We start from the raw sequence: 72089 nt of genomic DNA, 5'->3' as shown, positions 1-72089 counted from the left end.
GCGAAGTCTGAAAGTTACTGGATTGATTCGTTTTCTCATAAGGACCCAGAAACCGAGGAGCTAGCTTGTAACAAGGGGTTTTCAGACGTATGTACCGGGTCGACAGCCAGACTTTAGCCCCAGGATGGAGCTGCGGCGGTATCCTGCGTCTTCTCTCCACGTCTCTTAAACCTGGTTACGGCTTTGTGGATGGAGTCCTTGGCCTTCTGCCATTTCCGTACAAAGTCACGAGGGACCATGTTAGCAGCTGGAACCTCAGAAGGCGCAGAGACTGGTAGGGGAATACCTGGGTGCTGGCCATACACCAAGAAGAAAGGAGAAGAGCGGGTAGATTCCCCCGTATGTTTGTTGTAGGCAAATTCGGCCCATGGAAGTAGACTTGCCCAGTCGACTTGTCATGGAGAGACAAAATTCCTCTACTTGACCATTGGATTGAGGATGGTAAGCAGAAGAGAAGTCTAGTTTGACCTCCAGCAGTTTGCACAAGGCTTTCCAGAACCTGGATGTGAACTGTACTCCTGTCAGAAACAATATGCTTAGGAAGACCATGAAGGCGAAAGATGTGATTGATAAACAGCGTTGCCAGTCGGGAAGATGACGGAAGGCCTGAGAGGGATACGAAGTGCGCCATCTTGGAAAAGCGATCCACTACAACCCAGATCACAGTACACCCAGCAGAACTAGGCAGATCGGTGATGAAGTCCATGGCAATGTGCAACCAGGGAGAGTAAGGCACGGGTAGAGGATGCAAAAGGCCAGCAGGTCTTAAATGGGAGACTTTATTCTGAGAGCAGGTGGAGCAGGCTGAAACAAAGTCTTTAGTGTCTTGGAACATGGAAGGCCACCAGTACTGACGGCCAATCAAATTGAGAGTCTTTATGATGTCAGGGTGCCCAGAAACCCTAGAGGCATGACCCCAGCGAAGAACACAATCCCTTTGTTTAGGGGGTATATAGGTCTTTCCTCTGAGAATGTGTACCACTTCAGCTGGAGCAGCGATCATAATACTTTTATGATCTATAATAAATTGAGGTCTGGGCTCTTGGTATGTGGGGTCAAAACAGCGAGATAAAGTGTCAGCCTTGGTATTCTTTCCAGCGGGTCTGTAGTGACGCTGAAAATCAAATCTGGAGAAGAATAATGCCCACCGAGCTTGATGAGAATTTAGGTGTTGAGCAGTCTGCAAGTATAGGAGGTTCTTATGATCTGTGTAGATGATGATAGGATGCCGTGCACTCTCAAGCAAATGTTTCCATTCCTCCAGGGCCAATTTAATAGCTAAAAGTTCTTTATCTCCAATACCATAATTTTTTTCAGCGGATGTGAATGATTTGGAGAAAAAAAACACAGGCCACCAGTCTCCCTCTACAAGTCTTTTGTGAAAGAATAGCTCTGACTCCCACAGATGAAGCATCAACCTCCAGAACAAAGGGTTTGGTGGAATCCAGTCTATGTAGGACTGAAGCAGAAGAGAAGGCAATTTTAAGGGCTTGGAATGTGGCTTCAGCCTCCGTGGTCCTATCTATGGCATTAACCCCCTTTTGGTCAGTGCAGAAATAGGAGCTGTCAGAGGAGAAATGAGGAATAAACTGGCGGTAATAATTGCGGATCCCAGCAGGCGTTGGACAGCTTTGAGTCCTTGCGGACGAGGCCAGTTGAGAATTGAAGATAGCTTGGCTGGATCCATTTGAAGTCCCTGGTCGGAAATGACATACCCCAAGAAAGGCAGGCTGGTTTTTTCGAAGAGGCATTTCTCTAGTTTGGCAAACAGAGTTCTCTCGCAGACGCTGTAACACTTGGCGCACATGCACACGAGGAGTTTGAATATTGGGAGAAAAGATTAAAATGTCATCTAGGTATACCACCACACTGCTGTACAACAGATCCCTAAAAATGTCATTAACAAAAGCCTGGAAAACCGCAGGGGCATTACAAAGTCCAAAGGGCATGACTAGGTATTCAAAATGCCCATCACGAGTGTTGAATGCAGTTTTCCATTAGTCTCCCTCGCGGATACGGATGAGGTTATAAGCTCCACGAAGGTCTAGTTTGGTGAAAACTCTCGCCCCCTGTAGGCGGTCAAAGAGTTCTGAGATCAATGGTAACGGGGATACTTGATCTTTAGCGTGAAATTATTCAATCATCGGTAATCAATACAAGGACGCAGGGAGCAGTCTTTTTTTCCCCACAAAGAAAAACCCTGCGACAGCAGGAGAGGAGGACTTACGGATGAATCCTTTCTCTAGATTTTCTTGGATATACCGAGACATGGCCTCCGCCTCGGGCAAAGACTAAGGGTAGACTACCCCTGGGAGGAGTGGCGTTGGGGACCAGGTCAATGGCACAGTCGTATGGCCTGTGAGGATGCAGCGATTCAGCTTGTTGTTTACAGAAGACATCAGAGAAGCTTTTGTATGGAGTAGGAAGTCCTGCTGAGTTAGGTTCTGTACACTGAGTCATGGGTGGGGGAATAGATTGTAGACAATGTCAGTAAAATAAGTCACTCCAGCGGGTAATTTGACCTCCAGTCCAGTCAATAACAGGAGAGTTTTTCTGCAACCACAGTAGACCCAGTAGCAAAAGTTTCAGAGAGTTCTTTGAAGCATAGAAGGTATTACGTTCATGGTGCAGCGCCCCTGTTAACAAGAGAATGGGCTCGGAGACGAGATAGTCTCCTGTAGAAGCCTCCCATCCACAGAAGCAATGGACAAAGGTTCGGTTAGATTTTGCACTGGGATTTGGTAGCGATTTACCAAGGACTGGCATAGAAAATTCCCAGCGGATCCGGAATCTAGGAAGGCTTGAACGCAGAAAGTGGTTCCTGCAAAGGACAGTTTTGCTGGTATGGTCATCTTCTGAGGGGAAGGTATTCCACCTAGGGTAGCCTCTCCTACTTGCCCTAGGCGTTGGAGTTTTCCGGCCTCACTGGACAGTCCTTGAGGAATTGCGTTTTACCACCACAATACAAACATAAATTCAACTTGCATCTATTCTGGCGCTCCTCAGGCATGAGTCTTGTTCTCTCCACCTGCATGGGTTCATCCGACCAAGAGGAAGATGAGGCCAGAAGAGGCCTTTGGAAGGTTGGTGTCCGATTGCCTCGAGCAGATTCTTGTGGTCTCTCACGGAAACGTATATCTATTCGATTAGCAAGAGTAATCAAGTCATCCAAGGACGGTGGAAGGTCTTGGCCAGCAAGTTTATCCTTGATTCGGCCCGCCAGACACTCCCAGAAGGTAGATACCAAAGCCTCATTATTCCACTGGAGTTCTGTAGCCAGGGTGCGAAATTGAATGGCGTATTAGCCTACAGTGGAGGTCCCTTGCCAGAGCTTGAGAAGAGCGGAAGCTGCAGAAGAGGCTCGATCCGGTTCTTCAAACACCATTTTAAAAGTGGAGAGAAGGTTCTGAATGTTGTACATGATGGGGTTGTTTCTCTCCCACAAGGGCGATGGATGCCCAAGCCAGCACTTCACCAGAGAGCAGGGACAGGATGTAGGTCACCTTAGCCAGGTCTGAGGAAAAATGATGCGCCATGACTTCGAAATGGATGGTGCATTGATTAACAAATCCACTTCAGGTCTTGGGGTCTCCCTCATAGCGGGCAGGCGTAGGTAACTGTAGTCCTGGACTGTAGACAGGGGCTTGCTGTGGTGGTGGTGGTATCGGAGGCGCCAGTTTGTTCAAACGAGTGGACACATTTTGCAGTACCTGAAAAAGCTGATCTTGGCGGACTCATTGTCTAGAAAGCTCCTGAGCCATATCAGCCGTGTCAGGCAGGGCTGTGTCAAGGGGATCCATGGCTTGTTCAAACTATAACGGTTCTCACCGGTTTGTTTGTGGATCCTCTGTGTCGTCTGGGATATGGTGCTTGGAACCCAGGGCAACGCTTTGCACAGCGGGTAGAGGCGGTCGGATGGTAGGCAGAAGTCAGGACAGGCAGCAGACGTCGTATTGGGTATGGATGGCAATAGGTTGAGGCAGGTGTCAGGCGGCGTAACGGGTATGGATCGCAATGGGTCAAGGCAGGTGGCAGGCAAAGATAGTCAAGTTCAGGCAGAGGTCATCAACAGGAAATCCAGACAAAGGCAGAAGGGAAGGAAACGGAGAACCAAGGTACAGGGAAACTCACGGGGAACTTGGTTGAACAAACATGGATGAAAGGAAGGAGGATGCTTAAATAGGAAGTCTTTTGAATTAAGGCACGCGCTGGCCCTTTAAGACAGAACGAGTCAGCGCGCGCGCCCCCTAGTGACTGCAGCCGCACAGAGGATGACGGCCACAGAGGGAGGTAAGGGATGCACTTACCCGACGCCGCCCAGGGCCAGCAGAGAGTCCAGATCTGGTAAGTGGAGCTCGAAATGAGCATGAGGTAATGGAGAGCGCAGGAACCAGAGCAGAGGCCTTGGTGAAGACTGGGAACGGCGCGGCAGCCTTTAAAAAGTGCTTGGCCAAGTTGAACATTATATATATATATATATATATATATATATATATATATATATATATATATTCACTAACAAATCACATTTAAGCCTGCAAAAATCAAGCAAACTAATACACAGAACTGAAGACAATTTAGGTCATGTACATGTAAATTAAAATTGAAAGTATATCTTGATAAAGCAGATGAAAATCACAAAAAGCTAGTTTGAAGTTTATATGCTGGTAACAACAAATGTTAAGTGTAACAACCAATTTGATATTTGTAACCATTGCCTTAAGATATTTCCAGATTCTGCATATGTTGGAAAGTGCCAAAACAACTAGTCCCATACGAAGGTACACTATGGCCAAAAGTAAGTGGACACCTGACCATCACACCTACGTGTGTGGACAAATATGGATGTGGGCCCCCTTTAGCGGCTAGAACAACCTTTACTTTTCTGTGAAGGCTTTCCACGATATTTTGGAGTTTGTCTGTGGAAATTTATGACCATTCAGCCAAAAGAGCATTTGTATGATCAGGAACTGATATTTGACTGTAAGTTCTGGCTTGTAATCAGCAATCCAATTAATCTCAGAGGCATTTGTTTGGGGTGAAGTCAGTGCTCTGTGTAGGTCAATAGACTTCCTCCACACCAAACGTTTACAAAAGGTCTTTATGGACCACTCGTTTTGCACAGGGGCATAATTATGCTGGAACAGGAAAAGGACTTCCCGAAACGGTTGCCACAAAGTTGGAAACATAACATTGACTAAAATTTATTTGTATGCTATACCATTAACATTACCCTTCACTAGAAATAAGGGGCCTAGTGCAAACACTGAAAAACAGACCCAGAACATTATCCCTCCCCACCAAATATTGCAGTAGGAACTATGCATTCCAGTAGGTAGAGTTCTCCTGGCATCCGCCAAACACAGATTAGTCAGCGTGCCACACGGTAAAACATGATTCATCACTCTAGAGAACATATTTCCATTGCTCCGGAGTGCTGTGACTGCGTGCTTTACACCGCTTTAGCTGATGCTTTACATTGTGAGCTTAGGATTGTTTGCAGCTGCTCCACCATGGAAACCCATTTCATGAAGCTCCCAGTACATTTCTCATGCTGATGTCACTTCCAGCAGATGTTTTGGAACTCTGTAGTGTGATGCAACAGAGGATAGGCGATCATTGATTTTATGCACCTGTTTACAATGGGTCTGGTTGAAACACCTGAACTCAAATCAGAAGGGGTATTCCACTTACTTTTGGTCATATAGTGTATTTATGTATATGAACGGATCTGATCTCTAGAAGTGTTCTAAAAGTGGCCAGACACCGTGAGATCAGGAGTGTACATCGAGAAATGTTCAAAATGGACCCCCTTATAGTGCTGGGTAATGTCAACTAGAACAGAAGAGCCTGATGCCTGTTTGCCCTGTTGATCCCCTTTTCATGATCCTTGTTGAGGTTTCCCCATCCCTGTTTGTTAATATTGCAATGCCCATGGAGGAGAGAGCCCTTCACAGGTTCTCAAAACCACAAAAAAAGGCCATACTTACTAAGTGGGTGGGTGAAAACTCGTTCCCAGCAGGACGCAGACAGGTCAAAAAATGCTGCAGAAGGAGGGTGCATTAAATAGTGATAGCCACTCCCACAAGTCTTGAGGGGAGTGGCGATCACTATTTAATGCACCCTCCTTCTGCAGCATTTTTTGACCTGTCTGTGTCCTGCTGGGAACGGGTTTTCACCCACCCACTTAGTAAGTATGGCCTTTTTTGTGGTTTTGAAGTTATCTATGTCCCATTTTTTTCTGCTGGTGTCTTCACAGATTCTCAAGACTGAATAGGAAAGAAAAAGGAACCAGCTTTGACAGGTGCCCTATCTCTCCAGGGGCCCCATAGCAGATGCCTCTATGGTATATACGCAATGAGATCATCAAGACATTGGTGGTAGCATCACACCATGTATAGCCAGCATAATTAATCCTAAATAAAGTTAGAAATTCATTTTCTCAGAAAAGTTACACTTCTCTTGGGAGCATCTGTAGCAGATGCAGCACTCTGCTAAAATTGTCTTTATTACGCAGTTGAGACAAAACTTGGCAGTACATTTTCTTGAATTGATATGTCACGATTCAAACACATTTTAACAAAATTGGGATTTTTTTTTCTTACTTCTAAAAAAAAGTAAGTATTTTAAGTATTTCAGTGGGAGTAATATGTATATGTAAGGAAAACATCATTTTGAATGTTATATGAAACTGGAAATAATGCCAGAAAGTAGATAATACAAAATGTAAATTATTTAATTGAAAAATGTAAGACACCTGCTTTTGCACTTTCAACACAGGGTGTAAAATTAGAGCTCAGATCAGCAAGCAAAGATTTTAGCCTAAGCTTTCACACTACATTCGTGTGAATCTTTCTCCCGAATGGCGTCTTTCATCAAAAGTGGAAACATATCCTAGTACAAAGGAGGAGGCGGAAATTAAAGGTTTATAATATAAATGTCTCCCTTTCATTAACATTTCAACCCAATACAATACCAGGGTCTTTGTCATGGTTGACAAAGACCATACTATTGTATCGGGGAAATTGTTGTTGCTTATCTGGATGCTGTTCTGGGCACAATAAGGGAATTATCAATTATTTTTTTTAAACAAGGATGCCGTCGTCATGTCATAGGGTCTGTTGTTAATGAGACTGTCAGGAGCCCTTCAGAGGATGCCTAGTCACCAAGGGATTTGATGTGGGGCTTAAGCGGGCAGTGAAGACTAAGGGGTCCCCAGGGAGTTCACCCTTTAACCCCTATACAGGAATCTGGGCAGCATACTTCTATTTGGAGTTTAATGGCTCTAATTTTATTATTTGATGTGCTAGCGAAGGGATCTTTGACGGGCTTTTTTCATGAACAATGCAGGTTTATTTTATTTCTATACACAATTTTAGCTTTTTTTTATCATTTTCAGGCTTAAAACTTGAAAAAAAGTAGTAGTACAAAAACGCTAGTATCTAATTTTTACCTAACTTATTTTAAATAGTATAGTATTGCCCTAAAATGGAGTTATTAGTGTTAATCATGGTCTACCGTAAGTTTTGATGTATTACACGTCTGTTTTAAGGGAGTTGGGTCTCGGCTAGTTATACAACAGCGATTAGCAGGGGGAGCATATATTTTTTTATTTTATTTTAGATAGAATGCTTTGTGTATATATTTATTTTTTTACTTTTATTTTTATGGTGCGTCCCTCAAAAGGTCAGAAAAGATGCAAAGCAGCCCCAGTTACAGGGGAAATCTGCTGCAATAACAGTCATCACCGTTAGGCTGGGTTCACACGACCTATTTTCAGACGTAAACGAGGCGTATTATGCCTCGTTTTACGTCTGAAAATAGGGCTACAATACATCGGCAAACATCTGCCCATTCATTTGAATGGGTTTGCCGACGTACTGTGCAGACGACCTGTAATTTACGCGTCGTCGTTTGACAGCTGTCAAACGACGACGCGTAAATTGACTGCCTCGGCAAAGAAGTGCAGGGCACTTCTTTGCAACGTAATTTGAGCCATTCTTCATTGAACTCAATGAAGAGCAGCTCAAGATTTACGAGCGTCACAGACGCCACGCATAATACGAGGAGGAGCATTTACGTGTGAAACAAGGCAGCTGTTTTCTCTTGAAAACAGTCTGTCTTTTCACACGTAAATGCCTGCTATCGTGTGCACTTACCCTTAGGGCTGTACTTGGTCTAGTTAGATCTAGAAGCATCCTCCTGTAATTGGAACCCCGGTCAGTAAGTGACAACCGAGACCAATAGAGACAGCCTCTATTCTATACACAGCGCTCATTGAGTGCTGTGTATGTGAAGACAGAGAAGACAGAATCGGTCAAAACTGCTTCTGCCTTCTCTCCAGAGTTCCCGGCAGTCTGATGGTTTAGCCTGCGCTGTAAATATACTATAACGCAGGCTTTACAGACCTAGACCGCCCGCCGTAAATATACATTAATATAGTCATTAAGAGGTTAATACCGTAATCTTGTCAACAATTTGCATCCCAATATATTCTCTAATTACTACTTACCCGATTTCCGGATTGCCTAACGGCATTAAATAAATAGCGGAAACTTAAAAAAAGGGAATTTGTTCTGATATATGGTATAAACTATGATGCCATAGAAAAGCATCTAAATGATATTTTATTAACGCAACATTTTATTTGAATCAGAGGTATTCAAGACCTACACTACCGTTCAAAATGTTGGGGTCACCCAGATAATTTTGTGTTTTCCATGAAAACTCACACTTATATTTATCAAATGAGTTGCAAAATGACTAGAAAATATAGTCAAGACATTGACAAGGTTAGAAATAATGATTTTTATTTCAAATAATAATTTTCTCCTTCAAACTTTGCTTTCGTCAAAGAATGCTCCATTTGCAGCAATTACAGCATTGCAGACCTTTGGCATTCTAGCTGTTAATTTGCTGAGGTAATCGGGAGAAATGTCACCCCATGGTTCCAGAAGCCCCTCCCACAAGTTGGATTGGCTTGATGGGCACTTCTTGCGTACCATACGGTCAAGCTGCTCCCACAACAGCTCTATGGGGTTGAGATCTGGTGACTGCGCTGGCCACTCCATTACAGATAGAATACCAGCTGCCTGCTTCTTCCCTAAATAGTTCTTGCATAATTTGGAGGTGTGCTTTGGGTCATTGTCCTGTTGTAGGATGAAATTGGCTCCAATCAAGCGCTGTCCACAGGGTATGGCATGGCGTTGCAAAATGGAGTGATAGCCTTCCTTATTCAAAATCCCTTTTTCCTTGTACAAATCTCCCACTTTACCAGCACCAAAGCAACCCCAGACCATCACATTACCTCCACCATGCTTGACAGATGGCGTCAGGCACTCTTCCAGCATCTTTTCAGTTGTTCTGCGTCTCACAAATGTTCTTCTGTGTGATCCAAACACCTCAAACTTTGATTCGTCTGTCCATAACACTTTTTTCCAATCTTCCTCTGTCCAATGTCTGTGTGCTTTTGCCCATATTAATCTTTTCCTTTTATTAGCCAGTCTCAGATATGGCTTTTTCTTTGCCACTCTGCCCTGAAGGCCAGCATCCCGGAGTCGCCTCTTCACTGTAGACGTTGACACTGGCGTTTTGCGGGTACTATTTAATGAAGCTGCCAGTTGAGGACCTGTGAGGCATCTATTTCTCAAACTAAAGACTCTAATGTACTTGTCTTGTTGCTCAATTGTGTAGCGGGGCCTTCATCTTCTCGTTCTACTCTGGTTAGAGCCTGTGTGTGCTGTCCTCTGAAGGGAGTAGTACTGTAATGGCAGGAAGGAGGTGAAGGGAAAGTGAGCCCTAATCTACCCACCGCCCTGTCCCTGCCTACTTGCAACGACCCGCCCTAGGCGACGAGGTACAACTGGGCGGCGGTCCCTACGCTGTCTAAGTGCACAGGAAAACAAACAGGGAACACGCAAGGGAAGGGGCAGTAGCCACGGAACGCCACGAGGAAACGGAGCGGTGAACGAACAGTCAGGACCAGGACGAAGTGAGTACACCCGAGCGGGCACGGAGACAGAAGCAAGCCAGGGGCAAAGCAAAGCAGGTCAAGCAGAACTGCAGCAAGGCAGAAGCACGGCAGAAGCAGGCTGGAGCAAGCAGCAGTGGGGCCAGGAATCCAAAAGAATTACAAGCACTGAGGGAGAGAACAGGGCAGGTAATAAAGGACAGGGGGCGGAGCTAACTCCGACAGACCAGGCCGCGATAGGCTCTCCCACTCCTGAGCCTGCCACCCTGGTTGGTGGGAGATGGTGTCAGTCGAACAGGTCTGGCCTCAGGTGTGGATTGATTAATCCCAGGAGTATACCTAGATGAAGTACCTGGCAGATCCCTAACAAGTACACACCGTTGTAGGAAATCTTCAGTTTCTTGGCAATTTCTCTCATGGAATAGCCTTCATTTCTAAGAACAAGAATAGACTGTCGAGTTTCACATGAAAGCTCTCTTTTTCTAGCCATTTTGAGAGTTTAATCGAACCCACAAATGTAATGCTCCGGATTCTCAACTAGCTCAAAGGTAGGTCAGTTTTATAGCTCCTCTAAATAGCAAAACGGTTTACAGCGGTGCTAACATAATTGCACAAGGGTTTTCAAGTGTTTTCTAATCATCCATTAGCCTTCTAATACAGTTAGCAAACACAATGTACCATTAGAACACTGGAGCAGTGGCGTAACTACCGCCGTAGCAGCAGTAGCGGCTGCCACGGGGCCCGCGGCATGAGGGGGCCCGTGTCGCCCGCCAGCACGGGCCCCCACCATGGCCAGAGGCTCCGCTAGCTGCCGCTATGGCTGCTACAGCGGGACGCCACTGAACACTACGGCAGAGCAGGGAGGTATCTCCCCGCTCTGCCATTAACTGGTTCCCGACCGCTGGCTGTATTTTTACGGCCAGCGGTCAGGGACGGGTCCTTAAAACCCGAGCCATAGACTTTCTACGGCTCGGGTTTTAACTTGCTGCCCGCGCGATCGGGCAGCTGAATGTCGGGTCTCCGGCTGTCAGTGACTGCCGGGGACCCTGAGGAGAGGATAGAAGCAGCTTTCGCTGCTTCTGTCTTCTCTGATCACTTGTACACAGCGCTGAATGCGCGCTGTGTACAGGAATAGAGACAGCAGCAGCGGCGCTGTCTCTATTCCTCCCGGTGATCATGTGACTGGTCACATGATCGCCGGGTGCCGTTAGTGGCAGGCTGCTGCTGGGTCTTACTAGACCCAGCACAGCCCTATTAGTGACAATCGTCACTATGAGAGGGCTGATTTCCCCTGTAACTGGGGCTATTGTGCAGCTCCAGTTACAGTGGGAAAACATGGTGTAAAAGAAAGAAAAAATATATATAAAGTTCCCCAAAGGTCTTCTTTGACCTTTGGGGGACAGACCATAGTAATAAAAAAATAATAAAGTAAAGTGCAAAAAAATGTAAATAATAAATGCACAGAAAATACCCACTCACAAAAAAAACGTGTCCCCCCCGCCAATCATTGTTGTAACGCTAGCGCTGACCCAATTACCCTAATATAGACATGTAATATATTAAAATTTACGGTAGACAATGACGATCACAAATAAAAGGTCTATTTTAGGGTAAAACTATGTTATTACCAAAAAAACAATAGCTGAAATGTAAAAAAGCTTATTTTTTTAATATTATTTTCAAATTTTATGAATAAAAATTCTAAAATAGCAAAAAAGGAGTGTATAAAAACGATAAAAAATGAAACCTGCATTGTCTACGGAAAAAACGTCGCAAAAATCACGTCGTTAGCCCAACAAATAAAAAAGTTATAGCCATTTAACTAACACGTGCTAAAAATGGCTAAACGGTGTCTGGTCCTGAAGGCGCAAAATAGAGCAAAAGACATGTATCTCCCCCCTCTCCACAGGACATGTATCCCCTCTCCACAGGATATCCACAGGACAGGGGATACATGTGTGATCGCTGGCATTGATAGGGAGAACGGGGGACTGAAAGTCCCCTGAAGTTCTCCATCACAAACCTCGGACTTCCGGGGTCTGTGTCGGCAGCTCCGTAGAAATGAATGGAGCGCCGGTCGTGCTTGTGCGCATGCGTGACCAGCGCTCCTTTCATTTTTATTGAGCTGCGCAGACGCCAGAAGTTTGTCATGGAGAAGTTCAGGGGACTTTCAGTCCCCCGTTCTCCCTATCGCTGCCAGCGATCACTCATGTATCCCCTATCCTGTGGAGAGGGGATACATGTATTTTGTAGGACACACTGTAGGTCGCATTTTTTTGGGAGGGGGGACGCTGTATGGCGTTCCCTACGGGGGGGGGGGGAACGCTGTATGGCGTTCCCTACAGGGGGGTTGGCTGTATGGCGTTCCCTACAGGGGGGGAGCTGTATGGCGTTCCCTACAGGGGGGGCTGTATGGCGTTCCCTACAGGGGGGGCTGTATGGCGTTCTCTACAGGGGGGCTGTATGCCGTTCCCTACAGGGGGGGCTGTATGCCGTTCCCTACAGGGGGGGGGGCTGTATGGCGTTCTCTGCAGGGGGGCTGTATGGCATTATCTACAGGGGGGCTGTATGGCGTTCTCTACAGGGGGATGTATGGCGCTATCTACAGAGGGGGGGCTGTATGGCGTTATCTACAGGGGGGGCTGTAAAAAAGGCACTATCTACAAGGGGGTGGTTGTGTGACACCCAGGGGAGGGGGGGCCCCAGTCAAAAGTTTGCTATGGGGCCCAGGCTTTCCTAGTTACGTCCCTGCACTGGAGTGATGGTTGCTGGAAATGGGCCTCTATACACCTATGTAGATATTGCATTAAAAAACAGACATTTGCCGCAAGAATAGTCATTTAGCACATTAACAATGTATAGAGTGTATTTCTGATTAATTTAATGTTATCTTCATTGAAAAAAAACTGCTTTTCTTGCAAAAATAAGGAAATTTCTAAGTGACCCTAAACTTTTGAACGGTAGTGTATATGCACATTTACATTCATTTTAGCTTGATGTTTGATCAGACTAACTACAGAACTGCCACATAGACATGAAATTAGCTCCAAAAGAAATCCATCACAGCTCCATCTGGAAACAAAATGATTCACGTCTAGCCTCCTATTCCCTACAGCTAGAACCATGTAAACAAGCTTCTTTTGATTTCCTTTCATGTAATGAGAAGTAGACATGCTTTGCTATTTCTAAGTGAAATCATAGTTTCATGACATTATCCATCATTTTAATTCACAAGCAATTTATTGTCCATCAAAATTACCTGATCCTCTGCGTTCATGCATATTGAACATCGGCGGAGGATTCAAAATTGGTTAAATAGCACCTTTTGATGTGCTGATAACACTACACTCCTAGCTGAAAAAGGAAGAGGATTAAAAAAACATCATAAAGAAAGTTAAAGAATAGTTACAATAATATCTAGCTTAAAAAATATATATTAATATAATAGTATATAACAAATAATATATAGCTTAAAGCATGAGTGTACAACCTGCACCCCAGGGGTCGCATGTGGCCGATGTTGCCATTCTGTACGCCACTGTACGTCCCCCAATTATTAGAACACATAAATGCTTGTCTGTGTCACAATAGTTCAGAAAGACACTGCTGTCCGACAACCTACTGATGCACATCTTTTTCTGATGTACTCTCCTCCCTGCACTAGTCATAAATATTAGCGCAGGTCTTGGAAGATACATGTGGTTGCTCACATTTATCTCCCATGTCAGAGAGAAGGGGAGTGGTACGCAACACAGAAGCACTGTGGTGGTGCACTGTGTGTTTGGGACTAATATGGGGCACTGTGTGGCTGGCATTAATGGGGGATTACTGTCTGGCTGGCACGGTTATCGGGGCATTGTAAGTCTGGCACTATTATCGGGGCATTGTGTGGCTAGCACTAATAGGAGGGACTGTGCTGCTGTCAAGGGTTGGGGTGCTTACTTGAGCCATTCGGACCACACTTCCACTCATGGGTAAGGCACTTAGCCTCTGACTCCCTGATGGGACTTTGTGCTGTACAGAATTTATGTTGGGGAACTCTACCTTTGGTTAACTAATCTGGGCTGTCTTAGATATATACAACCCTGATCTCCATTATACAAAATATTGCTAATTTCCTTCTTGCATGAACATGTTACTTATCTATTGTGTTCTTGATGTATCTCATATACATAAAGGTATAATGTATCCTTATTGTTGTCATTGGGCATTTCTTTTGTACCAGCAAACAGAGTATTCTCCAGATAGGTGCATTGCACCACTATATTCTAAACTTTGGACCATACTCTCTTTATGCACTAGTCCCATAATACCTTATTAACCACACTGGTCCACAGTAGCTCCTATACAGTCCAATGTCATGTTGGATCCTCTACAATTTTAATTTTGTACTTCTGTATTGTGTAGTAATAAAGATTGAGTTTTTCTCTTTTCATATTACTGATAGTCTATGACTCTGTGTTCTCTTGTTTTGTTTATGATTTTGGAGTTTCTATCTCTTTGATACCTTGGAGATGGTATGCCATACTTAAGAACCACCTAGCCTTTGACCCATTGTCCTGTGAGACTAATGTTTATTATAAGGCTTAGAACATAAACAGAAATTTCTCATATTTTCATGAAAACTTCAAAAGCCTTTTTTTTTTTACGTACCAGTTCAGAAGTGGCTTTGAGGGGCCTATATATTAGAAACCCCCCATTTTAAAAACTGGACCCCTCAAAGTATTCAAAACAGCATTTATAAAGTGTCTTTACCTATTAGGCGTTTCACAGGAATTAGAACAAAGTAAAAGATGAAATTTGCAAATTTCATTTTTCTTGCAGAAATTAAATTTTAATCAACTTTTCACTCTAACACAGAATATTTTACCAGAGAAACACAAATAAATATTTATTGCCCAGATTCTGCAGCGTTTCTAAATGTCCCACATGTGGCTCTAATGTGCTACTTAACTAAACTACAGGCATCATGAAGCAAAGGAGAACCTAGTGGATTTTGGGGCCTCTTTTGTATTAGAATATATTTTAGGCACCATGCTAGGTTTGAAGAGGTATTGTGGTGCCAAAACATAGAAAACCACCATTTTGGAAACTACACCCCTCTAGGAATTCATCTATGGCTGTTGTGACCATTTTGACTCCACCGTTTTTTCACAGAACTTATTTGAATTGGACTGTAAAATAATAAAAAAATGTAATTTTTTTCCAAGAATATGTAGTCAGATTTTGCTGAATTGGTTTTCGGGTGCCATGTCGCAGAGCCCCAGAGAGATCAGAAAGTTTGAAACCCCCAAGAAGTGAAGCCATTTTAAAAACGACACCGCTTAAAGCATTCATCTAGAGGTGTAGTGAGCATTTTGACCCCACAGGTCTTGTGTAAAAGGTAATGCGCAGCAGATGGTGCAGAGTGAGATTTGAAAATTTCTATACATATATGGCATTTCAGTGTCCGATATAGTGCCCAGCATGTGCCACTGGAGACATACACCCCATAAATTGTAATGTGGGTTCTCCTGGGTATGGCAGTACCCTACATGTGGCTGTTATCTATTGCCTGGGCATATGGCAGGGCTCAGAAGGGAAAGATGAGGGGGATAAGCTGTGCGGAGTGCAGCATTAAATTAAAAATCAAGGGATGTATGTTAAATTTTAAAACACTTTCATACAGAGCCCTGTTTTTTCAGGACACGTATCACATTGGTATACGGTGTCCTTCCTTATCCCCCTCTTTGAGCAGACTCTGTACCTCTTTTGACTCTTTCCCTTCTTGCCAGTTTGGAGAACTTCTCCTAGAAAGTGTTGCCCTGGGACAATGCATGTGGCCTCGCTTCCAGAAGTACTGGGAGCCCCCCTTCCTGGTCCCTAAAAATTAGGTTCTTGATAACCACCTCTTGAAATTCCAGGAAAGTTCCCCTCTGACCTGCACATCGACGTAGCACGTACGCATTGTACAATGCCATCTGTATGATGGTGAAAGCCAACTTCTTATACCAAACCATCGATTTCCGCATGGCTGTAGCCATGCGGAACCACTCCCATGTACCTATTGCAGTCCAGGATGCAGTCTATTATAGGGGCTCTGTACTGGTAACTCGTACTGTACATAGGTACTGGTGTGGCCTTGTTTTGCTGTCAGTACAAGGAAATATCTCGTGCTTGTACTTGATGCACCAATATGTTGCTGCTAGAATGTGCCCTGCTCTCACCCCTTCTGAGTGTTTGCCCAAGCAGTGTCTTAGGGAGAGGTCTCAGATTTTTAATAGCAGTGCCGCATGTCGCAGTACTTCTGGAAGAGAGGCCCTTGAAGAGTGGGACGCTGGTATAAAAATTATCCAGGTAGAGGTGGTAACCCTGGTCCACCAAATACCACACAATTTTTGCATTAACAGGGGGGGGGGGCTGAGTACTAGTGTCCCTCCCTTCATATACCCTAAATTTGTAAGTATATGCTGATGCACAGCTTATACATCGTCACGCCATACCTTGCCGTCTTATTTGGCAGGTACCAGCAGAATTGAAGCCTCCCTTTAAAATGTACCAGGGACTCATCAATAGAAATACACTTCTCGGGGGTGTATGCTTGGGAAAACCAGGCACTGAAATTGTCTAGTAGGGGTCTCAGTTTATACAAACTGTCAAAACTGGGGTTATCTAAGTGTGGGCACTGATCATTATCAGCATAATGTAAGAATTCTAAGTATTGCCTCATAACGCATCCTGGACACGGACATGTGGTACAGTGGGGTGTGGTATAAGACGTCCATGCTCGAGTAGGCCCGAATAGATGCCTTTTTCAGAAGCCCCATGTTCAAGTGCAGTCCATAGAACTTGCCCAACTCTGCTGCGTGTACAGGGGTCCACCTGTGGGATTGGGCATAAAATTATGTGGGGCTCTTAGTAATATATTGCTTGGTATATAAATTTGTCTGGGATAACAAACTCTATAAAGACAACAATGAAAAAGAACTTGAAAAAGTCCATCTCACTGAGCCCTGATATATAAAATTGTATCCCCGGGCTGCCCGTGTACTCAGGGATTTGGGACTCCTAAATTGTCTGGTGTCCAAATAGGGTCACTTCGCTTGAGGGTTTCAACTGAGGCGCGGTCACTTCTCTCGGGAGTTTCAACAGCGGTGGTGGTCCTGGGGCATCCCCTATGGGGTTCCTTCTCTTCATCACTAGATGAGGAGGTTGAGAAATAAAAAAATAAAAAATGTAAAAATATAAAATAAAATAAAAAGTCACCATCCAACGAGTCGGTGTCGGAGGCAAAAAATGTATAGGCCTGTTCGGCAGAAAATTACCTTTGGTACATGTATATTATTTATGTGCTTAGACACGCGTAAATTGTGTGCTTAATTGTGTGTATTGGGTATACAGCAACAAAAAAATAAAAATTGTATTATAGAATGAGTGGACTTCCCTACACTAAACCTAACTCAGGCGAGGGATCCTAACACTAAACCTAAACTAGATTATTTTTTTTTTACTTCCCTGACGCTACACCTAACTACGGCAATGATTCCTTAACACTAAACCTAACTACGGTGCTGGATCCCTAACGCTACAACTAACTCCGGTGACGGATTCTAGACTCTAAATTCCCTGACACTGAACCTAACTACGGTTTTTGACGGTTCCCTGACATTAACTAACCCTAATACTAAACTAACTATCTGGTAACTAAAACTTTTTTTTCTACAAAAAAAAATAAAAAAATAGTTATTATATATATATATATATATATATATATATATATATATATATATATATATATGTATTTTTTTTTTTTTCACTTATTGTCCGGAGCCAAAGGGGTTAATTGTTGAAAGCTGGTACATCCCACTTAGGTTGCCGTAGTTGATTAGGTGTGGCTACTCTGACTCTACACTGAGAGTGAAGAGCAGTGTGTGCTAAATGCTCCTGAGAGGAAAAAGGACTCCTGTATGAGACTAACTAAAGACTGGAATTTCGTGGTCAACTCTGGGTGAGAGAAACCCGTATTTCTTGGTCACAGTTTAATACCTGAAGTAAGGACTAAATGTTGACCTCTACTGTAAGGAGTGAAACGTTGTTATACTTTATTTGCAAATAAACGGTCATAGCTAAGGTGTGCCTCCCTCTAGTACTGTTTTGCATGCTATCCGATCCCCCATGCACCCCAGGATCCCGACTATATATATATATATATATATTTTTTTTTTTATAGTTTTACATACAAGAAGAAAAAAAAATGCCCCAAGATTACCAAAAAATGTGTCCCTGAAGACTGCAAAGTGGTCAGTGATAGATCACGGACCAAAAATGTAGGGGTGACAAGGGAGACACAAGGAGGAGGAGGATGACAGATCGTGGGAAGTGGATGGAGGACAAAAATGCTCTTAGCAAAAGCACAGCAAAAAAAATTCTTAATAAACGCTCCTAACACCTCCTCTGAACGACTCACTAACCAACAGAGAAGTTCAGGGCGGGTGCAGCAGGATCTGATGTCAGCGATCACCGCTATTGGTCAGTAATCACTGACTGACCAATAGTGGCGAACGCCGAAGCAGGACCATCGCCATTGGTCTGGGGGTATTTAGCTGTGATAACTGCGGTTTCTGACAGCAGGCTATCACAGCTCAAACACGTGCTGGCAGAAAATGGCGCTGTATTAAATCCCTAACATACTATTACTGAGCTGAGCGCGAACGATACACTGCACCCGGATAGGTCATCAATATATGATCGGTGCAGGTCCGACACCCGCACCCCGCACTAATCAGCTGTTCCGGCTGCCTCCGGATGTTTTGAACTGTATGCAGTAGTTGGAGCCAGAAGCAGATGGCTATCACAAGAGAATGCTAATTTGCGGTTAAGCAAAAGAAGGAAAGTGCCTTTATTCCCAGCCGGCTATAGGAGTATGTGTATGTTAAAATATTACTTTTATTAATTATGATTAACCCCTTCCCTCTTTAGCCACTTTTGACCTTCCTGACCGAGCCTCATTTTTCAAATCTGACATGTGTCACTTTATGTGGTAATAACTCCGGAATGCTTTCACCTATCCAAGCGATTCTGAGATTGTTTTCTCGTGACACATTGGACTTTATGTTACTGGCAAAATTTGCTCGATATGTTCAGTATTTAATTGTGAAAAACACCAAAATTTAGCGAAAAATTGCAAAAATGTGCATTTTTCTCAATTTAAATGTATCTGCTTGTAAGACAGGCAGTTATACCACTCAAAATTGTTGCTAATTAACATCACCCATATGTCTACTTTAGATTGGCATCGTTTTTTGAACATCCTTTTATTTTTCTATGACCTCACAAGGCTTAGAACTTTAGCAGCAATTTCTCACATTTTCAAGAAAATTTCAAAAGGCCATTTTTACAGGGGCCAGTTCAGTTGTGAAGTGGCTTTGAGGGCCTTATATATTAGAAACCCTCAAAAAGCCACCCCATTTTAAAAACTTCACCCCTCAAAGTATTCAAAACAGCATTTAGAAAATGTCTTAACCCTTTACACATGTCACAGGAATTAAAGCAATGTAGAGGTGAATTTTACAAATTTCATATTTTTTTGCAGAAATAAATTTTTAGTACAATTTTTTTTATAACACAGAAGGTTTTACCAGAGAAATGCAACTCAATATTTGTTGCCCAGTTTCTGCAGTTTTAGGAAATATACCACATGTGGCCGTAGCGTGCTACTGGACTGAAGCACCGGCCTCAGAAGCAAAGGAGCACCTGGTGGATTTTCGGGCCTTATTTTTGTTAGAATAAATTTTAGGCACCATGTCAGGTTTGAAGGGCTCTTGCGGTGCCAAAACAGTCAAAATCCCCCAAAAGTGACCCCATCTGGGAAACTACACACCTCAAGGAAATTATCTAGGGGTACAGTGAGCATTTTGACCGCACAGCTTTTTTACAGAAATTATTAGAAGTAGGCCGTGAAAATTAAAATCAACATTTCTTCAAAGAAAATGTAGGTTTAGCGGTTTTTTTTCTCATTTTCACAAAGACTAAAGGAGAAAAAGCACCGTAAAATTTGTAAAGCAATTTCTCCCGAGTAAAACAATACCCCACATGTGGTAATAACCGGTTGTTTGGAGACACGGCGAGGCTGAGAAGGGAAAGAGCGCTATTTGGCTTTTGGAGCTCAAGTTTAGCAGGAATGGTTTGTGGAGGCCATGTCACATTTACAAAGCCCCTGAGGGGACAAAACAGTGGAAACCCCCCACAGGTGACCCCATTTTGGAAACTACGCCCATTGAGGAAATTATCTAGGGGTATAGTGAGCTCTTTGACCCCACAGGTTTTTTGCAGAAATTATTGGAAGTAGGCCCTGAAAATAAAAATCAACATTTTTTCAAAGAAAATGTAGGTTTAGCTTATTTTTACTCATTTCCACAAGGACTGAAGGAGAAAAAGCACCACAAAATTTGTAAAGCAATTTCTCCCGAGTAAAACAATGCCCCACATGTGGTAATAAACGGCTGTTTGGAGACACGGCTTGGCTTAGAAGGGAAAGAGCGCTATTTGGCTTTTGGAGATCACATTGAGCAGGAATGGTTTGCGGCGGCCATGTCACATTTGCAAAGCCCCTGAGGGGAAAAAACAATGAAAACGCCCAAAAAGTGACACCATTTAGGAAACTACACCTCTTGAGGAATTCATCTAGGGGCGTAGTGAGCATTTTGACCCCACAGATGTTTCATAGAATTTATTAGAATTGGGCAGTGAAAATAAAAACAATCCTTTTTCTTCAATAAGACGTAGCTTTAGCGCAAATTTTTTCATTTTCGCAACAAATAAAGGAAAAAAAGAACCCAACATTTGTAAAGCAATTTCTACCGAGTACGGCAATACCCCATATGTGGTCATAAACTGCTGTTTGGGCACACGGCAGGGCTCAGAAGGGAAGGACCGCCATTTGGAGTGCAGATGTTTCTGGATTGGTTTCTGGGCGCCTGTGGGCCCAAAACAGTGGAAACCCCCCAGAAGTGACCCCATTTTGGAAACTACACCCCTCAATGCATTTACCTACGGGTGTAGTGAGCATGTTAACCCTGCAGGTGTTTTGTAGAAATTAGTGTGAACTCGATGTTGCAGAGTGAAAATGGGATTTTTTCCACAGATATGTGGACAATATGTGGTGCCCAGCTTGTGCCACCATAACGAGACAGCTCTCTAATTATTATGCTGGGTTTCCTGGTTTTAGAAACACCCTACATGTGGCCCTAATCTCTTGCCTGGACAGTCGACCAGGCTCAGGAGTGAAAGGGTACCATGTAAAATTGAGGCCTAATTTGGCGATTTACAAAGTATTGGTTCACAACTGCAGAGGCTCAGATGTGAAATAATAAAAATAAACCCCTGGGAAGTGACCCCACTATGGAAACTGCACCCCTCAAGGCATTTATTAAGGGGTGTAGAGAGCATTTTCACCCCACAGGTCTTTTCCATTAATAAATGCGCTGTGGATGGTGCAAATTAAAAAATTTTATTTTTCCCTAGATATGCCATTCAGTGGCAAATATGTCGTGCCCAGCTTATGCCACTGGAGACACACACCCCAAAAATTGCTAAAAGGGTTCTCCCGGGTATGACGATGCCATATATGTGGAAGGAAACTGCTGTTTGGGCACGCTGTAGGGTTCAGATGGGAGGAAATGCCATTTGGCTTTTGGAGCGTGGATTTTGCTTGGTAGTAGTTTTGTTTGGAGTCTTACTGGTGTTTCCGTTTATAATGTAGGGCATATGTAAGCCGGGCGGAGTATATAAGGGGCATAGTCAGGTGGTATAATAACGGGGTAAAAAAAAACAATAAAATGATCCATAGATGTGTGTTACGCTGTGAAGCAATCCTTTCCGCACAGGCCGGTGTCGCACTGATAAATGGTGTCATTTCTTATCCCCCTTTTGGTCCACACTCCGCGCCTTTGTAGTTTGGGGAATTTTGCTGGGAAAGTGTTGTCCTGGTATAATACGGGCACCGTCGCTTCCAGCGGATATGTTTGGGCCCTCCCTTTCCTGGTTCCCTAATTTTAGGTCCTTGAAAAATCGCCTCTTCAAACAGAAGAAATGTTCCCCTCGGGCACAACTGCATATTTTTTTATTTCCTGACTTATTGGAGCCATAACTAATTTTATTTTTCATAGACATAGCGGTATGAGGGCTGGTTTGTTGCGGGACGAGCTGTAGTTATTATTGGTACCATTTTGGGGTACATGCGACTTTTTGATCACCTTTTATCCTATTTTTTGGGATGCCAGGTAAACAAAAAAACGCAATTCTGGCACAGCTTTTTTCGTTTTTTTTTATACAGCGTTCACCATGCGTTATAAATTACATGTTAACTTTATTCTGTGGGTCAGTACGATTCTGGCGATACCCAATTTATAGCACTTTTTTATGTTTTACAACTTTTTGCACAATAAAATTACTTTTGTAAAAAGAATGTATTTTTTCTGTCCCCAAGTTGTGAGAACCATAACTTTTTAATTTTTTTGTCGACGGAGGTGTATGAGGGCTTGTTTTTTGCGGGACGAGCTATAGTTTTTATAGGTACCATTTTTGGATACGTGCGACTTTTTGATCACTTTTTATTCTAACATTTGTAGGACAAAGTGACAGAAACTCTGGTAACGTTTTTTTACGTTTTTTTTTACGCTGTTCACCGCGTGCAATAAATAATATAATATTTTGATACCTCCGGTCGTTACGGTCGTGGCGATACCAAATACATATGGTTTATTATTATTTTTCAATAATAAAGGACTTGATAAGAGTAAAAGGGGGATTGTGTTTTATTTGATTACTTGAAACTTTTATTGTTTTCAAACTTTTATTTTTTACACTTTTTCTCAAGTCCCACTAGGGGACTTGAAGTTCCAACGGTCAGATTTTTTTTTTTCTAATACATTGCACTACCTATGTAGTGCAATGTATTAGATCTGTCAGTCATTCACTGACAGCAAGCCGATTAGGCTTCGCCTCCCGGCGGGGCCTAAATCGGCTTCCGTAATGGCAGAGCAGGAGACCATTGTGTCTCCTGTTGCCATAACAGCAGTCGCCAGTCCCGATTGCCTGTCAGGGCTGGCGATCTGCTAGTAACCGCTTCGATGCAGCAATCGCTTTCGATTGCTGCATCGAAGGGGTTAATGGCAGGGATCGGAGCTAGCTCCGGTTCCTGCCATTACAGGTGGATGTCAGCTGTACAGTACAGCTGACTTCCACCGCTGATGACGCCGGATCAGCTCCTGACCCGGCGCCATCTTGCCGGCAGCTACGGAAGCCGATCAGGCTCCGCCGCCGGGCGGATCTTGACCGGCTTCGGTGCTAGGCAGACCGGGAGGCCAGTATTAGGCCTCCGGTTGCCATTGCAGCCACCGGAACCCCGGCAATTTCATTACTGGGGTTCCGATGAGCTGCAAACACCTTAAGTGCAGCGATCGCGTTTGAGCGCTGCACTTAAGGGGTTAATGGCGGGGATCGAAGCTAATTTCGGTCCCCGCCGTTACAGCCGGATGTCAGCTGTAAGATACAGCTGAGATCCGGTGATGATGGCACCGGATCAGTATCGAACATTCAGTGAGACAATGTCCTCAAGGGTTCAAATGTGGCAACTAACGACGCGTGATGAGTCCGTCCCTCTTAAGCCCTCAGACCACAGTGGGCGTTGAACTACTAAAAACCAATTGAAAGAGGTCACATAGTCTGGCCGGCATGCAAAAGACGGGCAGCTCTGTTGGCCAATCACAGCTCTCAAGATACTGCACCAATCCAGCAGAAACGGCGCGCGCCTGCGCGCTAGGTGTTGAGGTGCAGCAGAGAAAGGAGACTAAGTGTAGAAAGGCATGGACTGCGCATGTCGCCACTCTTAGAAAATCAGAGGCAAAGAACAGAAGGGTAAGTGAAAATTATCAGCAAAAAGCCTGAGGAAATGTATATATCAACATAAACCTGATGCCTCTTAATGATTTAGAAAAGGAATGCAAATGTGCATTAACATTGAATAATGCTGGGTCCCTGCAAAATAGTAGTTGAGAATGACAAAATAAATAAATAATAAAATATAAAAATAATAAATTGTAGGAACGCACAATAAGTGAAAAACGAATGTGTTATTAAGTGACAGCCTTTCAATGTGAATGTGTGAAAGGGGATAATAAATTTGTAATGTGATGAAAGGCAAGGGCTTATAGTAAGACACAATCACTGTGAGATTAAAGTGTAAGTGCTATATATAAAAACGATAAAGTTTCAAGTTTTGAAAAATAGGAAAGGGAAATGGGATTAATTATATTGGCACCCAATAGAGGACAAGTATACAGTCCCCATAGGACAACTTCTGAAATTGGTGCTGACATTGGGCAAGAGAACATGTACATTGCTGAGTCAATTGTAAATAAAGAAATAGTACAAAATAGTAGGGGCAAAGAGAAGAGACATTATAGATTACACATAAAACTAGAATAGTAGATCAAATGCGCTGTATAATTTAATAATGTTCAGGAGTAGTACCCATATTATCTATGTATTAATTTATACCGGGTGCGGGGTGACAGAGCATCAGCCTTCACATTCTTTTCTGCAGGATGGAAGTGAAGCAAGTATTGAAATCAGCGATCTTCTTGCTTGGCGAGGATTTAGTCGTTGTGCTGACTGTAGGTACGGGAGGTTCTTGGGATCTGTATGGATGATAATAGGATGGATAGCACCCTCCAGCTAGTGTCTCCACTCCTCTAAGGCCAAATTGACGGCCAGCAACACCCAATCCCCGATGGAATCGTTGCGCTCTGCGGGACAGAATAATTTTGAAAAGAAGCCACAGGCCACCGACTTGTCTTCGAGTTTCTTTGACATAGTAGTGCTCCAACATCAACGGAAGACACATCCACCTCCAGAAAGAACTGCTGAGTTGCATCAGGGTTATGGAGAACGGAGGTTGAAGTGAAGGCACTCGAGGTTGGTAAATGCTGCCACTGCCTTTGGAAGCCAAACCTTGGCGTTCAACCCCTTCTTGGTGAGGGCAGAGATTGGAAGTTTGAGATAAATTGCCGGTAGAAGTTTGCGAATCCCAAGAATCGCTGTATAGACCGAAGACCCTGTGGACGTGGCCACTCTAAGGCGGACTTCACCTTTTCTTGATCCATCTGGAGTCTGCGGTCAGAGACCATGTAGCCCAGGAAGGGCAGAAAGTTCCTCTCAAACACACACTTCGAGTTTAGCATATAGGCGATTCCCCCTTAACTGCAACAGAACTTGTCGAACATGCTTCTGATGCGTCACCAAATTAGGTGAGTAGATCAGGATGTCGTCCAAATAGACCACCACACAGACATACAGCATATCCCAGAAGATGTCATTAGCGAACTCCTGGAACATGGCTGGGGCATTACACAGTCCAAATGGCATCACGAGATATGCGTCGTGACCATCTCGGGTGTTAAATGCGGTCTTCCACTCATCACCTTTGTGGGTACGGATCAAGTTATAAGCCCCACACATATCCAGCTTTGTGAACACCTTGGCCCCACGAATCCGAATAAAGAGTTCTTAGATGAGTGGTTCAAACCTCGGTAGCCTATACATGGACCAAGAGAACCATCTTTCTTCACAAAGAAGAATCCGGCTCCGGCCGGGGAGGAAGACTTCCAGATGAACCCTCTCTCAAGGTTCTCCTTAATGTAAGCAGACATGACCAGGGTCTCCGGCAGAGAGAGAGGATAGACTTGTCCACAAGGAGGTGAGACGTCAGGAAGCAATTGAACACGGCAATCATAGATGCAATGGGGAGGAAGAGTCTCTGCTTCCTTCTTGCTAAAGACGTCCGCAAAATTTAGATAATGAGAGGGCAGAGCAGAGAGTGATTGAGGCAGTTGAGGCAAAACAGGATGATCCTGTGGCAGACTGCGATGAAGGCACTATGATCCCCATTGGAGGACTTCCAGGGAACTCCAGTCGAGAACTGAAGAATGTAGACGAAGCCAAGGCAGGTCCAGCAGAACAGGGATGGTAGCTTTAGGCAAGACGAGAAAGGCAATCTGTTCTGAGTGAAGAACTTCCGACTTGTAGGGTCAGTGGTGGAGTGATGGACACAGCCAGAGGTCTCTCCAGAGGAACCGTGGGTAGCTGCAGGTGATCCACTAGATCCTGCTGGATAAAATTTGCAGCTGCTCCAAAATCTAGATAGGCAGAGGAGGTGTGCGATCTTTCTCCAGGGACAATAGTTACAGGAATATATAATTTGGGAGATGATTTGGCATTTGGTGCCAATCCACCTAGGGTTGTCACTCCAACCAACCCTAGGTGCTGGAGTCTACTGGATTTTTGTGGACATTGGTGCACAAAATGGCCTTGGAGGCCACAACACAGACACAAACCTGAAGAGTGTCTGCGCGGTTTCTCCTGCTGGGACAATTTGATTCTGCCCACCTGCATAGGTTTTTCTGGTGTAACGACAGGGGAAGGCAATAGGGGTCTCTGGAACAAGAGTGCCAGTCTGTAGAAAGGTCTCTCCCGCTGAACCTCCTGAGCACGTTCCTAGATCCTCATGTTGACCGAGTTGCCAACAGGAAAAGAGAATCCAGAGTGGAAGGAAGATCACGAGCTGCTAGCTCATCTTTGATGTGCGTGGACAGTCCTTGCCAGAAGTTTGCCACCAAGGCCTCATTGTTCCATGCCAGCTTTGCCGCCAGTGTACGGAAGGAGATGGCATATTCTATTTGCGTTGACTCCCCCTTGCGTGAGGGTTAGCAGAGTAGCAGCTGCAGAGGATGTTCGACCTGGCTCTTCGAACACTTTATGGAAAGTCTCTTAAAAAAAATGCTAGATCCGAAAATTCTGGGCCCTCCTGTTCCAAGATGGGGATCGACCAAGCCAGGGCCTTGCCAGAGAGAAGCGAAATGATGAATGGTACCTTGGCCTCATCAGAGGGAAAGAGATGAGCACACAGTCGAAAATGGATGATACATTGGTTAATGAAGCCTCTACAGGTTCTAGGATCTCTGTCATAGCTAGGCGGTAGAGGTAAAAAAAAAAACTGGATCTGGAACAGGCAGGAGGGGTAAGAGGCGTTTGAACAGCTTGATGTGGCAGGTGGCGTCGGACATGGCGGATGATACCAAGCGTGGCAGATGACACCAGACGTGGTGTATAAAAGCAGGTATGGCAGATGACACCAGATGTGGTGTATGACAGCAGGCATGGCATATGGCACAACACCACTCAAACACTAGATAAGACACAGGAACAAACACAGCACGGGATACAGGATACAGATGTAGCCGTCTTGACCTTGACTTTTAACGCATTTAATAAACTAGCTAGATCCCTTATCTTGACTTTTTCAATGACTTTTCAATGGCTTTTGTTGTGCGAGATCACGCTGCAGCAGGTTATCAGAATGAAGTTAAAGATGGCTAGCAGGACACGGGAACACTAGGAGCAGGATACAACTAAGGGACCGTTTGAAGAACTAACATGCGTGGACAACAACAATGCTCAGGCAAGGAGTAGAAGGGCAGAGCCCTTTTTGTAGTCCAGGGTGAGCTAGAGATTGGTCTAGGAAGATTAACCTTTGCGCGTGCTGGTCCTTTAAGGCCGGGACCCAGCGCGCGCACCCTAGAGATAAAGACAGAGCAGAACGGCCGCGAGTGCTGGCGTCTCCTAGGAGGGAAATGCTGGCAGGATGCAAGAGGTTCGTGGTCGCGGCCGTCGCGAAGTAAGGAGCGGCGGTGGTCCTCAACTGTGGGCGTGACAATTCCGGCCGTCATTTTGAGCTATTTGTGCAAGACAAATCCCAAAAGTTTTAGAGTCACGAAAATCCGAAACTTTTGGAAATTTCGTAATGAATTTGATTAGTGCAGAATTGATTCGCTCATCTCTACTCATTACCGTCTCAATACAAAGATTTTCTTGATGTCTGTGAAATGCATAGAACGATTACCCGGAGCGAAGATGCGCTTTGGTCGTATCTATTTATTTTTCTGAAGAAGGACTAAAAGTCCTGTAGGAGTATTTAGATGAGAATAAAACAAAAAGGCTTTATCTGGCCATCTACATCTCCTGCTGGAGAACCTTTGTTCTTTGTTGAGAAGACGTTACATCACTACATTGACTATAGGGAGCTTAATAACTTAACTGTTAAAAACCATTATCTCCTCCCTTTAATTCCAGAATTACTTCTTAAAGAGACTCGGTCACCAGATTATAAGTGGCCTATCTCCTACATAATCTGATTGGCGCTGTAATGTAGAGAACAGTGGTTTTTATTTTGAAAAACGATCATTTTTGAGCAAGTTATGAAAAATTTTAGATTTATGCCAATTTGTTTCTTAATGCCCAACTGGGCGTTTTTCAACTTTTGACCAAGTGGGCGTTGTAAAGAGTAGTGTATGGCGCTGACCAAAAGGTAAAAAAAACACCCAGTTGGGCATTAAGAAACAAATTACCATAAATCTAAATGTAAATATATAGGTACCCCTTGAAAAAGCTACCGCGAAACACGCGTTCGGGCTCCTGGTGTGGAGCTCATTTTAGGCTTACCATGCAACATACGGGTCGGTATAGGTTCTGGGAACTCTTGATTTATGGTGATTCCCTGGTTCCTATATATTTACATCCACACGCATAGTAGTTGGATTGTGACCTCTCCTTTTATACTCTATTGTGTCCATGACATGTTTCCTTGTTCTGGCATGCCTTTATGAGTTATATCTGTGGCTTTTGTATTTCTTTGAAATTATACATTTACAGCATGTCTTTTTGAGTGATTTCTCTCAGTGATATTATATCATATGCCATTCTACATTTTGAGTATATATTATTTTGAATAGCCTTACTGTTCTTCACACCATTGTATTTTAATTGTTTGTCTTATTTTAGTTCCTGATGGCCAATATGTTAATGAGTATTGTAATAAAGGATTCATATTTTTGCAAGGTACATAAATTGTACTTGGTGTCATCTTTCTCCTTTTTGGATGTGTGATATGTCCTCACATACAGTTATGGGTATTCATTTTCTGTCTTCTTTTTGATATGTGCGGACGTTTATTGTAACGTTTATGGTTTGGTCTGTATCAATATAGGTATTCAATAAATCTAAAATGGTTCATAACTTGCGCAAAAGTGATCGTTTTTCAAAATAAAAGCCACTGTTCTCTACATTACAGCGCCGATCAGATTATGTAGGAGATAGGGCACTTATAATCTGGTGACAGAGACTCTTTAAGGAGTAAAATATTTACTAAGCTTGATCTAAGAGGTGCATATAATCTTGTTGAAATCCATCCTGGGGATGGATGGAAGACTTCCTTCAGGACATGGTGTGGACATTTTATGAATGATGCTTTTAAAGATTTATTGGAACAATTTTTAATAGCCTACCTAGATGATGTCTTAATTTTTTTTTTAATGTGTCTGCACCGCACTACAACGACTACAAGAACATTGCTTTTACATTAAAAAAAATTGAATTTGAACAGACTACAATTTAATTTCCTCAGTACATAATTTCTCCAGAAGGTCTGAGTACGGACTCTAATAAAATCACTGCTGTAGTTGATTTGACAACCCCAAAAAATGAAATAGAAGTTCAGTATTGTATTGGTTTTGCTCATTTCTACCAAAAGAGACTTCTCCAAGATCATTGCACCAATTACTCAACTCACAAAGAAGAATGTTCACTTTACTTGGACACCTGAGGCTCAGGATGCTTTCTTTACATTAAACACTCTTTAGATCAGCAGCCAAATTAATTGATTCAAATCCAGAGCTCCATTTACAGAGGTTGATGCATCTGATTCTGCAGTAGGAGCACTCCTGTGTCAGTCTGGAGACAAGATTGTGTTGCCTCCTTGTGCTTATTCTTCTCATCAAATGCCTTCCTCTGGAAAAAAAAACTAGGATATTGGAAATAAAAAAAAACCTTCTAGCAATAACAAAAAATGCATTTTCTGAGTGGAAATGTTTGTTTTTTTCACTTGTGGAGACATTTTATGGGGAACTGCTAATCCTGTAACTATCTACGGATCATAGAAATCTGGAATTCATCCATAATGCCAAAAGATTATCCTCCAGACAAGCAAGATGGAGTTTATTCTTTTCTTAATTACATCTTGTAATTTTGAGAGTCCACGCAAGTATTACAGCGTAATTTTATCTGAAAAAAACGTTATAAGGACTACTTATTCATAAAAGTTCTTGACTCTACTTAAGGATGGATATGAGAACAACTCATTGCTCAGTCATCCTCCAAGGAATGACAATCTCTTCTTCAAAGATTGATTCTGGATACAACTTAATTTTTTGTATGTACCAGAAACAGCACGGCTTGATGTTGTAAAACTAGTCCATGATTTTGAGCTGCCTGGGCATGTAGGCATTCAAAAAAAAAAAAAGGCTCAAGAACTTCTTACATGTCCCTTTGGTTGATAAGCTTTAAGGAACATGCCCAAAAATAGATTTCCTTATGTGTGGTTTGTACTCTGAATAAAACGCCACACTCTTCTCTGTTAGGTTTGCTACAACCACCCCGCATTTCCGCTCACCCTTGGGGCTCAGTTTCTATGAAGTGTGAGGCTGATCTAGGTTCCTCCAAAGGAATAAAACACCAAAAATAGATGGCAGCCACCGCACACAATGAAAATAGGGTGCAAGCCCGGTGTCAAAAGAGACTATGAAACAACCCAAAAAAAAAGCGACAACCCACAAGAGGTATGTACACCACTATTCGAAATATAAGAAAACAAATTATTAACATATAGTAAATAATATATATATATATATATATACACACATACATATATATATATATATATATATACACATACATACATACATACATACAGTGAAGGAAATAAGTATTTGATCCCTTGCTGATTTTGTAAGTTTGCCCACTGTCAAAGTCATGAACAGTCTAGAATTTTTAGGCTAGGTTAACTTTACCAGTGAGAGATAGATTATATATAAAAAAAAAAAAAGAAAATCACATAGTCAAAATTATATATATTTATTTGCATTGTGCACAGAGAAATAAGTATTTGATCCCCTACCAACCATTAAGAGTTCAGCCTCCTCCAGACCAGTTACACGCTCCAAATCTACTTGGTGCCTGCATTAAAGACAGCTGTCTTAAATGGTCACCTGTATAAAAGACTCCTGTCCACAGACTCAATTAATCAGTCTGACTCTAACCTCTACAACATGGGCAAGACCAAAGAGCTTTCTAAGGATGTCAGGGACAAGATCATAGACCTGCACAAGGCTGGAATGGGCTACAAAACCATAAGTAAGACGCTGGGTGAGAAGGAGACAACTGTTGGTGCAATAGTAAGAAAATGGAAGACATACAAAATAACTGTCAATCGACATCGATCTGGGGCTCCATGCAAAATCTCACCTCGTGGGGTATCCTTGATCCTGAGGAAGGTGAGAGCTCAGCCGAAAACGACACGGGGGGAACTTGTTAATGATCTCAAGGCAGCTGGGACCACAGTCACCAAGAAAACCATTGGTAACACATTAAGCCGTAATGGATTAAAATCCTGCAGTGCCCGCAAGGTCCCCCTGCTCAAGAAGGCACATGTACAGGCCCGTCTGAAGTTTGCAAATGAACATCTGAATGATTCTGAGAGTGATTGGGAGAAGGTGCTGTGGTCAGATGAGACTAAAATTGAGCTCTTTGGCATTAACTCAACTCGCCGTGTTTGGAGGAAGAGAAATGCTGCCTATGACCCAAAGAACACTGTCCCCACTGTCAAGCATGGAGGTGGAAACATTATGTTTTGGGGGTGTTTCTCTGCTAAGGGCACAGGACTACTTCACCGCATCAATGGGAGAATGGATGGAGCCATGTACCGTCAAATCCTGAGTGACAACCTCCTTCCCTCCACCAGGACATTAAAAATGGCTCATGGCAATGACCCGAAACAAAGCCAAGGCAACAAAGGAGTGGCTCAAAAAGAAGCACATTAAGGTCATGGAGTGGCCTAGCCAGTCTCCAGACCTTAATCCCATCGAAAACTTATGGAGGGAGCTGAAGATCGAGTTGCCAAGCGACAGCCTCGAAATCTTAATGATTTACAGATGATCTGCAAAGAGGAGTGGGCCAAAATTCCATCTAACGTGTGCAAACCTCATCATCAACTACAAAAAACGTCTGACTGCTGTGCTTGCCAACAAGGGTTTTGCCACCAAGTATTAAGTCTTGTTTGCCAAAGGGATCAAATACTTATTTCTCTGTGCACAATGCAAATAAATATATATAATTTTGACTGTGATTTTCTGTTTTTTTTTTTTATATAATCTCTCTCTCACTGGTAAAATTAACCTAAACTAAAAATTCTAGACTGTTCATGACTTTGACAGTGGGCAAACTTACAAAATCAGCAAGGGATCAAATACTTATTTCCTTCACTGTATGTATATATATATATATATATATATATATATATATATATATATATATATACACACACACATATACATACACACACACCTACAGACAATACATTTGCCACCACTAAAAACACGGGGGAAAACAAATGAGGGTCAGGAAAGGATAATGTGACCCTCTTACAGTAAAAACCCAAAATAAGGGATAGGACCAGACTACAAATGTCAAATACTCTCTATACCATAGGAGATAAAGTGTTACGTGCTCAAAAGAATACATTATAGGGCACTAGGTGCATATGTGAAGTAAGTATAACCAACTCAGTAATACAAAAAGCAGGGTGTAATGTAGTAAAAACCCAGCCCACGCAGGGGGATGCATAATAAATACAAAGCAATACAAACAAAAAAATGTAGTCACAGTACAGTCCACTTCCAAATTCTGGAAAAATTGTTGCTGTTCTCTTGGGATAAGCGTAAATTTGTCTTCGGTCTTTCATCTTCAATCAAATAGACAAACTCAAAGAACTAATCAAACTATTGAACAGTACCTTCAATACTTCATTAGTTATCTTGAGGACTGGTTGGATTACTTACCCACAGCTGAGTTTGCATATAATAACTCCGAGCATACACTACCGTTCAAAAGTTTGGGGTCACCCAGACAATTTTGTGTTTTCCATGAAAACTCACACTTCTATTTATCAAATGAGTTGCAAAATGACTAGAAAATATAGTCAAGACATTGACAAGGTTAGAAATAATGATTTTTATTTCAAATAATAATTTTCCCCTTCAAACTTTGCTTTCGTCAAAGAATGCTCCATTTGCAGCAATTACAGCATTGCAGACCTTTGGCATTCTAGCTGTTAATTTGCTGAGGTAATCGGGAGAAATTTCACCCCATGCTTCCAGAAGCCCCTCCCACAAGTTGGATTGGCTTGATGGGCACTTCTTGCGTACCATACAGTCAAGCTGCTCCCACAACAGCTCTATGGGGTTGAGATCTGGTGACTGCGCTGGCCACTCCATTACAGATAGAAAACCAGCTGCCTGCTTCTTCCCTAAATAGTTCTTGCATAATTTGGAGGTGTGCTTTGGGTCATTGTCCTGTTGTAGGATGAAATTGGCTCTAATCAAGCGCTGTCCACAGGGTATGGCATGGCGTTGCAAAATGGAGTGATAGCCTTCCTTATTCCAAATCCCTTTTACCTTGTACAAATCTCCCACTTTACCAGCACCAAAGCAACCCCAGACCATCACATTACCTCCACCACGCTTGACAGATGGCGTCAGGCACTATTCCAGCATCTTTTCAGTTGTTCTGCGTCTCACAAATGTTCTTCTGTGTGATCCAAACACCTCAAACTACGATTCGTCTGTCCATAACACTTTTTTCCAATCTTCCTCTGTCCAATGTCTGTGTGCTTTTGCCCATATTAATCTTTTCCTTTTATTAGCCAGTCTCAGATATGGCTTTTTCTTTGCCACTCTGCCCTGAAGGCCAGCATCCCGGAGTCGCCTTTTCACTGTAGACGTTGACACTGGCGTTTTGCAGGTACTATTTAATGAAGCTGCCAGTTGAGGACCTGTGAGGTGTCTATTTCTCAAACTAGAGACTCTAATGTACTTGTCTTGTTGCTCAGTTGTGCAGCGGGGTATCCCACTTCTCTTTCTACTCTGGTTAGAGCCTGTGTGTGTTGTCCTCTGAAGGGAGTAGTACACACTATTGTAGGAAATCTTCAGTTTCTTGGCAATTTCTCGCATGGAATAGCCTTCATTTCTAAGAACAAGAATAGACTGTCGAGTTTCACATGAAAGCACTCTTTTTTTCTAGCCATTTTGAGAGTTTAATCGAACCCACAAATGTAATCCTCCAGATTCTCAACTAGCTCAAAGGATGGTCAGTTTTATAGCTCCTCTAAACAGCAAAACGGTTTACAGCGGTGCTAACATAATTGCACAAGGGTTTTCAAGTGTTTTCTAATCATCCATTAGCCTTCTAACACAGTTAGCAAACACAATGTACCATTAGAACACTGGAGTGATGGTTGCTGGAAATGGGCCTCTATACACCTATGTAGATATTGCATTAAAAACCAGACGTTTGCAGCTAGAATTGTCATTTAGCACATTAACAATGTATAGAGTGTATTTCTGATTCATTTAATGTTATCTTCATTGAAAAAAGCTGTGCTTTTCTTTCAAAAATAAGGAAATTTCTAAGTGACCCTAAACTTTTGAACGGTAGTGTAGTTCAAAATCACAATGTACTTTCTATGGTAATACAAGCCTTTATACAATCTTCAGTCCTGATTTACTAATTTCTACCTCTCTTCCAGCAGTGACTGAATGCTTGACCACATTACAAAGGGTTCAAGAAAAGACCATTGAGAGTTTGCAGGATGCTCTAAAACAGTTTAAACAGGCTGCTGACAAGCACCGGACAGCAAATCCTGCTTTTCATGTAGAAGACAAAGTGTGGCTTTCCACAACAAATTTAAATCTTCAAGTTTCTCTGTTCAAATTAATGAAGTCACTTTGTTTAAAACTTTGAGACTATGAAGGTGCATTCTATTTTTCTTTGCTCTCATTTTAAGCCATTTAATGAAAATAATTTTCAGGGTCGCAATTTGATTCCACCCTGCTAACAATAAATTAGACTTTCCCAAGTGCAAGGTGAAGATGAATTTAATGTTAAAATGATCTTGGACTATAGAGAATATATCTGAATAAGCTGCAGTATTTGATCCAGCGAAAGGGGTAAGGCTCGGAGAAGAATTCTTGGGAACCAGTAGAGAATGTTCATGCTCCTAAGCTTGCAAAAGAATCTCATTAGAGATATCCCAACAAGCCAGCCCCTGAGTTGTCCAGAGAACATTTTTGAAGAATTGGAGTACGGTCAGGATTCAAACCCAGAAACTGCTGTGTCCTAGGCAGTTGCTTCGGTCATTGAGCTACTGTTGTTGCTGAATAGCTCCACTGCAGACTTTATTGTCCAGGTTCTCTTGATTGTTGCCTCTTGAGATTCCTTATTTGATTATCTAATTGGTCTCACCATTTTGGCGTCCTATATAAGCCTTTTTCCTCCTTTCCCGACTATTGATCTTCCTGCCTCTAGTCTAGTTCATTATTGCCCTACTCTTCGACCTGTTGCTGCTATTCTGTGTACTGAACTTGGATTGTTTCCTGACCATGTATCTGCCTCATACTACAGAGTTGCTACTTATCGGTGTACCAAACTTGGGTTATTTACGGACCACACCTCTGCCTCAGGCTACAAACGGTCGGTCACCGCTTATCTGTGTCCTGAACCTGGACTGTTACTTGACTACTCTTGCTACTATCACATTTATACAAGATTTTGTTCAGTCACTGGACTCCGAATCTGTAATGACAGGGATAGGGAAACAGACAAGTGAGCCCTAATCTACCCGCCACTCAGTCCCTGCCTACTTGCAACGACCCGCCCTAGGCGACGGGGTACAACTGGGCAACGGTCCCTACACTCAGTAATTGCACGACAGACAACCAGACAAGGAAACACAGAACAAAGGGAAACGGGGCAGTTGCCCACGGCAACACCGTGAGCAACAAGAGTAGTAAACGAGCCGAGTCAAACCAGGAGAGTACGAGGTGCCAAACGCAGAGCAGGAGAGTAGTGAACAAGCCGAGTCAAACCAGGAGTGTACGAGGTACCAAACGCAGAGCAGAAGAGTAGTCAGTAAGCCAGGGTCAATACGAAGCAGGGAAAAGTAGTTCAAGAAGCTGCAGCAGGGCAAGGAAACCAACAGAGAAGAAATCACAAGCAAGGAGGAACAGGAAAGGCAGGTATAAATAGACAGAGGGCAGGAGCTAGCTCCGTCTGGCCAGGCTGTGATAGGCTCTCCCACTCCTAAGCCTGCCATCCTGAGTGGTGGAAGATGGAGTCAGTCTCACAGACATAGAAGCAGGTGCAGACTGATTACCTATGGGCGTGGATACAGAAGCTGTGCCTGGCAGATCCTTAACAGAATCTGCTTTTTTAGGACCTTGACAGATATCTGCTGTTAGGAGAAAAATCATCCAGTACGATTCAGGTAAAAGGGGGTCCTTACCAGGCTTAGGCTGGACTACTATAAATGCTTCCTGCGTCGAGGGTGGTAAATAGCGCTGCATGAAAAATTACTGAAACACCTCCAGAGACAAATTAGTTTTATATTTTCTATATATTTCACCTAGCAACTCATCAGCCCCAATGGGCATTTTGTTAGCCATAGATTCTACTGTAGCCTCTAACTCATCTACTGTAAATTCTAACTCAAGAGCCAGTGTTAGAGAGATTAGTCGGTGTCAAAAATCCGAATATCTCAGCATCAGATGGTGCCACCTTTAAAGTATACAAGGATGGATAAAACCTTTCTTATATATTTAGAATTAAGAGGGTATCACATATGAGGCATCCATTGCCATAATTTAAAGAGCTTATGTGCTAAGTACCTAGTTGTGCCTTAGACACCATTGCAACATATGTCCCACCCGTTCACTTTCCTCAAAAAACGTCTGCTTGAATAAAAACAAAAAAGTCACCCGTCAGCCATCCCAAACAAATGTTTAACTTCAGACTGTGCTAATCTGAGCCTAATCTGATGTCTCAGACATCCACATCTCACAAATCCGCATGTCTTGCACACATCAAGCACCTTAGTTTTAGTGGTATTTATAGCCTTAATAAGGGCACCTCGTAAAAATGCTTTCTTAGCTTCCCATGTGGGGCGCACGGAGACTCAACAAACAGAATGGTCTTAGGCTGGATTTCCATTGTGCATTTTTAAAACACTGAAAAGAAAAACCATCTTAAATACGCATGCTTTTTTTTAAAAAAAAAAAATACCTATGCGTTTTACTAAGTGTTTCAGATGTAAGCCTATTTCAAGTTAGTTGGAAACCAGATTACAGCTGAAGTGAGTTGCAAAAACGCATGGCAATTTAAAAAACGAAAGCATTTTTACAAAAACTCATACATTTTAAGATGTATTTTTCGTTCCAGGATTTCAAAACACAATGTGAACCCAGGCTAACAATAGTCAGCATCAATTAACTCTAAAAGGGTTAAAGGGGTTGTCCGGGACTTGACAAGGTTTTCATAAAAGCAGGAAAGTGGATGGTTTCCCACTGGTCTTTGTTGACTTGTACTGTAGTGATGATGTACCAATTATGCACGTGACAACTGCAGCCGATGACTTAGCGGTCTCATGCCATTCATGTTAGGATCACTGCTGAGGCCAGTGAATGACTGCAGCGGTCACATGCATGAACGGCACGCCATCACTTAAGTTAAGTCAGCAAAGATGGGCGGGATGAAACCCCTTACGTTTTCAGTGTCCTATCCTAGCATTATCCTATCAGGGAGCTTCAGAATTTACTTCTAGGAAGAATCAGACAACGTTCTAGGTAAATATTAAATACTATGGAGCAAACTTGCTAAGACTGGCGCTTCATACATCAGTCTTAGCCATCTGTTCAGCTGGAGTAAGATACAAAAGATTTATTAAGATGCAATTTACAGTTTGCATGCAGGAAAATATTAGAAAACTTCTGCTGTTCTCATGTGCCTGCTGAAATTTCTGTTGAATTCAAGTTTCTACTGCTGTCAAGTGCCACTATCCCATCCTATTCTATTAAATAAGTGACCTTATAATTCTACTACCTAAATTACTAAGCATGTTTTCAATAAGCAGTAATAGAATGTGGACTATGACTGAAAAGGCCTGTTTGTTAAAAAAATAAATATATAAAAGCTAACGCATTGTAGCATTATAAAGTGTCTTCACACATAGATCAGAGGCTTTCCCTGAACAGTTCTGATTTTAACAAAGACATATGAACATCAAGAAATAGTAAATGGAAGTGCCAAACATAAAAAGCAAAAGCAGGTTAACCTTGGAAGGTGATAAAAGCGTACCTGAGTAGTCCCCATTACGTCTCAGCCTGATGTACGATGCAGACATTCGCAGGCAGCAGTGAAGGGAGAATGTGTGCTTACAATCCAGCTTCAATATGCCTATTATGGGAGTGAATAAAAATGAAAAAAAAACAAAAAACATAATGTACAAAACGTAGAAACTTAATGTAATAAACAGTGGTTCATGAACATAAGACAGGACAGATGACCTAGTGAGATGTTGCTGTTGACTACAAATCAAAGCACAAAAATGTATAAACTTCTGACGTAAAATATTCAAACGTAGCAAAAGATTTTTTTTTTTTTATATAGATTTCTCATTCCTACAGAATGTTTTTCTATTTTTAAATGATCATGGTCATGAACCCTTATAGGAGTTGTCTAAACACAGATAGCCTCTATAATTAGTAAGTAATAGGATCCAAGCAACTTTTGCCCTTTTTTTTTTTAATCTGTATTCCCTTCTCCTTAGATCTCTTAAATTGTAAAATCTTCATCAGAAGGCCAATTATGCCTACCATTGAAATATAGGGTGAGTTGTCCCTCAATTACGAACACCCAATAAATCAAATCCCATTTATTCTATTATATTTAAATTTATGTATATTATAGTGTTCAACATTATTCAACTCCTTGGTGGCTATTTTTTCCACTTCCATTACTAGCAGTGGTGAATACAAAAACAAATAAATGGGAATAAGAAGGAGATCTTAGAGCCTGGTTTAATGCTGTGTTCCTGTAATATCAATAGTCGTATGTGTAGTAACACTGTTATATCTTGTATTTACAGTGTTTGTTAAAATTGTACAACCGCTACTTTGGAGTATGAATTACTACTAAGTTCCACCCATTGAGGCAGACATTCAGTGTTAGCGCACATATAATGTATTGGCTTAGTGTTGCGTTTTGTATAAACACACTAAGCTCCACTAGCATGCTCTGCTCTCGGCCGACCATGGGGCAAGTGGAAGGGAATACAGAGCACTGCTTAGACAATTGACACGCTCCCCGCTGGTCAGCTGATCAGCATAAGATCTACTGCTCTGTGGTTCAGCAATCCAAGCCGGCGCCTGAGCGCTCTGGTGTGAGGCCACAATCACAGACTCACACTTGGTGGGGATTTAGACTATGGCAGTGATGTACGGAAGAAGCAGCATAAACTCTATGGCCTAGTGCATACTTCAGTCTTTTTCTTCAGGGTGCTAGCCGTTTTTCTGACGGCTAGCACCCTGACCCATTCATTTCAATGGGGCCATGCACACTTCAGTTTTTTTGACCGTCCCATTGCTTCGTTCCGACAAAAGTAGAGCATGTCCTACTTTGGTCCGAGATTCCGTGACCGTGAGGCCCATGCAAGTCAAAGGGGCTGTCAAAAAAACTGAAAGCACACAGAAGGCATCCGTGTGCCGTCCGTGTGCGATGGAGACGTTGCCTAGCTACGGCCGGGCGGGCAGAAGTACATTACAGATATATTACACTAATTGGCAGCCACTTGTCTCTATCAATCACTGATGGAGAGAAGAGGCTGCTAATAAAAATAAAATAAAAAGCAGTTCATACGTACCCCGGTTGTTGTCTTGGTGACGAGTCCCTCTTCTTCCTCCAGTCCGACCCTCCTGTATGACGCGGCAGTCCATGCGGCCGCTGCAGCCTGTGATTGGCTGCAGAGGCGGTCACGTGGGATGAAGCGTCATCCCTGGAGGCCAGCCTTCTGACGTCATCCAGACTTGCGTGACCGCCACTACAGCCTGTGATTGGCTTCAGCGGTGACATGTGATGAAACGTCATCCCAGGAGGCCGGACAGCAGGAAAATGCAAGGCATTCTGGGTAAGTATGAACTGATTTTGAAAAAAATTTTATTTTGTATTTCATAAATTGTATAGCGCTCGGAAACACACGGCCGCTAAAACGGGTTCACGGATCCGTCAAAAACGGCCGTGAAAACGGTGATGGAAGTGTGAACGAGGCCTAACTTTTCCCTAAATTGTTCTATCCCTGATCATGTGCCGGATTCGTCCTGCTGTACGTTTTGCTGACGTCAGTCAGCTTCTTCTAGGGGCGGGAGCGCTCTATTTTTGGCGTCTTTTAAGGGCTGGAATTGATTGACACTTTCATAGACCAATCACAAATTCAGCTAGAATTAAAACATTATATTTTAATAGTAACACATTGCAAATGGATTAACAACATAGTGGAAAACTGCTTTAAAGTATAGGACTACTTCCTTGGTTATCTAAACGTGTTGGATGCTAATTTTCTAAGTTGGATACCACTATTCTTTTAAAGTGGACATTCAGAGATATTTATATCGATGTTAACAGTACAAAAGTGAGCTAACAATGTTTATCAGAATAAATTTGCATCGCATATTCCAATTATTGAGGTATATGCCATCTTGATAAAATTTTTGTTGCGTTTTTAAACGCATTTTTAATACTTTCATATTGGGGTTATATCTTAATTATCTATTCAAAATTGCATTAATTATTTTTGTTTTGTTAATATTTCATAATATTTAGCACAGATTATTTCAAGATTCAAATCGAGGAAGATCTAACTCCAATAGCGCCTATAATTCGCCTCTGTACATGAAAATATTATAAAATGCATTTACTTATTAAAAATAAGTGTGTGTCCCAAGATATTTGTCTATGTAATGTTAAGGGCTGACTCACAATTTGTTTTAGTTGCCCCTGGTTACATCCACCTACGGACAATCACTAGGGAGACCATGCATACGCATTTGCGGTTCTGTCCTCTGCTTCCTTGACTTCAGCAGAGCACATTGATCTGGATTACTGTAATACTCCCACGCCGTGCTTCTCATACACGAACGGGACAGTGTCACAGGGCCCGTGGAATATAAGACTAACAGGGCCTGCAGAGAATGGTGTGAACCCATGGTGTCACCAAGAGATTTAGCTTGGGGCAAAACCAGGGAGCGGAGTCTGAGGTGCTCAGGAACTCACCCTTTCACAGGGATCTGGACTTCACTGCTGGGAAACCACAGGTCACTACACCCAGAGTGGTCACCCTAGGCAGTGGCCGACGTTTAACAGGCAAGGTACAGAAACAGCAGACAGAATGCAAGGTCAGGTATAGCATAGGTCAAAGCAGGTGGCAGACATGCACTCACGGTTGGTTGAACAAAAGGTCAGGGCGGGCGGCAGTGGTTAAACACAGACAACAAGCAAGAGATCAGAGCAGGCGGCAGGCAAAAAATCAGAAGGTACAGGCAGAGTCAACACAGGAAATGCAAAACAAACTATCAGCAGAACAGAATTGCTCAGGCAATGATTAAATCAGTTAAAGGTCCCTTTATACTCTAGAAAACTGGTTGGGGAATTAGGTGTGCCCTGGCCCTTTAAGAGGCGAAGGGTCAGCGTGTGCGCACTAGGAAGTGCAAGAGGATAGTGACAGCGATGTAGCCCGTGAAAAGACTGGCGTGGTGGAGGGATGAAGCGGTGGCCAGGAGCCAGAAGATGCTGTGAAAATGTAAGTATATGGCGGACAAAAGGAACGGCAGCCATTACAATACCCCCTACCTTACTCTCCGTCTTTCTAGGCTTGTGGGGGAATAACCAAAATCATTCTCGGAGGAGAGGTGGGGCGTGAATATTTTACACTGGTTCCCAGGACTTCTCCTGCAGTAATGTAATTTTATTCCTAAACTGCTGTGCAGTTTGAGTAGGAAGGCTCCCTGCTTCAGCTACTGCAAGAAGCCATCCTGTCCATTGCTTAACCCGCTACCTCTCTTACCTGTAAACTCTTATTTCTCTTGTCTGACATCGAGGAGGCGCACACACACACACACACACACACACACACACACACACATATAGATCGGAACAGAAAGACTGAATACTGAACTTACATTAACTATTTTAGTGTTGATGTAAGTGCGGCATGTTCTTACTGATAAACCTAGTATTTAATAATACACCCCTATCAACCATAAGCCCATCACCCATACCCCATAAAAATTAAAACCACTGACCGGTGAAGTGAATAACATTGATTTATCTTGTTACAAATGGCGACTGTCAATGGATGGGATATTTTAGTCAGCAAGTGAACACTTCGTTCTTTAAGTTGAGGTGCTTGAACACGGGAAAAAAATAAATAAATAAATAAATAAATAGGCAAGCATGAGGATTCAAGCAACTTTGACAAGAACCAAATTGTCATGGCTAAACAACTGGGTCAAAGCATCTCCAAGACACCAGGTCTTGTAAGACTGTCCTGGTATGCAGTGGCTCGTACCTACCAAAAGTGATCCAAGTAAGGACAACCAGTGAACAGGGTCATGGGTGCCCAAGGCCCATTGATGTGTGTGGAAACCAAAGGCCCATCTGGGCCAATTCCTACTGTAGCACAAATTAGTGAAAAAATGTCAGAGCACACAGCGCATTGCAGTTAACTGTGTTTGGGACTGCATAGCAGCAAACCGTTCAGAGTGCTCATGCTGACCCCTATCCACCACCCAAAGTGCCTAGAATGTTAGAAGGTGGTCTGGTCTAAAGAATTACATTTTCTTTTACATCATGTAGAGCGCTGGGTACTTGTACTATGCTGGTATTAATTAGGTATAATTACTGTACTTTATTGTGATATAATTTAGTCATTATGGCGCTGTTATTTAGTCACTGTATTGCAAAATTATGCAGTCACAATGATGGTATTATTAGTCATGGCATAGAGAGTATTTAGTGATGGTATGGTGGTAATATTCAGTCATTGTACCGTGGTATTTATTCATTGGATGGTAATATTATTCAGCCACAGTTTAGAGATTATTTAGTGACTGGTGGTATTATTCAGTCACTGTATGGTGGTTATACTCAGTCTTAGTATGGTGGTATTATTTAGCCACGTTATAGAGATTTAGAAACATATGGTAGTATTATTCACTAACAGTATGGTGGTGTTATTACTTAGTCATGTTTTGGATGTGTTAATCAATATATGGCGGTATTATTAACCTCTTCCCGTGCTGCTCCGCAATAGTACGTCCTGAAGAGTGGTAAGTTCCCGCATCAGGACGTACAGTTGCGGAGTAGTTCCCGGGACAGCTGACACTCCAGCCTTGCCGGTCAGCGGACCATCGCCGCTGATTTCGGCAATTAACCCCATAAATGCGGATACAGATTGCCGTTGCCGCATTTAAGTGGTTTGAAGCACATCGACAGCCCCCACGAAGTGATTGTGGGGGCTGCCGATGCTTGTTGTGGCAATCGGAGGTCAGACAATGACCTCCGGGTTGCTATGTATGGAAGCCTCGGAGGAGCAGACTCCTGCCGGTCCTCCTCGGCTTCCTGTCAGAGTGACTGTCACGTCAAAATGATAGTTGGAATGCATTACACTACGTGTGTAGTGTAACGTATTCCAGCAGCGATAAGAGCTGCAAGTCTAAGTGTCCCCTAGTGGGACAAGTGAAAAAAGTTTTAAAAAAAAGTAATACAAATGTTTTAAAAAAAAAAGTGTAAAAATAAAAGTTATAAGTTATATAAACAAACACTGCATTTTTTTCCTATAAGAAATCTTTCATTATAGGAAAAAAATGAACACGTTAAAAAAAGTACACATATCTGATATCACCCCTCCCAAAATAGAGAATAAAAAGTGATCAAAAAGTCGCATGTACCCGTAAATAGTACCGATAAAAACTACAACCCGTCCCGCAAAAAACAAGCCCTTACACAGCATTTTTGACTGAAAAATAAAAAAGTTACAGCTCTCAGAATATGGTGACAGAAAATAAAGTATTTTATAGAAAAGTGATTTTATTGCGCAAACGCTGCAAAACATAAAAAAACCTATATACATATGGTATCGCCGTTATCGTACCGACCCGCAGAATAAAAGTAAAATTGTCATTTATAGTGCACGGTGAACGCCGCAAAAAATAAACTAAAAAAAGATTGTCAGAATTGCTTGTTTTTGGTCACCCGGCTTGCAAAAAAAATTTTATAAAAAGTGATCAGAAAAAATAAATCAGATGTAACCCAAAAGGGTACCAATGAAAACAACAGACTGTCCCGCAACAAATAAGCCCTCATGCAGCTCCGGTGGTGAAAAAATAAAGAAATTCTGGCTCTCAGAATAAGGCAATGCAAAATGTGCAGTGTTTTCTAAAAGCGGGTAACATCCGACACCATTTATTAGTGCGACACTGGCCACACATCTATGAATTATTATTTATTTACCGCATTATTATACCCTCTTATTATGCCCTGATGTTCTCCACACAGATTACATATGCTCCCACATTATAAACTGAAATACCAGCGAAACCCAAAACAGAAAAACTACCAAGCAAAATCTGTGCTCCAAAAGCAAAATGACATCCCTACCTTGAGAGCCCTGCAGCGTGCCCAAACAGCAGCTTGCGTCCACATATATGGCATCGCCATACCAAGAGAACACGCTTAACGTTTTATGAGGTATTTGTCTTCAGTGGCACAAACTGGGCACAACATATTATGCACTAAAATGGCATGTCAGTGGAAAATTGCGCACTATGACTTAATAGCACGTCATGGTGCGGGGGGTTGATGTATGGAGCGGGCTTACGTGCTGAGCCCGCTCCATACGCTGCGGGTGTCGGCTGTGTATTACAGCTGACACCTGGGACTAATGGACAGGAACAGCGATCGCGCTGTTACAGAAGTCTGTAAAAATAACAATATACTGCATTAGTATTGCAGCATATTGTACCCGCGATCCAATGATCGCTGGTACAAGTCCCCTAAGGGGACTAATAAAATGTGTAAAAACAAAAGCAAAATTATTATTAGTGAAAAAAATGAAATAAATATTTAAAGTCCAAAAAAAAACTTTTCACAAATTTTTCTCTAAAGTAATGTAAAAAAATAAACAGAATTGATATCGCTACGTCCGTATAAGGCCGAACTATTACAATATACCATTATTTAACTTGCACGGTGAACACCGAAAAAAATCTTAAATAATTTAAACCGCCAAAATCGCTGTAGTTTTAGTTTTTTACCGCACGGCGAAAGCTGTAAAAACGAAAACCCCCCCCAAAATTATTTTTTTCAGTTTCCCAGTACTTTTATGGAACTTTAAATGGTATCAATAGAAACTACAATTCCTCCCACAATAAATAAGCCCTCACATCACTCTGACGGAAAAAGAAAAAAAGCTATGGCTCTTGGAAGGCGGGTAGTGAAAAACAAAAATAAGAAAGCAAAAAATGGATCAGTCCTGAAAGGGTGAATTCATTAAAAATGTATTACAACATGTGGGGTATTTTCGTACCCGGGAGAAATTGCTTTACAATAATTGGTTGTTTATTTCTCCTTTATCCCTTGTGAAAATGAGAAAATTCAACATTTTAGTTGAAAAAAATTGTGATATTAATTTTCTCCACCTAAGGCCTCATTTACACGAGCGTGTGCGTTTTGCGCGCGCAAAAAACGCTGCATTTTGCGCACGTTTGTATGGCGTATGCACTGCGTATACGCAGCCTTGTTGCGTTTTAAACGCGCAAAAGGCATTTGACTGCTCCGTGTGTCATCCGTGTATGATGCGCGGCTGCGTGATTTTCGCGCAGCCGCCATCATAGAGATGAGGCTAGTCAACGCCCGTCACTGTCCAAGGTGCTGAAAGAGCTAACTGATCGGCAGGAACTCTTTCAGCACCCTCGACAGTGAGTTCCGATCACAATATACACCAACCTGTGAATAAAAAAAGACGTTCAAACTTACCATGAACTGCCTGCTTCCTCCAGTCCGGTCTCCCGGCCGTTGCCTTGGTGACGCGTCCCTCTCTTGTCATCCGGCCCCACCTCCCAGGATGACGCGGCAGGCCATGAGACCGCTGCAGCCTGTGATTGGCTGCAGCCTGTGCTTGGCCTGTGATTGGCTGCAGCTGTCACTTGGCCTTAATTGCCATCCCGGGAGGTCGGACTGGAGGAAGGAGCCGGGACTTATCGGTAAGTCCGAACTTCTGTTTTTTTTTACACGTATATGTATATTGTGATCGAAAGTCACTGTCCATGGTGCTGAAACAGTTTAAGTCTTTGAGCACCGTGGGCAGTGACTGTCTCCTGACGTCGCGTACCCGAACATTTTTTGCCGGGTTCGGTCAAAACGAGTTCGGCCGAACCCGGTGAAGTTCGGTGCGCTCTTCTCTAATTTGACACTCCGTTTGGATGTTTGTAACCAGAAAAGCACGTGGTGCTTTTCTGTTTACATTCATCCTTTTGACAGCTCTTGCGTGATTTTCGCGCAAGCAACGCAGGACCGTCCGTGTGGCATGCGTTGTTTTCACGCACCCATTGAAGTCAATGGGTGCGTGTTGCGTGAAAAACGCAAGAATATAGAACATGTCGTGAGTTTTACGCAACGCACTCACGCAGCGCAAAATTCACGCATCGTCTAAACAGCCCCATAGACTATTATAGGTGCGTACGACACGCGTGAAAAGCACGCGCGTCGCACGCGCGTATAATACGTTCGTGTAAACGAGGCCTAATTCTAATAAATTCTGCAAAAGACCCGTGGAGTCTAAATGCTCACTATACCCTTAGGGTATGTTCACACACACTAATTACGTCCGTAATTGACGGACGTATTTCGGCCGCAAGTACCGGACCGAACACAGTGCAGGGAGCCGGGCTCCTAGCATCATACTTATGTACGATGCTAGGAGTCCCTGTCTCTCCGTGGAACTACTGTCCCGTACTGTAATCATGTTTTCAGTACGGGACAGTTGTCCTGCAGCGAGGCAGGGACTCCTAGCATCGTACATAAGTATGATGCTAGGAGCCCGGCTCCCTGCACTGTGTTCGGTCCGGTACTTGCGGCCGAAATACGTCCGTCAATTACGGACGTAATTAGTGTGTGTGAACATACCCTTAGAAAAATTCCTTTAGGGGTGTTTCCAAAATGGGGTAACTTGGGGGGCTTCCACTGCTTTGGTCCCTCCAGGGCGTTGCAAAGGCGGCATGGCACCGAAAAACAATCCAGCAAAATCCGTGCTCCAAAATCCAAATGGCGCTACTTCCCTTCTGAGCGCTGCCATGGGTTTAATCAGCAGTTTATTACCACATATGGGGTATTGTCGTAATCAGGAGAAAATGCTTTACATATTTTGTGACTCTTTTTTTTCCTTTATTCCTTGTCAAAATTTAAAATTGCTATGCTTTTTCAGAAAAAAAGTTGATTTTCATTTTCACTGTTTAATTCCACTAAAGTCTGCAAAAAACCTGTGTGGTTAAAATGCTAACTATACCCCTAGATAAATTCCTTGAGAGGTGTAGTTTCCAAAATGGGGTCACTTTTGGAGGGTTTTCCCTGTTTTGGTCCCTCCAGAGGGTTGCAAACGCGACATGGAACCGAAAACCAATCCAGCAAAATCTGTGCTCCAAAATCCAAATGGCGCGCCTTCCCTTCTGAGCCTTGCTGTAGGTCCAATCAGCAGTTTATTACCACATATGGGATATTGCCGTAATCGGGAGACATTGCTTTACATATGTTGGGGTGCATTTTCTTTATTATTTCTTGTAAATATTAAAAATTTCTATGTTTTTTCAGAAAAAAAGTCGATTTTAATTTTTACAGACTAATTCTAATACATTTAGCGAAAAACCTGTGGGGGTCAAAATGCTAACTATACACCTAGATAAATTCCTTAAGGGGTGTAGTTTACAAAATGGGGTAACTTTTGGGGTGTTTCCACTGTTTTGGCACAAGACCTCTTCAAACCTGACACGGTGCCTAAAATATATTCTAAAAAAAAGGAGGCCCAAAATCCACTGGGTGCTCCTTTGCTTCTGAGGCCGGTGCTTCAGTCCATTATCAAACTAGGGCCACATGTGGGATATTTCTAAAAACTGCAGAATCTGGGCAATAAATATTGAGTTGCATTTCTTTGGTAAAACCTTCTGCGTTACAATTTTTTTTTTATTAGAAATGAATTTCGGCACAAAAAAATTAAATTTGTAAATTTCACCTCTACTTTGCTTCAATGCCTGTGAAACGCCTAAAGGGTTAAAACACTTTGTGAATGCTGATTCGAATACCTTGAGGGGTGCAGTTTTCAAAATGGGGTGACTTTTGGGCATTTTCTAATATATAAGGCCCTCAAAGCCACCTCAGAACTGAACTGGTCCCTGAAAAAATAGCCTTTTGAAATTCTCTTTAAAATATGAGAAATTGCTGCTAAAGTTCTAAGCCTTGTAACGTCCTAGAAAAATAAAAGGACGTTCTAAAAACGATGCAAACATAAAGTACACATATGGGAAATGTTAACTAGTAACTATTTTGTGTGGTATTACTGTCTGTTTTACAAGCAGATACATTTAAATTTAGAAAAATGCTAATTTTTGCAAATGTTTTCTAAATTGTGGTGTTTTTCAGAAATAAATACCAAAATTATCGACAAAATTTTTCCATTAACCTAAAGTACAACATGTCACGAGAAAACAATCTCAGAATCACTTGAATAGGTAAAAGCATTCCAACGTTATTGCCACGTAAAGTAACACGTCAGATTTGAAAAAAATCGGCTGGGTCCTGAAGGGGTTAAGTAACTATGGAAATATTTTTCAATCACTATATGGCAGTATTATTTTTTCACTGTACGGCAGAGGTTTTTTTTGGGAGTTGTCTGTTCACTTTCCGTCTATGGCATATCTATGTACTACTTTATCTATGTACAGAATGAATATACACTGCAATATAGATGCTCATAAGAACTGTAAGTAAACAATCATGAACACATGGTTCCCAAAATCAGCTTTCAGGGAGTTTAACCATAACATAGTTCAAAAATAGTGATAGTTTAAAGGTTCAAATACTGACCTACAATTATAGTTGCATAAAACTCACTTTTAGCTCTGTGTCAAATATTCGACATAGACTAGAATGTTTTCAAGAAATACTGTATATGACTAAGTTATCTTTTTGAATATTTGAAGAAGACAATTCTGTTAAATAATTTTTTCATGATCTTTAATTATTTTTCCAAAATTGATTGATCACACAAAATATATGCCTTGCTTCATTTGGAAAATTTAGCTGTAGAAAAATATACATAATCCTTAACCCCTTTATGACCAGCCTATTTTGGACCTTAATGACCAAGCTATTTTTTACGTTTTTCAATCGTCGCATTCCAAGAGCTATAACCTTTTTATTTTTGCGTCGACATAGCTGTATAAGGTCTTGTTTTTTGCGGGACAAGTTGTATTTTTTAATAGCACCATTTTTAGGTACATATTATTTATTGATTAACTTTTATTAACTTTTTTTTTGGGGGGGGAATAGAAAAAAAATCTGACATTTCGCCACTCTTTTTTGCGTCCTAAATCTACGCCGTTTACCGTGTGGTATAAATAACACACTAACTTTATTCAGCGGGTTGTTACGATTGCAACGATACCAAATTTGTATAGTTTTTGTATGTTTTACTACTTTTACACAGTAAAAACGCTTTTTTTTTCTAAATTATTTGTTTTTGTGTCTCCATATTTGAAGAGCCGTAAAGTTTTTATTTTTTCGCCGATGCGGTTGTATGAGGGCTTTTTTTTTTGCGGGACGACTTGTAGTTTTTATTGGTACCATTTTGGAGTAGATGCGACTTTTTGATCACTTTTTTTTTTAAAGTCAGTATTCACAGAAAACAGCAATTTTTCCATAGTTTTTTATAAAAAAATTTACGGCGTTCACCGTGCGGGTTAAATAATGTAATGTAATAGATTTATAGTCGGGGTCGTTACAGACGCGGTGATACCAAATGTGTAACTTTTTAACTTTATTTTGTTTTTTTAATAGTAAAGCATTTTGTAAGGGGAAAAGCTGGGTTTTTCATTTTTTTTTCAAATTTTTTTTAAAATTAACTTTATTAAACTTCTTTTTCACTTTTTTACTAGTCCCATTAGGGGACTATAATATGCGATTCTGCGATCGCATTTATAATACACTGCAATACTTTTGTATTGCAGTGTATTACTGCCTGTCCGTTTAACACGGACAGGCATCTGCTAGGTCATGCCTGCGGCATGATCTAGCAGGCATTCACTCCAGGCAGACCTGGGGGCCTTTATTAGACCCCCGGCTGCCATTAGAAACACAGACACTCGGCGATCGTATCGCCGGGTGTCAGTGGAATGAGAGGGAGCTCCCTCCCTCTCTCCAAAACCACTCAGATGCGGTGCTCGCTATTGAGCACCGCATCTGAGGGATTAAACGTGTGAGATCGATACTAATATCGATCTCACACGGCAGAGCAGGGACGCTCCCAGCCCTCAGCTGCCTCTAGCAGCTGAGAGCAGGGAGATTTGACAGCTCCCTGCTCTGTTTACTTATTCCGATGCCGCGACGTAAAAAGTCTATGGAATCGGAATAAGGCCCGTTAGTGACCGACGTAGAAACACGATGGGCCGGTCACTAACGGGTTAATTTAAAGTTTCTATTTTGATTCAGTATTTGAAACCTGTTTCTACATTGTATTGCTTACTGTATGTCAAAGAATACAATCTCTATACCAAAAGGAAAAACTATACAGCTATATACTATAACATACTCATATGCTTATATTGTGCAGGCGTACGCCAACAGAAGTGTCCTTTTAGCAGGTTTATGTCCAAAGCATCAAGAATGGTCCCTCAGCTCATTGTAGCAACAATCATAGTTGCCAAGACATCCTAAATAGCTGAATAAATCACAAAGGCACATCATTGTGCCCTGGGGCGCAATAACACTTTAGCTCATCATACACCAATAAATTATCAGGTATCACATGTATACACCAATAGATTACAGATCAGACATTGTACACATATGGCTATTGTCACGGCTGTGGTCGCAGATCGCTGCTGTTCCTTACCTTGCGAAAGCCGCGGCCACAGACCGTTGGCATCCCGCCAGCATCTCCCTCCTAGGAGACGCCAGCACTCGCAGCCGTCCGGCCCTGCTCTGAGTGTTAAGATGCACGCGTGTGCGCTTGGTCACGGCTTTAAAGGGCCAGCGCACGCACATGTTAAAGTTCCCTAAGTAACCCCTATTCATCCTTGACTATAAGAAGGGCTCCACCCTTCCACTCCTTGGCTGAGCGTTGTTGTAGTTTTCCCATGTTGGTATTGCATTGTTTTCCTGCTCCCTGTGTTCCCGTGCCCTGCCACCTATCTCCTGTATCCCGTGCTGTGTTTTCGTTCCTGAGCCTGTATAGTATCGAAGCTGTGCCTTGCCTCGCTTGCTGGGATACACCATGTCTGGTGTCATCTTCCATCCCGGATACCATCTGCCATGTCTGGCGCAACCTGCCACACCTGCTGGAATACACCACGCCTAGTGTCATCTGCTCCTCCTGGTGCCTTCCGCCACATCTGGCGCAATCCGCCACATCTGTGCCAGAGTCCTTGCTGCCGTCTGGACTATCCCAGGTACCCTTGTGCTACACTTCTTCCATAGACTTTGCATAGGCTGTGAGTTGGTCAGCTGCCTCCCTGCTACGGCGGAGTTGCCTAGTGGGTCCACATACCCCTAGATCATGACAGCTATGTTGTACATGCCCCAGTCTTAAAAGCAGAGGGAAAAAGTCTTTGTTGTATTTCTTTTCTTGCTCCTTTTTCCAGTTAAGAGGAGAGTTGAGAGTAGGTACTAAATTACCATCGGGTCCCATAGGCCTCTAGTTATGCCATAGACTCAGATGGAAATATTTTCATCATCCCATAAAAATTTTTTAGTCTACAGTACTTCATGCAAACTCATGCATTTTAACGAGTTTTCACCAAAAATATATAACCTCCGGCGTAGTACAAAACGGTTGGGGTGATTTGGGGTCCAGTAGCGTCAGTTTTGCATGCAACATTTCTCTGTCTGGCAGTGGATAATAGACAGGTGCACAGCTTTTTAATAACTTGTATGCAGTTCAGGCAAAAAAAAAAATATAATAATTGTCCAGACAATACTGTTAAATGTGAACGAGACCTCATTGCTGGGACACCAAAGATCTTGAGGAGGGATCTTGAGTTGTCACTTTGCAATATATTTTATGTGGGCATGCTTGGATGCATCCTCATAACTCAGACTTTAATGGGGAGAGAAGAAATATTCTCATTCTCAGGATCTGTGGGGGTCCAAATGCTGAGAAATCCCGTTTAAGCATATAAGCTACTTACAGTCAAAATATAACTAGTCTATTGTGAAATAGGCAAATAAATGATCATATTAAAAAAACAATTCCCTCATGATACTTTGTCAAGGCTGCTTGAAACTTGAGCAAACCTTATTCTAACAATTTATTCTGTAGCAGGTAAGAACCTTATTATATTCTTGTAATGCTTGATGGCATGGCACAGATGGGAATAGGCATGTTAACTGAATGATCCCTCACCTCCTATTTTATTTGCATTATAAATACCTGTTAGTTTGGGTCTATAAAGATGAAAGGAAAGGTCCAAAAATAGCATTGGACCATTCAGAGTGTAATTATAATTGTTTATCTTCTAAATAGCTCATAATTCCAGTAATTCAAATCTTGTTTAGATGGGTTTCAAGGTTAGGAATAATTGACATAAATTTAATACATAATCTTTTCAGCTGTAATGAGTTCCGTGACATTATATAGAGTAAGATTAATCTATTGAGCAATGTAAATATTGATGTTCACAGAATTTAGAGGATTGTCTAAAATTAAGCAAACAAATGCTAGAAAGGAAAAAGTGTGTTTTCAATGTGATAAAAAATGTTATTACATATTTAAAGTACAAATTGCATTTACTTACATAGAGCCAAGTGGATTACATATCTGAACAAATGTGAGGCTTTATCATACCTCCCAACCGGCCCGATTCCGGCGGGACAGTCCCGGTTTCTCACCACTGTCCCGCCGTCCCGGCCGGTCTTCAAAATGTCCCGCTGGGCACTGCATCAAAACAGCTGATCGCTGCTGACTGCAGCAGCGATCAGAAGAAGGCAGGAGTCTTGCGGCGGTGTTCTCACTGGGATCGATGCCGGCCCGGTAGTGGACCAGTTCAGTCACCTGACATCGACACCAGTGAAAACCCGCTGCAAGACTCCTGCCTTCTTCTGACGGTGAGTGAAAGCAGAGCGGAGAGTGGCAACAGTAAGGCCGGCTACCTCTACCGCTCTCCGCACAAAGTATAAGGGGCTGTATCTGGCGCTATCTACAGGGGGGGGGGCTGTCTCTGGCGCTATCTACAGGGTGGGCTGTGTCTGGCGCTATCTACAGGAGGGGCTGTGTCTGGCGCTATCTACAGGAGGGGCTGTGTCTGGCGCTATCTACAGGAGGGGCTGTGTCTGGCGCTATCTACAGGGGGGGCTGTGTCTGGCGCTATCTACAGGGGGGGCTGTGTCTGGCGCTATCTACAGGGGGGGCTGTGTCTGGCGCTATCTACAGGGGGGGGCTGTGTCTGGCGCTATCTACAGGGGGGGCTGTGTCTGGCGCTATCTACAGGGGGGCTGTATGTGGTGCCATCTACAGGGGGCTCTGGTGGATGATTTTTGCATTGACCGGTAGCAGAGTTACACAACTGGGAAAAAAAAAATAACCCATCATGTAACTCTAGCTGTCGATTGAAAAGTCATCCACCACGGGGTCTCCCTTTTGATTTTCACGCAGCCGCCATCATTATGACACTCCGTTTGGATGTTTGAAAACAGAAAAGCACCACATGCATTTCTGTTTACATTCATCCTTTTCACTGCTGTTGCGCGAATCACGCTGTTCGCACGGAAGTGCTTCCATGTGACATGCGTGGTTTTCCCGCACCCATTGACTTCAATGGGTGCGTGATGCGCGAACAGCGCACAAATATATAGAACATGTTGTGAGTTTTTAGCAACGGACTCACGTTGCACAAAACTCACGGACTGTCTGCACGGCCCCATAGACTATTATAGGTCCGTACGACACGCGTGAAAATCATGCGTCGCACGGACGAATAACACTTTCGTGTAAACAAGCCCTTACATTGTCCCTAGGGAGGGATTAGCCTGAGCGATACAGCAAATATAATTATAGGCTTTTTTGGGGCATAAGAAAGAAAATGTAAATTAAACAAGGCCCACAGGACCTACCTAGCCACCTCTCCTAATATGACAAATGTTCCACTCCCCATTTAAATAAACTTGGGGAAATACCCAAGATTGAATATAAGTAATCTCAAATTCAAGCTCTAAATGTTCAAATAAATGTTGGCTATTGACCTTTGCAACAATTTTTTTTATGGCTCCAATGCATTAAAAATAATACTTAAATCAACTTCGCAAATAGTCTTGATTAAAAGAAAAATTTACTGTTTTGAGTCTATAGCTCCTATGCAGTCCTATGTAATTCCATGGTTACAGGCTTCAAACAAGCCCCGTGTAATCAGATACTTTTCATTTCTCTTCTACTTCTCAATAACGTACATTCAGAAGATTTTCAGGTGGCACATAGAAGAAGTCATACATTCTCGCTACTGCTTATATCATCAAATCTGAACTAAATCATTGTAATATCTTGTTGTAGGGGGTTCTCTCTGGCTACTCATTTGGTGCTCTAATAAAGTGTTTTACTTAGGTCTGCTATTTGCCGCAATATAAAAATAATTGATAGATAAACGTCGGTTGGACTGCTCACTTCATTTCGCACTGAAACAAACAGAATATTTGCTGCAAAGCTTTCAGATTTGGTCACTGAACTGCGTTTTTTTTTACTATTCATCCTTCTTCCGAACTCCATATGGAAATTTTCATGAGAACGGCTTTCCTCTGGATTTTACCATCTACACTCTGCATCATTATCTCCATGCATGAATCATGACAAACTGGTACGCTTTCTTCATAACATTCAGCAACCATACACTATATGGACAAAAGAATTGGGACACCTACTTAAGTTTTTATGACATCCCATTCTAAAGCCATAGAAATTAATATGGAGTTGGTTCCCCCTTTTGCAGATAAAATTGCCTTCACTCTTCTCGGAAGACTTTCTACAAGATTTTGAAGTGTGCGAGTGGGAATTTTTGCCCATTTATCCAGAAGAGCATTTGTGAGGTGACGGGAACCAGGGGTCCTAGGCCAAACTCTAAAAATAAAAACATAGGACTATCCCTCCTCCACCAGACTTTACAGTTGGCACAATGCTGTCAGGCAGGTAACGTTCTCCTGGCATTGACCAAACCCAGACTCGTCCGTCAGACTGCCAGATAGAGCAGTGTGATTCATCACGCCATAGAAAACGTTTCCACTGATTCAGTGTGTAGTGGCGGCGTGCTTTCCACCACTCCAACCGACGCTTGGCATTGTGCTTGATGTGAGGCTTGCATGCAGCTGCTCGGCCATGGAAACCCATGTCATGAAGCTCCCGGGACACAGTTTTTGTACTGATGTTAATGTCAGTGGTGGTTTAGAACTCTGCAGTTATTGAATTAAGTAGAGTGTTAGCGACTTTTTTGCAGGACAATTTTTATTTTTTAATAGCACCATTTTGGGGTACATATAAATTTATTGATCAACTTTTTAGTGGGGAGCTGGTACTTCATTTTACGCCGTTTACCGTGTGGTACAAATAACAATAACTTTTTTCAGTGTGTCGTTATGATTACGGTGATACCATATTTATATAGTTTTTTTATGTTTTACTACTTTTCAAAATTATTTGTTTTTGTGTTGCCATCTTTTAAGAGCCATAACTTTTTTTTTTCTTTTTTCCGCCTATGCAGCTGTATGAGGGCTTTTTTTTGTGGGATGACTTAGTTTTTATTGGTACCACTTTGGAGTACTTGCGGCTTTTTGATCACTTATCAAATTTTTTGAAGGCAGGCTGAACATAAAAAACGGACTTCTGACAACCATGTGTATGTGGTTATTGTGTATTATATTTGTTATCTTGAAAAAAAATGTAAATAAAAATATTGATGGTTAAAAACGGACTTCTGGCATGGTTTTTTATTTTATTTTTTTACGGCTTTCACCGTGCGGGTTAAATAATGCAATCATTTTATAGTTGGGTTCGTTACGGACATAGCGATACCAAAAATCAGTAACTTTTTACTTTTCAGAAAAGATTGTGTAAGGGGAAAAGTGTTTTTTTTTTAAATTTTTTTACTTGGGACTTTTATTTATTTATTTCAAACATTATTTAACTTTTTTTTTTAGTCCCACTAGGGGACTTTACTGTGCAATCTTTTGATCGCTTCTAGAATACACTACAATACTTCTGTATTGCAGTGTATTATTGCCTGTCAGTGTAAAACGGACAGGCATCTGTTAGACCAGGGGTCTCAAACTCTGGTGGGCCACATATAGAAATAATGTGAAGTTAACGGGCAGCATTACTTTCAAATTTGATAAATTACTAAATTATTGTTAAGCATTTAGTTATTTGAACTACTATAGCAATACTACATTACTATAATAACACTACTACATTATTATAATGATAATATAACATTACTATAATAACACTACTACATTATTATATAGTAATGTTATATTATTTAATACTACATTACTATAATACGACCAGTCTATTAGAATAACAATACCACATTGCTACAACAATACCACATTGCTACAACAATACCACTTTGCTACAACAATACCACATTGCTACAACAATACCACATTGCTACAACAATACCACATTACTACAACAATACCACATTACTACAACAATACCACATTACTACAACAATACCACATTACTACAACAATACCACATTACTACAACAATACCACATTACTACAACAATACCACATTACTACAACAATACCACATTACTACAACAATACCACATTACTACAACAATACCACATTACTATAATAATAGCGCTAGGTTTAAACTTAACGGAAATTTGCGAGATCTCTCCAGGTGCTTATTAGAGAATTCCACCGCGGCCTCTGTAGAGAATTCCACCGCGGCCTCTGTAGAGAATTCCACCGCGGCCTCTGTAGAGAATTCCACCGCGGCCTCTGTAGAGAATTCCACCGCGGCCTCTGTAGAGAATTCCACCGCGGCCTCTGTAGAGAATTCCACCGCGGCCTCTGTAGAGAATTCCACCGCGGCCTCTGTAGAGAATTCCACCGCGGCCTCTGTAGAGAATTCCACCGCGGCCTCTGTAGAGAATTCCACCGCGGCCTCTGTAGAGAATTCCACCGCGGCCCCTGTAGAGAATTCCACCGCGGCCTCTGTAGAGAATTCCACCGCGGCCTCTGTAGAGAATTCCACCGCGGCCTCTGTAGAGAATTCCACCGCGGCCTCTGTAGAGAATTCCACCGCGGCCTCTGTAGAGAATTCCACCGCGGCCTCTGTAGAGAATTCCACCGCGGCCTCTGTAGAGAATTCCACCGCGGCCTCTGTAGAGAATTCCACCGCGGCCTCTGTAGAGAATTCCACCGCGGCCTCTGTAGAGAATTCCACCGCGGCCTCTGTAGAGAATTCCACCGCGGCCTCTGTAGAGAATTCCACCGCGGCCTCTGTAGAGAATTCCACCGCGGCCTCTGTAGAGAATTCCACCGCGGCCTCTGTAGAGAATTCCACCGCGGCCTCTGTAGAGAATTCCACCGCGGCCTCTGTAGAGAATTCCACCGCGGCCTCTGTAGAGAATTCCACCGCGGCCTCTGTAGAGAATTCCACCGCGGCCTCTGTAGAGAATTCCACCGCGGCCTCTGTAGAGAATTCCACCGCGGCCTCTGTAGAGAATTCCACCGCGGCCTCTGTAGAGAATTCCACCGCGGCCTCTGTAGAGAATTCCACCGCGGCCTCTGTAGAGAATTCCACCGCGGCCTCTGTAGAGAATTCCACCGCGGCCTCTGTAGAGAATTCCACCGCGGCCTCTGTAGAGAATTCCACCGCGGCCTCTGTAGAGAATTCCACCGCGGCCTCTGTAGAGAATTCCACCGCGGCCTCTGTAGAGAATTCCACCGCGGCCTCTGTAGAGAATTCCACCGCGGCCTCTGTAGAGAATTCCACCGCGGCCTCTGTAGAGAATTCCACCGCGGCCTCTGTAGAGAATTCCACCGCGGCCTCTGTAGAGAATTCCACCGCGGCCTCTGTAGAGAATTCCACCGCGGCCTCTGTAGAGAATTCCACCGCGGCCTCTGTAGAGAATTCCACCGCGGCCTCTGTAGAGAATTCCACCGCGGCCTCTGTAGAGAATTCCACCGCGGCCTCTGTAGAGAATTCCACCGCGGCCTCTGTAGAGAATTCCACCGCGGCCTCTGTAGAGAATTCCACCGCGGCCTCTGTAGAGAATTCCACCGCGGCCTCTGTAGAGAATTCCACCGCGGCCTCTGTAGAGAATTCCACCGCGGCCTCTGTAGAGAATTCCACCGCGGCCTCTGTAGAGAATTCCACCGCGGCCTCTGTAGAGAATTCCACCGCGGCCTCTGTAGAGAATTCCACCGCGGCCTCTGTAGAGAATTCCACCGCGGCCTCTGTAGAGAATTCCACAGCGGCCTCTGTAGAGAATTCCACAGCGGCCTCTGTAGAGAATTCCACAGCGGCCTCTGTAGAGAATTCCACAGCGGCCTCTGTAGAGAATTCCACAGCGGCCTCTGTAGAGAATTCCACAGCGGCCTCTGTAGAGAATTCCACAGCGGCCTCTGTAGAGAATTCCACAGCGGCCTCTGTAGAGAATTCCACAGCGGCCTCTGTAGAGAATTCCACAGCGGCCTCTGTAGAGAATTCCACAGCGGCCTCTGTAGAGAATTCCACAGCGGCCTCTGTAGAGAATTCCACAGCGGCCTCTGTAGAGAATTCCACAGCGGCCTCTGTAGAGAATTCCACAGCGGCCTCTGTAGAGAATTCCACAGCGGCCTCTGTAGAGAATTCCACAGCGGCCTCTGTAGAGAATTCCACAGCGGCCTCTGTAGAGAATTCCACAGCGGCCTCTGTAGAGAATTCCACAGCGGCCTCTGTAGAGAATTCCACAGCGGCCTCTGTAGAGAATTCCACAGCGGCCTCTGTAGAGAATTCCACAGCGGCCTCTGTAGAGAATTCCACAGCGGCCTCTGTAGAGAATTCCACAGCGGCCTCTGTAGAGAATTCCACAGCGGCCTCTGTAGAGAATTCCACAGCGGCCTCTGTAGAGAATTCCACAGCGGCCTCTGTAGAGAATTCCACAGTGGCCTCTGTAGAGAATGCCTCACACACCCCTTGTAGATCGTGCCACAGACAGCCCCAGTAGCACTCTCCCTGGGATCCCAGCTCTGCTTCTGACATCACTGTTCATATATGGACAGAGATGTCAAGGGCAACCCCAGAGCTGGAGTCCCGGGCAGAGCACTACTAGTGCTCCTACTGGGACTCCAGCTGTGCTCCTGACATCACTGTCCAGCCCTGGGGAAGCCCTAGACATCACTGTCCATACTAGCGCTCTGCCCGGGACTCTGCTCTGGGGAAGACCCTGACAAAACTGTTCATATATGGACAGCGATGTCAGGGAATTCCACAGAGTCCTGGAGCAGAGCCTATACTAGCAGCTCTGTGTCCCGCAGGCCGCAGATGACAGCCTCAGGGTCCGCAATGCGGCCTGCGGGCCGTGTGCTTGAGTCCCCTATGTTAGACCATGTCTCTGTGATGCACGGTGCCAGTGGGGTGAGAGAGGGAGCCCCCCTCCCCATAAAACCACTCAGATGTGGCGCTGGCAATTGAGCTCCGCATCTAAGGGGTTAAATATGATCGGAGACCACCGCTAGTGGTCTCCGATCGTTGCCCTGAAGCCAGGGCTTCAGGAGCACCCCGCACGATGCGGGAAGAGTTCTTCTGAAGTGCCGACGTGAAAAGGCGGCACTTCAGAAGAACTACCTCGAGCGGCCAACGTAAAAAGACTATACGCCCGTAAGGGGTTACAGACCTGTGGCAATTGGACTGAAACACCTTCATTCATACAATGTAATTAATGGAACGTAATATATTGTAACTGTACTGATGCAAAACTTAATAAAGGGAATTAAAAAAAGTATATATTACTTTAGTTGTTTTCCACGCAAACAATATTTGGAACCCAAAACCAAGGCTAGAAAATCAACGCTAAATTTAAAACCAAAATGGAAAACTGAAAAACCAAACCAAAACACAATGGTTTTGCACAATACTATTTGACTACACAAATGGCCAGAACATCTGTCGGCTTGATTAGAATGTTTTCTTGAATCATTTCCTCTAGGGAGAATTTATTCCAGGTTTCTTCCAGCTATATCCGATCAAGATATAAAATTCACCAGAGGTAATGCAGGAGAAATACATTAACCTAGTGCTATGATTATTTTCATGTTTGTGTTTTTGAAAATAAATGATCATAAACACAGATAATCAGTAAAGGAAAGAACTGCATAATGGCTTCTCACCTCGAGAATAACTGTATAATTATTTCTCACCAAGTCTGAAAAAGCATAATGACCTCTTTCTAACAAAATCATATTACGGTTTCTATAACCACAGAAAAGAAAGTGTTGATACTAAAGTACATTTCCAAAAGAAGTGTTCAGTTACTTTTTATTATATATACTATAATTAGGATTACATTAATTTTTAGAATAAACGTTCAGCTAAAATGACTAAGAAAACAGGGACACAGTTATCTCTATAGAATAGGACCTCATAAACATGAAATGCGCGCCAGTAGTAGAATGTGCACAGAATTTGAAACGCCAATCTGCTGGGACTTCAGGGAGGACAGGAAGTAGAGTTCAGCTGCTGCCACTAGATGGCTCAAGGAGGCTCCACTAGGGCTAGGTAATGTAGCCTAAAATTAAAATCTCGATTTGAGCTTTTTATGCTTTTGGGCAATTTTTTATTATAAAGGAAGGGTGTCGCGAAAAAAAAATTTTTTATATAAATTTGCTTTTAGTGTTTTATTAAAAAATTTTTTATTTATTTGTGTGTTTTACTTTTTTTTTTATTTTCGAACTTTTTCTTGTCTATGGGGGCTGCCATTTTTTTTTTCATCTCTGTATGTGTCGATTAACGACACATACAGACATGGAATATGGCACATACAGCCCCATAGTGAATGCGAAGGGGAGCCGTTCCATTCACTATGCTGCACGCCGTCTGTGTGGGAACGGCGCATGCGCCGCTCCCACACAGTCCAAATGGAAGGTCTTCGGCCGAGCGACATCCGGCGCCATTTTCTTGTGGACCGGAAGCCGCGGCCGGACGGCAAGATTACTACTTCCGGTCACGGCTTCCAGAACATGTGTTCTGAAGCAAGCACTAGGAGCGGAGGGAGCAGACGGAGCGAACGGACCAGAGGGAGTGGCGGCGGCAGGAGCAGGTAAGTTATGTCTGTGTTTGTTCGTGTTTTACTGTGTGATTAGCACTGTATGTAAGCCTACTACACTGTGTATTCGCTCAAAAAATGGCGACACACAGTGTAGGAGGTTTGAACGTTCAATCCCCTCCTTTCTCCTGGCACTAGCCAGGATAAAGTAGGGGGGATTGTTTGAGGACGCTAGAGCGAGTGTGTCTTCTCAAATTTTGCAGCATAAAGCAATGTGGCTGCTTTACCACATGCCAATGCTGCAATTTTGGGAATGGCTCCCTCTAGTGACCAGCACAGGGAAATGTTATAAATTAGAATCTAATTTATAATATTTCCTGACTCGTGGAAAAATTAAAACAATGTTTAATCATTTATACACTAACTGTTTAACTAAAAAAATAAATATATATATATATATATATTCTAGCGACACATTCCCTTTAAAGTCGATTTCCTTTTTATCTCTAAATAATAAATTGTATGCATAAACCACAATACACATATTTATCTAGTGTGTTATATAATTAAGGAATCTCCGTACATGTAATTCCTTTATGTAAAAGAATCGGGTTCACTGAAGTATTTTTTATTTGCATAGTGTATATAGCTTTATTAAACCCCATTCTTTTACATAAGGGAACTGCATATACAGAAATTCCTTAATATATACTGATTATCCACCGTTATATTGCCTACTTTGCCACAGCAGACTGGATCTAAATTTTTTTTTTTACCCCAGTGTCCGTAATTCTTTGGTGGGAATATCACGGAGTTTGCGTGCAGTAAACGGCGTAAATTTACAACGTGAAAATCAATGTTGGAATAGCTGCTTATTTTCAATTCTCTCCTAAAATAAAGTTAATAAAAGTTAATCAATATATTGTAAGCATCTAAAAATGGTACAAGTACAAAATACAACTCGTCCCGCAAAAACCAAGCCCTTATACGGCTATGTCGACGGAATAAAAAAAAAGTTACGACTCTTGGAATGCGACCATGAAAAAACAAAAAATAATCCTTGGTCATTAACGTGCAAAGTGGCCCGGTCATTAAGGGGTTAAGTGATAAATATGGGAAAAGCTGTCCTGTCCCCTACTGTTTAACCTCGCCCATTTTTCAAACGGAAGAGGAGAGAAAGGTCACAAATTTTAGCACAAATATTTTTTACGCCAGAAAAGGGGGTGAAGCCGAAAAATAATTCCCCCAAATTAATACCTGACATACACTGGATACATTGAAGTTAAGGAGATGATACAAAAGCAATATATAGACACTATTAATGTATAGCACCGACTATGCCAAGGTCTCAAACCTACGCAGTCCAGAATTTTTTTTTATCTATATATTTCTGGTTGCCACACACACACACACACACACACTAGAAAACACTTGTATCTATTTAAATTAAAATATTGAAATATGTCAATCTAATACTATCCTTTAAAAGCAAAAATGCTACAAACTCAGTATACCATTCATAGCAGTGGCGAATCCCCATATGGGCGGTTTGGGTGGCTGCCCGGGGCCCAAGGCTCCCAGGGGGCCCATGTCCCAAACCACACATGCAGGGCTGCTGCCGGCCACATTCTTACGGTTGTAGGTCCAGGGCCGGCCTTAGGGGTGTGCGAGCGCACAGGGCGCTGCCTACTCCAAGCATGTAGGGGGAGCCACTGGGCTCTGTTCTTAGTTACACACACGGAGTAAATAGCCAAGGAGCAAGAGAAGGAAGCTCCGACCACAGCCTGTCCTGCCCGAAAGCATGTGATCCTGTCAGCATGGAGAGATGGTGAGTGTCTCCGTGTGTATGCAGAGTGTCTCCGTGTGTATGCAGAGTGTCTCCGTGTGTATGCAGAGTGTCTCCGTGTGTATGCAGAGTGTCTCCGTGTGTATGCAGAGTGTCTCCGTGTGTATGCAGAGTGTCTCCGTGTGTGTGTGTGTGTGTGTGTGTGTGTGTGTGTGTGTGTGTGTGTGTGTGTGTGTGTGTATGTGTATGTCTCTTTGTAAAAATGTGTGTTCAATATTAAAGTATAACAGATAAAACAAACTTTAAGATGCCTTCATAGAGGAGGTGAAACGTTGTGGTTCCATGTTGGATGAATATATTCACTTTGAGTGCTGCTTCACGTTCTCTTTTTTGGATATCTAACAGATAAAACAAAGATATCTGTGCTGCCTCCTATATACCCTGCTACCCCCTATATATCCTGCTGTCCTTATATACTCTGCTGTTCCCCCTATACACCCTGCTGCCCCCTATATACACTGCTGCCCTTATATATATGCCTGTGTGTGTCTGCGGGTATAGTTATCTACTACATTATCTGTACTCCGTTATTACTGTGTGTTATCTGTGGTGTTACATAGGGCTGCACATGAAATCTACATTATCATCTGTACTGGGCATATATGTGCCTGTGTGGGTATATATGGGTCTGTTTGTGAATGTGTCTCTGTGCTTATATACATGTGCCTTTTATGCATTTGTTCCGGTCTGTGTGTGTATGTATATATATATATATATATATATATATATATATATATATATATATATGTGTGTGTGTCTGCACATCTATGTATTTACCTGTATGTATATATTCCAGATGTGTGTATGTATACTTGCCTGTATGTCTAAATATCTGTCTTTACGTATGCACAGTATATATGTTCCAGCGTGTCTATATATGTGGTTAATTTTAATTGGTTAATTTTTTGGTTTGAGTATGGGGTGGCAATAGAGAGTCCCGCACAGGGCGCCATCCAACCTAAGGCCGGCCCTGTGTAGGTCCCACCTGCTGATGAATAAATGGGGCGGGCAGGGTAAGTCAATTGCAGGGATGAGCTAGGCCAGGGAACAGCTGGCGCATCACTCTCCCTCTGTGTAAGGGACCGCACAGCACATCAGCTGTAGAGGACCGACTGTCAGAGATAGTGATGGACAGGTGCTGGAGTCGCTCTCCCCGACAGTCTGCTCCTCTATGCTGCTGTGCACTGTCCCACCTGTCTAAACCTCCAGCAGCTGCTTGATAACGGCAAGACTGCAACTAGGAGGTGAAGGACCTGTAGTGACATCAGTCACATGATTAAGGTCCTGTAGGCTGTACCCAAGCACTGCAGATAAACAGGATCTGGTAAGTGTAGTGTGTATATATAGCGTGTATAATGTAAGCCTATATAGTGTGTGATGTGTGTCGCTTGTGTATAATGTAAGTCTATATAATGTATATAGTGTGTGTGTATAAAGCATATTAGTATGTATGTGTAGTATACAGAAGAAAAGAGAATGACTGCCACCAGAGAAGACGTCACTTGTGAGTCACTGTATTTATACAGAATCTGTCACCTCTCCTTACATGTCTGTTATAGGAAATCCTTGTATTCTATAAAAAGTCTGTGTACCCAGGACTAAGAAAAATGTGTGTTACCACTCCCATTGTCAAGAGGATATGTCCCTACACAGTGTGATACTGTCAGCAATGGTTAGAGACTGTCAGTATGTAGGGACAAAGCCCTTGGACAAGTGAATTGTAACACTCATTTGTCAATGCTTACACAGAAAGGAGGTGTTTAATATAGACATGGCGTGGCAGGGTGGTGCTGGAGAGGGGGGCCCAAGCTTTGGGGGCGGGGGGGGGAACAGCCCAGGGTCTATGGTCTACTTAATCTGCCACTGATTCACGGTTATGTTATTGACTACAATGTTACATTCAGACAGCAAGTATATCATTCGTTTGCATGCACAGAATCCTAAAAGACACACCATGGAGCATTACATTATTTCAATAAATCCTTTTTTTAAGACATTATTACAGGACTCTATTTAAAAATAATACATAATGTCAAAGGGGGAAAAAAACCACAAAAAAAAAAACAAAAACAGACAATTGTTATTTTATGGAGAATGCAAGTATTTGCAGCTGTAGGTCTTTTGCCATTCCTTTGCCTTCCCTTTCTAAAATTCATATTTTCTCACCATGCCTGCTGAGAGGATAGGCCTACAGACATAGAGAAACTGCAATTTTCCCACTCCGTCTACTATTTATTGTAGGACATTACACATAACTGAAGGCTGCAAAAGTACAAGTTACTGTATATTACAAAGTGTTATGTATTTATATGGACTTCTGATTTACGCTAAACAAATAGATACACCAAAAACATAAACCTATTCAAACTAAATAATTTTGTCAAATCAAACCCTTTACTAAAAACAATAGAAAATCCTATGTCGTCTACAATTAGACAAATACAAATTAATATGACTAACCATCAAAAAAAAACTGGAGATGAAAAATGTGCAGTGTGTTTCACCACCACTTCGAGGGAGACCGTAATTATGGGAAAGAATCAGACAGGGCTTTGTCACAGATGCCAAAAAACTGGAGAACATAAGTCATTCTGTCAAAAAATTAGAGCATGAAAAAATGACGAAAAACTCACTAACCAGTTGTACAAATTGAGAGTTTCATTAATTCCCTGGACACCTAGAATAGCAAAAATGAAAAAAATAAAACCTAATAAAGCTGGAAGACATTGCTGTACTCTAGTTTATTGTGATCGATTGATGGTTTTTACAGGTACATGTTACTTTATACATGCACGGTTCACCGACTACTGAAATGTTTGAATTCAATTGATATCATCCAAATGATTAGCGTGGGTTTCCACAGGGTGTTTTCATTGCGATTTTTTTACAGCGTCTTTATTGCAGGTTTTGTTGTTTTTTATTTGCTTTGAAAAACGCATTGTAAAAAACATTTTGCCATGCGGTTTTAGGCCATGCGGCGATTATAGCTGAAGCACGTTAAAACAATTTACTTCACCTGTAATTGCTGCACGCACGAAAACCGCATCACAAAAACCCAGCAAATCGCAGTAAAACAAGTGGGTTTTTTAAAATGTATTTTTCAAACCAATTAAGAAGCACATCAAAACTGCAACAAAAATGCAATAAACATGCTGTAAAAACGCAATAAAAACGCCCTGCGAAATCCCAGCATAAGGCCTCACTCACACGAGCATGGCGTTTTTGCGCATGCAAAAAAGCGGCGTTTTGCGTGCGCAAAAAACACTTAACAGCTCCGTGGGGCAGCAGCATATGATGCGCGGCTGCGTGCTTTTCGCACAGCCGCCATCATTATGACACTCCATTTGGATGTTTGTAAACAGAAAAGCACGTGGTGCTTTTCTGTTTTCATTCATCCCTTTGACAGCTGTTGCGCGAATCACGCTGTTCACGCAAAACGCCCAAAGAACGGACATATCGTGACTTTTTTTCAGCGGACTCACGCAGAGTAAAAATCACGAACATGTCTGCACGGCCCCATAGACTAATATAGGTCCGTGCAACGCGCGTGCAAATCACGCACGTTGCAAGGACGTTTTTCCCGTTCGTCTGAATAAAGCCTAAGAGTAAGGCCCCACGGAACAGAACTGACGCAGTGAGTCGGACAGCCGTGCCAGCACCCTGTTCGGCATGACGGTCAAGTGGCTAATTAAAGGGAAGGTGTCATGAATTTATTAATTTTTTTATTATATTGCTTTTAATATAATATTAACAAAAATTTTATTCAATTGTGTTCTCGTTTTTAACTTTTTAATGTTTTAATGCGTGCACCGTCTGTGTGGGAATGGCAAATTACGCCGCTCCCACACAGACCAAAACGAAGATCGTTCGTAGAGCAAAATCAGGCGCCATTTTCATGTGGACCGGAAGCCGCTGCCGGACAGTAAGATGACTGCTTCCGGCCAGATGTTCAACGAATTAAAGGCGCAAGGAAGAGGAGTGTAGACCAGCGGAGCCGGCGGCAGGAGCAGGTAATTTATGTTCGTCTGATATGGTCTGCTGAGCCCTGTATCTAATCCTCCTAGCACTGTGCAGTCGCTCAGAAAATGGCGGCACACAGTGTAGGAGGTTTGAAGACATTCAAACTCTTCCTTCTTCTGGCACTAGCCAGAAGAAGGGAGGGGGGATTGTGTGAGGACACTAGAGGAGAGTGTGTCCACCCCAAATTCGCAGCATAAATCAATGAGGTTGCTTTACCACAGTGACCATGCTGCAATTTTGGGAACTGCTCCCTCTAGTGACCAGCACATGGAAACGTTATAAATTAGAATCTAATTTATAATATTTCCTGACTTGTCAAAAAATTCCAAAAATATGTAATCACTTAAATACAAATTGTTTAACTGAAAAAAATAAAATAAAATTCTAGGGACACATTCCCTTTAATGCTCGTGCATTGTAACGGGTAAAACGGCTGTTTACCTGCACATTTGTGCGTAAATACAAGGCATATTCATTAATGGCCGCACAATTTTGGAGGTAAACAGCCATTTAAACTGCAACAACTGCAACATTCCCTCTTTATGGGTGCACTCAAGTCTCAGGCCAACACTTCTTAGCTTAATGCGACACTCATAACAAGTTTGGGATGAGGTCAAATTTTCCAGCAAACTCATTCCCTTTTCGTTCTCATTTAGTACCTTTGGAATATTAGGTCTTTCCATCCGGGTTTAGTGAACTATCTTTTTTAAAGGTGTCGAGCGAATGGCCTTGAAAAAATTAATCAACTCCTTTACTCATCTGGCCTGCTCTCTTTTGAGACGTTGATACTTAGTCCCTGCACAAATAGCTCATATGGTTCCTAGTTACCCTGATAATTGATTCAGGGGGTGATTATAAATTTTTATTAGAATATTATTTTATTATTATAACAAAAATTGTTCAAAATCAAAATAATTGATATATGGCATCGCCACAATTGTAACAACCCAAGGAAAAAAAAAAAAGTTAACCTTTTATTTAAATCGCATCGGGCTTCGTGTTAAAAAGAAAAAAGTAAGAAAGTATAAAAAAACTAAATAAATATCAAAACAAGTTATAAGCACCCCAAAATTATGTATTAAAAAAAACGTCTTGCAAAAATCAAGCCCCCATTTGGCTGCATCTACAGAAAAATGTTTAAGTGGTTTGTCTCAAAGTGGCAGCACAAAAAAAAAAATTTTTTTTTTCCATAACAAAATTTGGTATCACTGTAATCCTCCTGACTCATGGTCTATGGCGTAAAAAAAACAACCCACAAAAAACAATGTCAGAATTTCTGTTTTTTTTTTTATCATTCCCCCTGAAAATAAATTTGGAAAAAAAAAATAAATATATATATCTACAACTCGTTCTGTCAAAAACAAAACAGCTTTGATGATGGAAAGATATAAAAAAAAAAAAAAGTAATAACTCTTGGATTTGGTCGGTGAAAACATGAAGAAAAAAAAAAATATTGCTTGGTCCTGAAAGCCCAAAATAGGCTAGTCCTTAAGAGGTTGAATGATTCTTATTGAAAAATTGTTGTGTTGTGTGATCAAACAAAGAAATTTGACATTTAATTGTGGAACAACCCCTTTAAGAGGTTACGCTTGCTGTGCTGTAATGTCGGGATTGTATTAGCGAAGTGCCAGGATTCTGAATACACATCACGCCCTGGCTGGAGGTAATGTATATTCATCGTCAGGACACTGCAGTAACGTTATAGTGTGTTTATGTGGCTGCATATAGCGATATAGCTATATCGCTATGTGCTGTGTAAATGAATGGAGAGAAGTGTATGACGCTGATTGGTCACTGATTTGTCAGCGTCATACACTTCTCTCCACAACGCCCACTTGGTCAAAAAGTAAAACACGCCCAGTTGTTCATTAAGAAACTCATTAGCATAAAGCTAATATAGGTCATAACTCCGTAAAAAATGATCGTTTTTCTAAATAAAAAACACTGCTGTAATCTACATTACAGCGCCGATCACATCATGTACAATATAGGCCACTTATAATGTGGTGACAGAGCCTCTTTAAATAGTTTATTTTATGGTAATAAAAAAAAAAAGTGTGTGGCTTTATCTATCGGGGGCGGCTTTATCTACAGGGGGGCTTTATCTATAGGTGGGCTATATACAGGGGTGGGCTATCTGTGGAGCACTATATACAGGGGTGGGCTATCTGTGGAGCACTATATACAGGGGTGGGCTATCTGTGGAGCACTATATACAGGGGTGGGCTATCTGTGGGCACTATCTACAGGGGGACCTATGGGGGGCACCATTCACAGGGGGCTCTATGGCAGGCACCATCTACAGGGGGCACGGTGTGTGTGTGGGACACAGTGTATGGTACGCTATTATATTTAGGGGCATAGTGTGTGGCACTATAAGAATTGTATCTTTGTTTATAGGTGTAGAAATGTTGGAAAAGTGAGACGCTGAAGACATCTGAGCGGCACACTGCAGAAATAGGCTGTGACTGGGAGAAGTCATCATAGAGGTCTGGACCGGATGGAAAAAAAGAACTAGAATCTGAGACGTCACCGGTGTGTCACTTAATGTAAATGTTTATTCTGCCTCTAATCAGTAATATTGGCACTGTATGATCTGCAGCGAGATGATGGGTGGTATGATTAGGATATGATTTATTTTTTGTGAAACAGCATCTCCCAGCATATCCTTACCATTGTTCGGGCCATGCTAGGAGCTGGAAACAAAATTAGTGCAAATCTATACGGCAGGGGTTGCACTAAATTGAGCTGTATTTGTGCTGGTGTTGTATTTATGTACTGAGCTTGGTTCCGGTGCTGTATATATGTACTGAGCTTGGTTCTGGTGTTGTGTATAGAACTAGATTGCTTGTAAAATGTACAAATGTTTTTATGCTCGAGTTACATTAAAAAAAAAGTGGAAAAGAAATGACACGTCATTGATTGGTAGAGAAAACAAACATGGCGAGGGGGAAGGAGATGTCGGGAAAGAGGTTGGGCGGGTGGCGCCAAACTGAATCTTTGCCCCGGGTGCTGGAGAACCTAGCTACGCCTCTAAAATTATATATATACATATATATATACACACACACACACAAATCTCAAGGGGAGAAGAAAACCTGGATTTGCTATACCTCATCTATTGCACTCAGCAAAATTATAAAAATGTACAAACATGAGGTTCTTCGTAAATATATTGATCAAATTGTATAAGCCCACTTGCCACTTCATGGTGACGTCTTTTAAGTGGGTCCCTACTCTACCAAGTGAAGTATCGCATGGCAATCATTGCCGCTGCAACACAGTACCTGCAGAGGGATCAACCCAGGAGACTAACAGCAACTATGCTGCCAGTCTAAGCCAACTTGGCTCTGGGCCACATCACTCCACAGATACAGCACTACAGCAACAATGATAACCACACAACAAAAAAAGTGGAAAATGGGCTTATACAATTTGATGAAAACATTAACAAAGAACCTCATGTTTACATTTATACATTTTTGCCTAGCAGCTATAGATCAAAAGTTTATATTGTGTATGTGCGGTCCATGTCTTGTCCTACAGTACTGATAGAGATAGATTGAGACATAGATAGAGATATATATCATACACAAACATACAGTTAAACTTCTCCAAAACACCACCTTTTTAAGAAAACCACTTCCTTTATCTAGACCAGATATCTTGTAACAGATTTTCAGTTCCATGATATACCATGCAGACTTCTTTGAAAAAAAGACTAGTTTGCAATGACATTTTGGGTGGTCGTCTTAAAGAGGTTTCACTATATAATATTTTTATGCACACTAACTGTAGAATTGTATTATGTAAAATCAGGTTGTTACTTTTTTTTTTAATTCCTTGTATTTAATACTTGATTCCAGCTTATCATGCATTGTGACATCTTAAGAACAGTCTCCCGTTATAAATCCATATACTCCTGATGCACTGGTTGTAACGTCTATGGCCGGGGGCCGTCGTTCAGACTTACCCTCTGACGGCCCCGGCCATCTGTCTTCGCTGCGTCAATCGGGGTGTTTTTAATACTTTTACTAGCTGGGCGTTCTGATGAAAAGTATCATCCACTTATCTTCAGAACGCCCAGCTTCTGCCAGATCACGCCCAGCTTCTGCCAGATCACGATCAGAGCATCGGCGTTAGCAGGTAAGTCGATGTAGCTACTTACCTGCAAACGCTGATGCTGCTGCAGAATCAACTGTAGCCTCTGGTGCCGATGTGTCCTCGCTCGTCTGACACGATGCAGGACCTGTGAGTGACGTCACAGCAGTGATCAGGCAGAAGCTGGGCGTTCTGAAGAGAAGTGGATGATACTTCTCATCAGAACGCCCAGCTAGTAAAAGTATTAAAAACGCCCCGATGTACGCACATAATACACGCCCAGTTGTACTTTTACTTTTAAACACACCCACTTGGACTTTTGCAAGCTTCATTTGCATAACTACAAAAATGGTCATAACTTGGCCAAAAATGCTCGTTTTTTAAAAATAAAAACGTTACTGTAATCTACATTGCAGCGCCCATCTGCTGCAATAGCAGATAGGGGTTGCAAAATCTGGTGACAGAGCCTCTTTAAGTTATCAATATACACAATACATATGATACATAAAGTGCACTTGTGCATATACAGTAATGTGAACTACAAAACATAATACTGCAATCATTAAAAACAACTGATTAAGACATAATCATTTATGCCTCAGTAGTGTTGAA

The 72089-nt window shown here is 42.4% G+C and overlaps 1 protein-coding gene across 1 annotated transcript; it reads right to left on the bottom strand.

Moving 5' to 3' along the window:
* Positions 1-54997: 54997 nt before the first annotated feature.
* Positions 54998-59508, bottom strand: LOC142760481 (uncharacterized). Its single transcript, XM_075863674.1, has 2 exons — positions 57178-59508; positions 54998-55141 (listed from the first exon to the last, which is right to left on the bottom strand). The coding sequence occupies exons 1-2, from the start codon at positions 59506-59508 to the stop codon at positions 54998-55000; spliced, it is 2475 nt and encodes an 824-aa protein (XP_075719789.1).
* Positions 59509-72089: the final 12581 nt, after the last annotated feature.

The sequence above is a fragment of the Rhinoderma darwinii genome, chromosome 4 (genome assembly GCF_050947455.1).
Source record: "Rhinoderma darwinii isolate aRhiDar2 chromosome 4, aRhiDar2.hap1, whole genome shotgun sequence".
NCBI lineage: Eukaryota > Metazoa > Chordata > Amphibia > Anura > Rhinodermatidae > Rhinoderma > Rhinoderma darwinii.
The sequence above is the reverse complement of the archived record's forward strand: the minus strand, read 5'-3'. Positions and strand labels throughout refer to the sequence as shown.

What these genes read in the sequence shown, in the direction of transcription:
- LOC142760481 (XM_075863674.1), bottom strand. Translation starts at nt 59,508, where the DNA reads ATGTCAGAAGCAGAGCTGGGATCCCAGGGAGAGTGCTACTGGGGCTGT. An exon ending in AATTCTCTACAGAGGCCGCG is followed by an intron (nt 55,142 to 57,177) that starts GTGGAATTCTCT and finishes TTGTCCATATAG; the next exon opens with TGTATGGTTGCTGAATGTTA.